Below are 72,089 nucleotides of genomic sequence, written 5' to 3' on the forward strand. Positions count from 1 at the left end.
AGTATTAAGACCAATCAGATAAGCTTTGAGAAAACTTTGTATTTCTACATTACTGCTTATAACCAAAATAAATAACAAATTAACATTAGAACTTAAGCAGTGTATTATAACTGTTAAACGGGGCTACGGTGGCCGAGTGGTTAGCCTGTCTCGACATATGACTACAAGCCCTCCACCTCTGGGTCGCGAGTTTGAATCCCATGTGTGGCAGTTGCCGGGTACTGTCCGCTAGTCCGTGGTTTTTCTCCAGGTACTCTGTCTTTCCTCCACCAACAAACCTGGCACGTCCTTAAATGACCCTGGCTGTTAATAGGACGTTAAACTAATCAAACCGACTATTAATAAGTTCAGTATTATCTATATCATGATTAAAGTAGCATTCGGGCTGCCCCCAATGCTTATCCAAGCGAGATTCAAATGTTTTTATTGATAGTGACGTAACCACGGCTTCGGGAAGAGAGTTCCAGTGATTGATGATCCGCTCCTTGAATGAATACTTCCTCAAATTTAGACGACTTCGTCTAAATTTTAACAATGTCAAAGAGTGGCCCCTAGTTCTTTTGTTGTTATTTTGAATTAAAAATCCCTCTACGATGACTCGATCATATCCTCCATGTATCAATTTATATACCTTGATCATGTCTCCTCTAAGCCTTCTGTGTTTTAGTGTAGGTAACTTCAGGATCCTCAGCCTGTTTTCATAGGTTAAATCTTTCATTCCCGGTATTTGTTTTGTTGCTCTTCTTTGTACATTTTCTATCTCTTTTATTTGTGTTTGTAAGTACGGGTTCCATATGCAGGCTCCATATTTCAAATGTGGTCTGACAAGTGCTTTATATAATAGACAGAATGTTTGATTATCTAAATAATTATAGGTTTTTCAGATAGTTCCCATTATTCTATTTGCTTTATTGACGGCACCATGAATATGTTCACTGAAGCTTAGGCTGTTGTCTGTTGTTACCCCAATATCCTTTTCTTTCAAGACCTCCTCTAATTGTACCTGTATTCTTCCTTCCAAAGTGTCTTTATATAAATGTAGGGCCGTTTTATTTGGGTTCTTCCCTAAATATAGCACCTTACATTTATCAGGATGAATTTTTAAAAGCCATCGATCAGACCATTTTTGGAGTTGATTAAGATCATCCTGTAGATTTGTGTTTTAGTTATATTTAAAAAGTTTAGTATCATCTGCAAACAAGTAAGTTGCTGATTTAATAGTTTCTGGAAGGTCATTAATATAGATTACAAACCAATTAATTAAGCCATCTCGGATTTTGCCATAGCACTATTTCTCAGATAATGCTGAATGAATTTTTCTCATATTGCATATGTAAATTCTTCTTGGTGTCTAGTTGTACACATTGCATATTGGGTCTGATCAAAAACAAGATGCCACCAGGCAGCCTTCTTGGAATTCGACAATTTATGAAGTTTTTATTGGTATTTCTCTGGAAATACTGAAGGAAGCTCTCAAATTTCACATGTAGGTTTATTTTTTATTTTAAAAATATTTTACGAAATCACAGAGATTCAATTTTGGATCGGGCAGCAGACAAAGCCTATATATGCCCTCTCCACATGATTACATGCATGTACTGTATAAAGAAGCATATTTTCAAGAGCATATCTTTAAAAGCATACTGTAAACATGGATATTTCCGCTTAATTTCGCGATTTTGTATGCATGTAACATTCACGGTGTTTTCCCGATAGATACACTTTTAGCCATTGAACAAAAAAGTTCATACATGTACAAAATATTACTTGTCCACGTCTACAGTATTTGCATAGGACTGGATCTATAAGATAACATTTAATAGTTTGAATTTTTTAATAATTAACTTATACATAATTATTTACATATATAATAGAAGAAATTACCTATAGCTATGAACAGCATGCATATCTTGCTGTTGTATTAAACTTTAATTAATAACGGTATTAATTGATCTGTATTAAAAGAAAAGCAGAAAAAATATATGTTGAATATTTGGTTATATTTACATTTCCGTTTTCACCTTCCTATATAACCTTACTAACCGGGCAATCGTTTACACTTGCGTAAACGCAGAGGGTCTGCTGCACAAGAACACAAACCGAAACACTGACTTCCGCCCTTATGTGAATGCGCATCCGGTTAGGCCAAAATATATATGCCATGACAAAGGTTCGATATCAACATCAGTTTGAAATGAATGGAATGGAAAGCATTGTGTTAATATTAAAAACATAAAAAATGAAAACATATGGAATAAATGGATTAAAAACGCTAAAGTTATTGTGGAACTATATTTTATTTACTCCCGAAACTTGACACATTTTCCCGCCAAATTGGAGCCAGCTGTTTCGCGATTCCATCAATCACTCAGCTGTTCCATCAATCGTATAACGTTGAAAAAACAAAGTTTTATTTCACCGGAACACTAAATTTAAATGAAATGGTCGGTCGAAATGTAAATATAAGGAATGTTTTTAATTTTTTGTTGTTTGCTGGTGTGTAAACTGCATTTTTTGTACAGATATATCAACATGACGCGCTGACGCGCGTCATTTAAAATATCTGTACAAAAAATGCAGTTTACACACCAGTAAACAACAAAACATGAAAATCATTCCTTAAGTAAGGCAAATTTTGTGTTATAGGTTATCACTGGAATCGGGTTGTCCGTCTGTCTGCCCGTCCGTCCGTCCATCCATCTGTCTGTCCATCTGTAGATGCAAATTTGTCCTGCAAACTCCTAAACTGCTCGACAGATTTTGATAAAATTTGGTGCACAAAACCCTGACATAAAGGGGAATTGAATAAACTATATAGGGTTCTGCAATGTCCCCTGTTAATGGAGTTATTAGTAAATTTGTGTAGCAGGGGGTATTAGTCGTCCACTCTAGATCTGGCGACAGTTCTAGTTTCAAAAATTTTAGCATAGGCTCTAAATACATATATAAATGTTTCATTGACACAAACTTCAACGTTTAGTGATACTCAAAATGAATAGGATTAAATTTAGATAAAACTGGAGTCAGCATGTGCTGGTATTAAATTCAGATTATCTAGCTGCTGAAAATTTAAACTTTTTCAACAGATATTTTGCATCAGCCCGGGTCATAGATCTACGGAGCCCGCGATGGGACATGGAAATATATTTATTAATCCGTGCACACGGTTTGTCAATCCGTTCGCACGGATTACTAATCCGTGCAGACGGTTTGTGAATCCGTGCACACGGTTTGTGAATCCGTGCACACGGTTTACCAATCCGTGCACACGGTTTGTCAATCCGTTCGCACGGATTACTAATCCGTGCACACGGTTTGTCAATCCGTACACACGGTTTACTAATCCGTGCACACGGTTTGCCAATCCGTGCACACGGTTTGCCAATCCGTGCACACGGTTTGCCAATCCGTGCACACGGTTTGCCAATCCGTGCACACGGTTTGCCAATCCGTGCACACGGTTTGCCAATCCGTCCGCACGGTTTGTCAATCCGTTCGCACGGTTTGTCAATCCGTCCGCACGGTTTACTAATCCGTGCACACGGTTTGTCTATTTGATATATTATTAAACCGTGACGTGTACATTGAACATTGAATCATCGACTACCTTCGAGTCAATTGATTATAGAGGGCACGACGGCAACATGAGGTAAGGAAATCTAGGTTTAATTAATGGATAATACAATGGAGACCTATAAACATGTATCTTACAAAACGTTTAATGTGTTTTTTAATTGATGCCTACAGATTATTGATTATTTTCAATTTGTAAGTATGAAGTAAACGACATGTTATAAGTATGCTTAGAAGTCGATGTTAACATTTTAAATAATTAGATCACAGAGTAAAGAGTAATATTAAAAAGAATATACGCAATGCATGTATATATGTACTTCATCTAATAGACAATTTCTACTTTATATTCCAGTTGACGGCAATTCAAAAACAATGACACGTGCTTCCATTACGGGAAAAAGTAGTCAAATATTATTGTGTAACTCAACGGAGAGACGACATACTGGTGGTAAAACGATACCAAAGTTTTTAAGAAGAATACTGGTTGACTGTGTTTCAATGTGATGCTAAAATGGCTCTATCTAAAATCTGACATTGATTAGTTAACCATATTATTAATTGTCCTTAAAATAATGTCACGCTCGTCTGGTGATCAAGGATAAGATCAGACAGGGCTATAAAAGGACGAGTCTTATCGAGAGAAAAAATAAAGCCAGAGTACGTATTGGGAGAAAACCATCGATATGTTTCAAAATCCTGACAACTGCCCCACTCCACATAGGTTTCGAACTCAAGGTGAAAGACATCGCGCGACTGTCACTAATTGGACCAAAGACCAATAAACACTGCCATTCAAAAAATTGTTTCTTTAAAACTACATGTGAAGAAAATATTCATTAAGCTGTTTTTTTCGTCTGACACAGTGATAGTCAACTAACGCACGATGATTACAACGAGGCGGAAAGCATAAGACGACCCGCGTTATGAAGGTGAACATTTTATTTAAATTGTTCAGAAGATGATGATAAGTGTAGTGTTAATTAACTTTTGCAACTCTACAAAATTATCAGTCTCGTTTTATATTCCTATTTTTTAAAATAAAAGGTGTTTCGAAAAGGTACATGTTTTGGGGTTTTATGTCAAACGGGATATTTTCCATGGATTTATTGTTGACTTTAATAAAAAAAAAAAAAAAAAAAAAAACATGTATATACGCTGACTGATACACAAATGTATCTCATCATTTTACAAATGATAGTTGATTGATTGTCACAATAAATCGATTTGTTTTGGCTACGTTTTCACATTTTTTGTTACATGTATAATCAGTGTATGTATGCTGACCTGTAGTCAGTACATATGAAAATATTTACATTAGCAATATTTAAATGAGTTGTAACATGGTCCGTCTTCATATAGTGGTGATATACATGTACAATAATCTAGTATTAAATGGACACAATATATTGTTTGTTTCTTAACATCAACCTGTACATGGATTCGTTCACTTTTAAAATTGTACAGTTGTCCTCGTCCGAATGTTGGAGCTCAAAGGCATCTGCAAATTAATTAGTTTATAGACATGTATAACCATTTTCAGTCGTTGTATAGATTTATATAATAAATCGGCTGGAATCATACTCTACATGGTGTACATGTATAAGACAAATGTAAGATTTAGACCTTTAAAACGTATTGTGGTAGACACAGGTCATAAAACGTAACTTTTAACAAGTAACTCACCCTGTGGAATATATTCTGTATGCAACAACAACGACTCTTGTAACCTGTATTTCTATAAACTGTAACTAATTATCAGATCCCTGTGTTGGGCTTACTGACGACTGGGAACCAATCTGACAATGTGACGTCTAAAGACGATATCAAGTTTGGTACTTTCACAGAGCTATAGCTAGTGTATTGGGGAAATAGCTCTAATGTAGTCTGTGAAAAAGGATAATCCAAAGATGATATTTTCTATATACTGATTTATTACAGTCGGGTGCGGAGCGGAGAAATATCCAACTCTACACTTCCAAACCTAGGCCTAAAGTGAATATACAAGTAATACAAAATGATAATATACAAAATATACAGGAACAAACATGTAAAACAGCACTTAGTCTAAACGTGATATACAATAGTCGCTAATTAACTGACGCAAGCGTTACCGGTATTGAGAACTGCTAAGAAGGATTAGCTAAAAGAAACACAGTTAAATACGTTATAGCAATACATCACTATAAAGAAACGGCTATTATTTTCAAAATGAAGCTTTGTATTTTACTTCTAAACATAGAATATTAAGTATGTTCGAGTAGATTAAAACAAATAAATAACATCAAAAATGTCCGAATAGGAACCTGTCATAAACCGCGTGACAGTAATATGACCGAAGGCTTCAGTAAGCATAAATTATGCAATGTTAAAAAGTTCAATTTATGGAAATAACGGAGCCGAATTTTTTGTTTATTTTTTATCCATATATATTCACACACTATCCTTGTCCCAAAATCCCCATTTGAGAAGGAAACCCACATAAGAGAAGAAAAAAACTTTTATTTCCGTAACAGATATGCCGTTTTTGGTCAGGTGATTATATTGGACGTTAGTTTATCACTTGAACGCTTGCAAATAAAGAGCAACAGCACTGAGCTTCTGTCGGATGAAGATCACGTTCGTCGGATCTTAAAAGGCTTTGAATCGCTTGATTATATAATGAGCTGACTTCAAACATCGCATTCCAGCTGATGAGATTTTTTACAGTGGATAAAAAAATGGCGGCCGCAAACTGAAGCTGTCAGTGTGTAGGATTGAATTTTGAAGAGTGTGTTTTTTCTTTATTTTCATGTACGAAGGGCTGCGACCTTATAAAGACAGTTTGGACCATCCTCGGTAACCCAGGCGATATATACACTAACGTTAATGTTGATAAGTGTAGCGTAGTGTAGTGCGATCACCCGTGGGTCTCCGACGATGAGTTTGGACTAGCTTCACTGTTATTTTTGTAATATTCTTTGAACTTTTTCGGCTGAGCGTTGTAACAAATTTCGAAACATGAGGTGCGTGTACTTTCAAGTAGGAGTGGATAACATTGGCGAATATAGAGGAGATGTGACGAATACCTGTGCTCAAAATCCCAAGCACTGTGTTATTCTTTATATACAGGCACATATGACTTAATTAACACAGAAAGGCACAAATATATATATTTTTTTTAAATATATACATGTACCATACACATCGTTGTGTGCAGCAATGTTTTACAGAATTTGGTAAAACACCATAGAGTATTTAGGTACACATTCCTTGTTTTGTGGAATCGCCTTGGCGTCGGCGTCAGATTTGGTTTTGGTTTGATAGCCGTTGTAAATGACATTGCTTTCTACATTATTATATGGTCATTATTGCTGTATATGCAAAACATTTAAAGGGACAAAATGTAAGATTTTGAGAATTCCGAGAACCTCAATTTACCTGCATGGTTCAGCGCAAAAAAAGGATGCCAAGTGAGGGGCGGTCATCCTCGATACTCCATGGGTTGCTATCACTGACGATATATCCACAGTCGATATAAAAAACAGTCATATAAACCACTGGGTTATCGAGGATGAGTAAAGATTAATAAGTTATCTTGTAGAAATTATGATGTGCTTTGTTAAAGATAGGATATTGACTGAATAATGGGAAAACATGAAACTTGTGCTTGTATTTCGTCAATCTATAATATGAAGTGATTCTTCGCAGCCTCCTATCTATACACCACACACTACAGCGATTTCTTTTGTACACGATGTGAACCACAGTAGGGAACAACCAACAAAATGAAAAAAAGACCTTCGAAATGGCCCCTGTGTATACGAGCCCAGGATAAAATTTAACCCGGCCGCTGATTGGCTGGCTAATTATGAATTTCAAAAGTAAAAATGTTTTCTGACAGGCAATTATTCCTAGATAACCATGATATGAATTTGGAAATTCATATTGAGATTTAAGTTCAAAATATCAATTTTGATAATGAATAGGTAAAATATTAGAATTTCAGGATTTTTTAGCGCATAATGCGCCTTAATTCAATATAGCTACCCTGGTTGGAGTTTGAGCAGAAGGACCCATTTTTGTTCTATCTAGTGTTATATGAGAACCTAGACTTTAATTATAGAACTCAATAGCTAACTAATATTCCTCTGTTTTAATAATACAGTACAGTTGGTTGTTTTCTATAAGGACGTAATCCTTGACCACAGGGACTTGATGGTCCATATGTACTTAAACTCGTAATATTGGACATACACTGTCCTCCAAAAGTTTTGTTACACATGGATTTTTGTCAAAACTATTTTATACAGAATCTAGACACTTGTAACAGACCTTTTGGATGGCAATGCATATTATATGTTTTAAGGGTCTAGATTAAAATCGGTAAAAATCATACCTCTTTGTAATGTATACAGTTGTATACATAGGGAAGTTTTGAACTCGCGATCCAGAGGTAGTGTGGTAATATGTCAGGACATCTGAACCACTTGGCAACTCTCCTTTAACTAATTCTTAGGCTTCTATATTGTGCACGCGTTTAGAAATGATATGATAGCTAAGGCAACTTTAGAATGAATTATAGGTATTGATATTACATATGTAGCATTCTTGAATAATGACAACATAAAGAGTAGGGCTCCAATCGGTCAGACAACCGAGTAATGTCCCGACAAGCAAGGTAGCCCGAGTTACTAAGACACTGATATCAAACTATAGAGTATGATTTTTACCTATTTTTTTTATCTAGCCTCTAAAATATCTAAAATGGTCTGTGGGCACTCTGGTGTGTCCATGGTTATATAAAGTGTAACTAATTCTCATGTCCCTGTGAATCAGGCGTCAGCTGGCATGCTGCCCCTAATTATATAAATTGCCAGTTCGAAACTTGCTTTTCGATGGCTATGGCATAATAAGGCACTACTCATATATCGAACGTACACAGTTTTCCCCGACTGTCACGTCACATTCTAAGACGTTGTTCCATCTATTTAAAACGATGTCTTATATTCACTTGAATTTACACAAAATTTCAGGATTACTTTAAATTTAAATACGTCGCATTTCAATTATTTTAAGTTTATCCGTGAAGACAGTCCCTTCATTGGTCAGGAACTAAGATCATTCATTATTTCTGACAATTATCTGCACTGTAGTTAACAGTTTATTAAGCCCGTTGTATCACCGTGGATAATATCTATAGGGGTATTTTAAGCTTGCAGAAACTTTGGGTTGCTAAAAGGTCTTAAAAGATTTATCCCAATGACCAATGTACATATTCCACATCAAAACTAAAGTTATGATTTTTAATCAAGCGATTCTATGGATATATTTGACGAAATATCGCTTGTCCAATGGCATACATGTACATCCGTCATCCATACCTGTAACAGAAAAAATACAATATTTTGCATAAACTTCAGACAGTACACTGTAATACCACATTTTATCATATGTATCCCAAAATCTGGATTTAATTATAAGCCATTATCTTCTAACAATATTGTAAAAGAACGTCGTATAAACTCGAAGAAAAACGTGACAATTGTACACCTGGTATGTTTTCTCACATCATTTTGATTACATTAACACGAAGTAAGAAGTAGAATACAGCTATTCTCCCTAACAAAATAATACAAAGAATTGACCAAAAACGTTAGATAAGAGAAAGTAGCATCCTTACCTTATATGACCGTGTAATCCTTAATACGAGTCCGTGTAAACCCTAAGTATTGAATTGAACCCTTGTCCAGTGAAGATAGTAATCCCAGTGCATAGATCTAGTCTAATTATAGGCGGATTAGTAATCCGTGCGAACGGATTGACAAACTGTGCGGACGGATTGACAAACCGTGTGCACGGATTAATAAACATATTTCCATGTCCCTTCGCGGGCTCCGGTACGTGGCAGTTTACGTTGTGAAGGTAAAGAAAAACGAAAGTTTAGACTCGCATAGACTCCCGTACTCCCGTGCATCCACATCGTTTTCTTTCTCATTTTATAATTAACACTGATTACGTTTAAACACTAAATTAATTCCCATCAGATTTATTGCTTGAGTTTATTAATTTATTTAAACATTAGCGTTAATATGATATTATATGGTCGGGAATGCAACTACATTGTATATTGAAATGCTATTAATTAGCTATATTATATATGCTCTGATTTTCCACTAAATTGTCATTGGCCAATGGTTGGTCATCTGCAGGTAAAAACGTTGAGTTAATATTACATAATTATGAACTATTGTGAATTTCACTGTCTAATTGTTGAGTTCAACAGGGTATTGTGCTATGGCCATCGTTTTTCTTGTAAGAAATATGCACCTGTTAAAACATTTTCTACAAATGTGTTAGTGTAGTACATAGACATGTATGGTGCTTGTGTTCTAGTACCTAGATATGTATGGTGCTTGTGTTCTAGTACCTAGATATGTATGGTGCTTGTGTTCTAGTACCTAGATATGTATGGTGCTAGTGTTCTAGTATACCTAGATATGTATGGTGCTAGTGTTCCAGTACCTAAATATGTATGGTGCTAGTGTTCTAGTACCTAGATATGTATGGTGCTTGTGTTCTAGTACCTAGATATGTATGGTGCTAGTGTTCTAGTACCTAGATATGTATGGTGCTAGTGTTCTAGTACCTAGATATGTATGGTGCTTGTGTTCTAGTACCTAGATATGTATAGTGCTAGTGTTCTAGTTCCTAGATATGTATGGTGCTTGTGTTCTAGTACCTAGATATGTATGGTGCTAGTGTTCTAGTACCTACATATGTATGGTGCTTGTGTTCTAGTACCTAGATATGTACGGTGCTTGTGTTCTAGTACCTACATATGTATGGTGCTAGTGTTCTAGTACCTACATATGTATGGTACTTGTGTTCTAGTGCCTAAATATGTATGGTGCTAATGTTTTAGTACCTACATATGTATGGTGCTTGTGTTCTAGTACCTAAATATGTATGGTGCTAATGTTCTGGCACGTACATATGTATGGTGCTTGTGTTCTAGATATGTATGGTGCTAGTGTTCTAGTACCTAGATATGTATGGTGCTTGTGTTCTAGTTCCATATGTGTATGGTGCTTGTGTTCTAGTACCCATATATGTATGGTGCTCGTGTTCTAGTACCTATATATGTATGTTGTAGTACCTAGATATGTATGGTGCTAGTGTTCTAGTACCTAAATATGTATGGTGCTTGTGTTCTAATACCCATCTATGTATGGTGCTCGTGTTCTAGTACCTAGATATGTATGTTGTAGTACCTAGATATGTATGGTGCTTGTGTTCAAGAACCTAGATATATATTGTGCTTGTGTTCTAGAACCTAGAAACGTATGGGGCTAGTGTTCTAGTACCTAGATATATAGGGTGCTTGTGTTCTAGTACCTAGATATGTATGGTGCTAGTGTTCTAGTACCTACATATGTATGGGGCTAGTGTTCTAGTACCTAGATATGTATGGTGCTAGTGTTCTAGTACCTTGATATGTATGGTGCTTGTGTTCTAGTTCCATATGTGTATGGTGCTTGTGTTCTAGTACCCATATATGTATGGTGCTCGTGTTCTAGTACCTAGATATGTATGTTGTAGTACCTAGATATGTATGGTGCTAGTGTTCTAGTACTTAAATATGTATGGTGCTTGTGTTCTAGTACCCATATATGTATGGTGCTCGTGTTCTAGTACCTAGATATGTATGTTATAGTACCTAGATATGTATGGTGCTTGTGTTCTAGTACCTATATAGGGATTGGATTTCGTTTTTATGTTAACCATGCTTGTATGGAGCAATTCCTATAAGAATATATTCTATGGGGCACGTCGCCCCGGTCGGGATATTTTTCCCGTTTCTTTATACAATTGTTAATTTAAAAAAATGTTTGTATTATGTATAAATATAAAACATATATGCATTGTTCATATATTTTTCCAAATTTCTATGAAAAACAACAATATACACGTAATGTTGCGTCAAAATGTAAACAAAGCCATGTGTTTCCTTAAAAAAGTAGCCCCTTTACGTTGCATAGAACATTTTCATACGCAAGTTCAAAGTTCAATGTTACCATGCAGTTATGGTAAACAAAATCGGCTAGTACTTGCGTATAGTGAACAAGCCTAGCAAGTTTAAATATATATGTATGGTGCATGTATTCTAGTACCTAGCCATGTATGGTGCTTGTGTTCTAGAACCTAGATATGTATGGTGCTTGTGTTCCAGTACCCATATATGTATGGTGCATGTATTCTAGTACCTAGCCATGTATGGTGCTAATGTACCCAAATTGATACCAATACACTCAGATTTCTCTTATATGACATTTGTTGCTTGGTGTGCTTCACTTTTTTTCTGTTTTGTTTTCAAAAAGAGCATACAAACTTTATTTTGATGCTTTGTTTTTGTTATTACAGTGCTTATTTTTACTGTTAAAACGATTAATATAGCATGTGTCGAAATTTCTAGTTTTGTCACATGATGTGTACTACCCAAATTGATACCCAGCAAGAAAATTTTCATAAAATTAAGAAAAATCAATGTATATAGATTTTTGTAATCTTATTTTCTAAAGGGGATGCAGTTGTGTTTATTAAACTGAACTATACTGAATGTATCTTTGATATCATCACTGAGAAATGAGGTAAACTTTAACAACACAAATGTTTTAGGTAATTTTTTTCAATTAGGGTATCAATTTGGGTACAGTATCAATTTGGGTACAATGACGTTAGAACCTAGATATGTATGGTGCTTGTGTTCCAGTACCCATATATGTATAGTGCATGTATTCTAGTACCTAGCCATGTATATGCTGCTTGTGTTCCAGTGTAGTACCTATGGAAGAGAAAAAAATCACTTGTAAGTTTATTGTGATATTTCAAAAGCTTATGACTGGGTCTGGCACAAAGGTGAACTTGTAAAATAACAATGGTATTTCAGGATATTTCTTGTTATGGTTGGAAAATTTTCTTATTTTTCCGATAACAAAAAGTAATAACAATAATCCATATCTGAAATAGGTATGATTAAGGCTGGAGTCCTTCAAGGCTCAATACTCGGTCCTCTTCTTTTTGTCATTTTTCTGAACAATATTGCTGAGCTTGAATCTTCTACATGTCATTTTGCAGACGATAAAACTATTAAAATCCTCATCTTCATGCAGAGAAATTGAATATGTACTTAATAGCGATTTAGATAAGATAAACAGGTGGGCAAAAGCATCGCTTGCATCTTTTAATCCCAATAAGACTGAAGTTCATCTTATTTCAAACTTGAATTTCATTGATGAAGATTTAGATTTGATTTTTTGATGACATTTGTGTTGAAATGCCACATTGTGGCGTATTAACTATAAGTCTTAAAGGGAGGTTTCGCCCAACCAAATAAACATTTTTTTGTAAAATCCGATAAACGTAAGAAAAGATGAAAAAACATATCAAAAATACCTCAATTTAATTTCTTTATGCGTTTGAGATTGAATAAATGTGTCTTGAATACAAAATTGAAGGAAATCCTTGATTTATTACGGTGTCCGTCAGACAAAATAGTATGCAAATGAAGCTGCGATGGATTGTGTTGTCGAAGTTTCGCGCATGCGCATTGTTACGCACTAAAAGTAAACAAAATGGCTGAACGAAAGCGTGTAAGATAAAAAAAAATATGTCTGAATCGGCAACAAAGTGGAGGAAATTATAATGGAATCGATAGCATCCTAGGATATCTGTAGGGAATTAAATTCAGAGATGGCATGTAGCAATAACTAAATACCACCGGGCAAGGAAGTCCACGCACTAGAGCACTAATGATTATGCATGAGGTCAAATTTGATTGACAGTTACTAAATTATAATGCATCAAGACAGTTAATTTACTAGTTTAGCGATGAAACACAACGTTTACATGTAGAAGTAGAAGTTTAACGCATATTACAAACACGACAAAGGGTATACCCGTGTGTTTGTATAAAACATTCAGTGGTATATTGTTGTTTTCAAATCCCACGCACTGGAGCACAGTACACCTCAGGCGGGGGTAACCCTTACTAACGACATCACATATACCAATGATGGGGCACCACAGGCACCACATATCACGTTGTTATTGTCAGAGATATCCGGCAGAGTAAATCAGTCTCTCAATTTTTCCAAGAAAAGTCTGAATTTTGCAAGAAAAACTTATGTTTTTCAAATCCCAAGCACTGAGGCACAGTTCACCTCATGCGGGGGTTACCCTTAATGACGTCACATATGACAATGATGGGGCACCACAGGCACCACATATCACGTTATTATTGTCAGAGATATCCGGCAGAGTAAATCAGTCTCCAATTTATCCAAGAAAAGTCTGAATTTTGCAAGAAAAACTTATGTTTTTCAAATCCCAAGCACTGAGGCACAGTTCACCACATGCGGGGGGTTCCCTCGATGACGTCACATATGACAATGATGGGGCACCACAGGCACCACATATCACGTTGTTATTGTCAGAGATATCCGGCAGAGTAAATCAGTCTTCAATTTAACCAAGAAAAGTCTGAATTTTGCAAGAAAAACTTATGTTTTTCATATCCCAAGCACTGAGGCACAGTTTCACCTCAGGCGGGGGGGTTACCCTTAATGACGTCACATATGACAATGATGGGGCACCACAGGCACCACATATCACGTTGTTATTGTCAGAGATATCCGGCAGAGTAAATCAGTCTCCAATTTATCCAAGAAAAGTCTGAATTTTGCAAGAAAAACTTATGTTTTTCAAATCCCAAGCACTGAGGCACAGTTCACCTCATGCGGGGGGGTACCCTTAATGAAGTCATATATGCCAATGATGGGGCACCACAGGCACCACATATCACGTTGTTATTGTCAGAGATATCCGGCAGAGTAAATCAGTCTTCAATTTAACCAAGAAAAGTCTGAATTTTGCAAGAAAAACTTATGTTTTTCAAATCCCAAGCACTGAGGCACAGTTCACCTCATGCGGGGGGTACCCTCGATGACGTCACATATGACAATGATGGGGCACCACAGGCACCACATATCACGTTGTTATTGTCAGAGATATCCGGCAGAGTAAATCAGTCTTCAATTTAACCAAGAAAAGTCTGAATTTTGCAAGAAAACTTATGTTTTCAAATCCCGAGCACTGAGGCACAGTTCACCTCATGCGGGGGTTACCCTTAATGAAGTCATATATGCCAATGATGGGGCACCACAGGCACCACATATCACGTTGTTATTGTCAGAGATATCCGGCAGAGTAAATCAGTCTCCAATTTAACCAAGAAAAGTCTGAATTTTGCAAGAAAACTTATGTTTTTCATATCCCAAGCACTGAGGCACAGTTCACCTCATGCGGGGGGTACCCTTAATGAAGTCATATATGCCAATGATGGGGCACCACAGGCACCACATATCACGTTGTTATTGTCAGAGATATCCGGCAGAGTAAATCAGTCTTCAATTTAACCAAGAAAAGTCTGAATTTTGCAAGAAAAACTTATGTTTTTCAAATCCCAAGCACTGAGGCACAGTTCACCTCATGCGGGGGGTACCCTTAATGACGTCACATATGACAATGATGGGGCACCACAGGCACCACATATCACGTTGTTATTGTCAGAGATATCCGGCAGAGTAAATCAGTCTTCAATTTAACCAAGAAAAGTCTGAATTTTGCAAGAAAAACTTATGTTTTTCAAATCCCAAGCACTGAGGCACAGTTCACCTCATGCGGGGGGGGGGGGGGGGGGGGGGGGGGTACCCTTAATGAAGTCATATATGCCAATGATGGGGCACCACAGGCACCACATATCACGTTGTTATTGTCAGAGATATCCGGCAGAGTAAATCAGTCTTCAATTTAACCAAGAAAAGTCTGAATTTTGCAAGAAAACTTATGTTTTTCAAATCCCAAGCACTGAGGCACAGTTCACCTCATGCGGGGGGTACCCTTAATGAAGTCATATATACCAATGATGGGGCACCACAGGCACCACATATTACGTTGTTCTTGTCAGAGATATCCGGCAGAGTAAATCAGTTTTCAATTTAACCAAGAAAAGTTTTGAATTTTGCAAGAAAAACTTATGTTTTTCAAATCCCAAGCACTGAGGCACAGTTCACCTCATGCGGGGGGTACCCTTAATGACGTCACATATGACAATGATGGGGCACCACAGGCACCACATATCACGTTGTTATTGTCTGAGATATCCGACAGAGTAAATCAGTTTTCAATTTAACCAAGAAAAGTCTGAATTTTGCAAGAAAAACTTATGTTTTTCAAATCCCAAGCACTGAGGCACAGTTCACCTCATGCGGGGGGTACCCTTAATGAAGTCATATATGCCAATGATGGGGCACCACAGGCACCACATATCACGTTGTTATTGTCAGAGATATCCGGCAGAGTAAATCAGTCTTCAATTTAACCAAGAAAAGTCTGAATTTTGCAAGAAAAACTTATGTTTTTCAAATCCCAAGCACTGAGGCACAGTTCACCTCATGCGGGGGTTACCCTTAATGACGTCACATATGACAATGATGGGGCACCACAGGCACCACATATCACGTTGTTATTGTCAGAGATATCCGGCAGAGTAAATCAGTCTTCAATTTAACCAAGAAAAGTCTGAATTTTGCAAGAAAAACTTATGTTTTTCAAATCCCAAGCACTGAGGCACAGTTCACCTCAGGCGGGGGGTACCCTTAATGACGTCTTATATACCAATGATGGGGCACCACAGGCACCACATATCACGTTGTTCTTGTCAGAGATATCCGGCAGAGTAAATCAGTTTTCAATTTAACCAAGAAAAGTCTGAATTTTGCAAGAAAAACTTATGTTTTTCAAATCCCAAGCACTGAGGCACAGTTCACCTCATGCGGGGGGTACCCTTAATGACGTCACATATGACAATGATGGGGCACCACAGGCACCACATATCACGTTGTTATTGTCAGAGATATCCGGCAGAGTAAATCAGTCTCCAATTTAACCAAGAAAAGTCTGAATTTTGCAAGAAAACTTATGTTTTTTTCAAATCCCAAGCACTGAGGCACAGTTCACCTCATGCAGGGGGGTACCCTTAATGAAGTCATATATGCCAATGATGGGGCACCACAGGCACCACATATCACGTTGTTATTGTCAGAGATATCCGGCAGAGTAAATCAGTCTTCAATTTAACCAAGAAAAGTCTGAATTTTGCAAGAAAAACTTATGTTTTTCAAATCCCAAGCACTGAGGCACAGTTCACCTCATGCGGGGGTTACCCTTAATGACGTCACATATGACAATGATGGGGCACCACAGGCACCACATATCACGTTGTTATTGTCAGAGATATCCGGCAGAGTAAATCAGTCTTCAATTTAACCAAGAAAAGTCTGAATTTTGCAAGAAAACTTATGTTTTTCATATCCCAAGCACTGAGGCACAGTTCACCTCATGCGGGGGGGGGGGGTACCCCTAGTTACGTCACATATGACAATGATGGGGCACCACAGGCACCACATATCACGTTGTTATTGTCAGAGATATCCGGCAGAGTAAATCAGTTTTCAATTTAACCAAGAAAAGTCTGAATTTTGCAAGAAAAACTTATGTTTTTCAAATCCCAAGCACTGAGGCACAGTTCACCTCATGCAGGGGGGTGGGGGGTTACCCTTAATGAAGTCACATATGCCAATGATGGAGCACCACAGGCACCACATATAATGTATCACGTTGTTCGTTTCATTGACTGATAGGATAGTAAAACAATCTTCATTTCAACCAGAAAAATGTGATATCAGCGAAAGCATTGCTCTATTGACTGACGTCTTAATAGTTTATCAGTCTTGATAGATCATTCCATAGATATGATTTAATACAAGGTTGTCATTATTTTCCAGATACAGAAAACGTAAAGCCATCATATATGTGTGTCTATTTTTTTTAATTATGATGCAAGTTTTAGATGAATTTTACATCAGACATGTATCCTTGGAAATAGCACACTTGAACAATATAGAAGAAATTCAAATTATCTCATAAATTATGCAGCAGTATAGTAAAACATTGTTCATAAAATTTTGTATATCATTTATATCTTCTATTTAAAAGTATTTGGTATCACATCATGGTATCTAGATATTTATTTATTTCCGTTAGAAAATAAATCATCATCAGTGCAGTAAACTAGTGAAACTCTTATGATTGCAAGCCAAGTTACTTTTATTCTATTTAGTTGGGTATTAGAAAAAGAATTTCCTGTATAAGAATTAAATTTCTGAAATTGGAAATTAATTTCCATTATCTGAATTTCCTATTCAGTTATTGGAAATTCTTATTCTGATTTCTCAAATTCTGTTATCTATATCAGGATTAAGTTATAAATTTTGACATTGGAAATTGTAATTCTGATATTGGAAAGTATGTTATTTTTCCCATATTAGAAATTCTAAATCGGATATCAAAATCAAAATTTTTAATATCAAAATTTTAATCTTCAATATAAGAAATAATCAACTATTTCTGATAATATTAATAGAATTTCCTGTAATGGAAACATAATGTTCCATATTAGAAATGCATTTTGTCACGTCGGAAAATCTTGAATTAAAAAAAAGCATGCTTAATTGCCTTTGAACTCATCTCCAATTGAATTCAAGTTACTCTAGCTACAAAATCAATGTTAATGTTTTTGCTTTAAGTTTAAGTTTTCAAAATTCAAATTTATCAGTACATGATAAAATACCTTGAAATACTTAATATTTTTTCATGAATAAGTTAAGGTATAAACTTCACTTTACCTGTTTGATTGCAACTCAAAAATCATGTTCCTTGAATTTATATATATTTGAAAATGATTAAACTTTTATTTTTACATTTTTGTCCTCAAAAGACAATTTACCTCAGCTTTACTCATATTGTATTGTATCAGGGTGGGAAAGTATAGTCTCACCCAATCAGGAGCGAGTAAAAAACACAATGATATAATAATGACAGATATTCGTAAGTGGTGTTACACATTTGACTCATTACGAAAATCGGCTGTCATTTGGTTACATATGCACAAATAAAGGAAATACAACTCTTGAGACGTTCCAAAAACATACAAAATATGTTACATGTATATATATTTGTAAAAGAATATTTCTTATGAACAATTTCCATGATTGTTGCATGCATGTAAACAAAAATATGATGCTTTGACTAAAAGTATAGTAACTTCAGTATTTTCATTCAATTAATTGATTACATTTTGAAGTAAATCTGTCCATGCCCTGCAGTACCTTATACCAACAGAAATTTACTTAATTAATATTTAATGATATTAATCAAGATTGCATTATGCAATGAACAAAAGGACCTTGTATGTCCCATTTTAACTATTCTAACAGAGAAACCTCTATGTTTATTCATGAATACACTTTAGAGATCCCAGAGGGATCTTATCGCCCACCAAGAATGATCTATGAAATATGACAGAGAATCTTTTCTCTGCTTTTCAAACTTTAACTATCAAAATCTAAAAATCAAAATCTAAAATGGTGGCCAGTCGGCCATCTTGTTTCCTCCCGTTGCTTACAAAAAGTGCGTAAATGTCTCTATAACCGTTTTTGTTTTTATTTATGAATTCAAATGTAGTTGGTATGAAAGGCAGAAAACATAATGCTCTGTAAATGCAGTTACTTAAATCAACATAGATCTATTAGACTCCAACTTTTTAAGTGCACGTTTTGAGGCTTTCCTCCATGATTCTGACTCAGTTGATTTACATAAAGAAACTGCCTCTTTCCTTGGAACGGAGGACAACTTCATTACAATGCGGGTTATAGTCTCCTTGAAAAGTACCTGTCGTATGTAGAGCTCAGCATTTCTGAAATGTTAACACAAGTAAGCATTGATTATTGTTAATGGACAAAATATGGATATAATGCTGAGAGACATTGATAAGAGAACCATGATAGATTATGAGGTTAATACTGACCAGGCCGATACCCGTGCCATTGTTTTTGACCAATCATGTCATAAAGATGAGTCTAATATCCACCATGAATAATTCAGAACCTTGATGTTTCAAAGTTTTTCTGCTGGTCCCATTGAACTTCAGTACATTGCGAAATCTTTTACTAAGTATAGAGGTTTGACTGTATGTGCAAGACAGACATTCAAGTATTAACTATTGGCAACACATACCCAGGTGAATCCTTCAAAAGATTAAGGAGACTGTCTTCAGCACCGCGTATGGTGTACCATTTACTGAACATGCTGCAAAAAATTAAAAGCAATGCAATTAAGGGAACTGTTCAATATGTTTTACCAGAACGCAGGTTATCAATAAGAACATGTAATAAATTTAAAATGAATTTCATTGAGTTGATTTTCTGGAATTACTTCATCACAATGAGGTACATTCATGTATTTAGAAATGAAATAAAATGCAATGTTCTTGTGAACATATACACAAATGAACATGAACACACATTAAGGGACTTAAATTTATAATTCATCATAATTTTGGAATATTTACCTCTTTTTGATTTCTTTGAGGAATGTCTGTCTAATCCAGATCTCCAAGGCCATGTATGCCTGCAATGGTTAAGTGGTATTGATTTCAAAACCTTGTAAATGTTTAGCTCATGTGTATTTCAATGAATTTGGTGTTAAAAACAAAATGACAGGTATTTATATTTTGTTTGTTCTTCTCTTTCAGTGATTATCTTTTGTGTTTTGTGATATAGCATAAATACATGAGAAAGGTTTTCAACGCTTGAATTACATGGAGCAAGTGTATGCGTATAAGAAGTTTTATATGTCTGCATTTCCTTTTGTTTTGAAGACATTTTAATAATTATTGTACATTATCTGTATTTTTTTAAACGAAACAAAAATGTAGAATTGTGTTTTCGTTGGTAGTAATTGCAACACAATCAATATAAGACATTACTCTGCAGTCATGATAGACAGAAACATTACATTTGAGTGTTGATTAATAATGGTCCAGGAACAGATTTTGATCAGCAAAGGACGATGTGTGGTTTTGGCCCTTTCTTGAGCTCAAATTCAATATTTTACATGTTTGAGGACAAAAATGGTATGAACCATACATATTACTCTTGTCTATATTCCATAGAAAATAGAACAAGTTATGTGATATGTAGAATTTTTATATAAAACCCAAGAAATGAAAAACAAAATCTAACCTTTTGTCTTGAGCCAGTCATTTAGATTAGAATTATTACTAACATTTATGAGCAATATGGTTATTGGTTATGAATTGGTGGCATCACAAATGTTTGCAAATATCATGATATTTCAAAAATGGCCAAAGAAAGTATTACATCATATATTGTTAATGACTGAGAAATCATGACATTATAAAGTTTGTATCCAACTAAATAGAGTAATCATGTAAATGTTTGACTGATTATACCTCTGCAGAAAACTTCTGTATACCATATCCTCTTGTTGGTCTTCCTGGGCCCCGCAAAAATCCAGCATGAAAGACACTAGGAAATAATGTATTTATATGACACAAAATTGAAGATACAATTATTAAGTATAACGGTTGTGAATAATGCTTTACTAGATTGAAGATGACTGAAGATGGAATGTTTTTTTCCACATTAGAATGGAAATGTTTTTATCATACAATTGTATCTGTTTATAATTCAGTTTAGTTAATGATCAATGATCTTGTATTTACATTTATATATTGAAGATGTAATATACTTAACTGTGCATGTACATTTGTGTCTCCTTCAAAAGAATACACTTACATGAATAAGTATATTTTATATGTGCATTAAATTTGTGGTTTAGGTGTAGCAATTATAAAAGGGGACCAACAAACAATAAATTTATACCTCTTCTCCATGCCCGATGGGATTTTAGCCAGGGAGTCATATATGTTATGAAGCTGAAATTAAGAAGATACAAACATACAGATATTGTCCATGCTAACAACATTGTTTGATATATTTATACATTTATGTCTTTTAATAGCTTGGTTCAATTTTTTTAAATACATGTATCTACTGCATGAAGTCAGGGGGAGATTGCCCACATTCTGTCAAAAGTGAAAACATGCCATTTTGTCAATTTCAAGAAATTGCCTGAAATTCATTTGCATTTATAATGCACCTATGTATGCTTATACTATGCAATATGTGACATTTGTCTGTAATAAATTATTTAGTCATGCAATTGTTACTTACAGCATTTTCAATGTCTTCATTAGAATACGTTCTCAATTGTACACCTTGGTCTTCCTCCTCCTCATTTTATATCGGCATCCTGTCAATGAAAAGGTATTATACTAGTAATTCATATGGTGAATAAAAACATTTCACCTGCAATGAACATTATTTGTCTGATGTAATTGTGATATTTTAGTGTGTTAATTCATTACGCAAGTGTTTATGAAATGGTTTAATAATCAAGATTATTTATTAAATTGTCTAGGACCATTTTATTTTTGTTATATTTTCAGAGTGTGTATTTTTCTATATTTGATAACTAAAAGTAATACAACAGCAAAAATAGTTTTACATTAGTGGTAATGGACACCATGCAATTACTCCCAACGACGGCCAGGAATATTCAAAGAAGTTCCATATATTACTGTATCTTCATTTAGATCAATGGCTTTTTCATGGTTTCTTATTTTCTTTCTTATGATGATTTGAACACACATTATGATTCATGTCACATATATGAAATATCTGGTGAAATACTATTCAAGATAAATAACAAGATAAAACAACAAACGTGTTACCTGCTCTATCGTGAAAGGAGGTGTTGTCTCCAAATTAATGATGGGAATAGACATTTTCCTGTCCCATTCTTCATCAGCCTTTGAAAATAGTAAATGCATTGTAATACAGAAATCAGTTGTAGATCTTTTAGTAAAAATATATATATTCTTATGTAAGCATATGGCCATAGGTACAGGACAATACACACCAACCGGTTCACTTTTTTCAGACAACAGGCAAATCAGTCATAGACCACTCCCTTTAACTATATCTCTACCGCTTATGGAAGAACCTTCCTCACAGGCACCAACGCTCAACACAGGGTCGTAAACAAGATGTCAGGATTTATAAACAACAAACACATCTGATAAAACTGCAAAATTGTATTATATGAAAACCAAAAAACATATATATATATATATACACTCAACCAAAACACACATTGATATCTCAATAAAATATACTTAGCAAATCAATACAAAAATTAACATAATAAACAACAAAAAATAATTTGCCTTTAGGGCTGTTTCAGCTGCTGCATGAAGAACCAGTAAATTGATATGTTTATTAGGACAATATCAGCCAAAAAATGATTGAAGGAGGACCAGGCGAAGAGTACATACAAATACGAATAAATACATAGCCAGGCGAGTCCTGAATTCTGCTGAAGAACCAGGCGATAAAGGTCCTGCACTATAGTACTGTAAATGTATGATACAAAGCTTGGTCGAATAGACAATACTAATAATACATACCCAGGCGAGTCCTAAATTCTGTAAGAGAACTAGGCGAGAAATGGTCCTGAACTAAGTATAATAGATGTATGATTATATGATTTTGGGGCAGAAGGTCTGATTTTGGGGCAGAAGGTCCGTCTTAGAAACACGAAGAACCAGTAAATGCATATGTTTAGTAATCTAGTAAAACATACAACAGCCAAAACTTCCAAAATTCCAGGTGATGTGGTAGGGGGTGGAGGTGGGCAATTGAAATGACTAAACACAAAGGAGAGGTCACCACTTCGGCCACGCATCTCGGAGTAATGCTAAATATAGCAGATCTACTTAATATGCATGATCTCATAACGAGGTCATCGCAAGAGTTATCAGTACAAACATATAGCTATGATAGCGTATAAAGTCGAGCGAATTGAAGGAGTGATGAAATGGAGACATTTGTTTAGTTTATAAACCAAGTTTAATTAATCATTAAACATCAATTTATAAACAACAAACACATCTGATAAAACTGCAAAATTGTATTATATGAAAACCAAAAAACATATATATATATATACACTCAACCAAAACACACATTGATATCTCAATAAAATATACTTAGCAAATCAATACAAAAATTAACATAATAAACAACAAAAAATAACCAACGCTCAACACAGGGTCGTAAACAAGATGTCAGGACAAATACAGTCAGTTATTCTATCATTCGCTATTTAATCACTTATTACCATTGTTCAATGGGTGTAGCCGGTCCGGTACAAAAATAATGTCATCAGTATAGTACAAGTAGTTCAATTGACTGATCGCCAGGTGTAATATAACCACGCCTCATGCTCGCAAACGCACATGTTTCTATTCATTGTCGGAGCAGACATTGTAGCACACACAATACAAATCTAAAGTCACATGTGGTTTGAGTGACAGCTGGCCATCCGTAAATTTTATATGGGACTTTTCTCAATTAATGAATCTTCGGTTCGCAAAAGCATGTTATCCAATTAATGAGTTTTATCTATTCAAAGAAAACAATGTGAAAATCAACACTTAATTTGATGCATGGGTGTTAAAAATGACAGTAACTGATGAATATTCCAACCAAACTAATGTGTCGTAGTTATTTTTCTTTGCCATATGTCAATGAGTTTGTGATGTTATATATCTACAATAACTTACAACAAAGAATTGGTATTATGTTTGAATGTGTTCTCACATCTGCAGTAGAGGTTTCAATATTACCATATCCTATACATATACATGAACTTGTTAATCATTGTATGAAGTGGTCTTACCTGTTGTGACGGATTGTCTGTGAAATCATCATTGGCTGTCGAAAACAATGAATAATTTCTATTATTCATGGGAAAAAAAGGTGTAACATATGAAATGGAGCAACATAGATATACATGTAATTATATGCAATCAAATTTGAAGAATTATGTTGTGTACAATAAAAAACATTTCACTAACCTACTTTTTTTCATTGTACATGTAAGTAGTAATTGTAACAAAAAGAAATATATGATTTAGTGTGTTTGATATCATTAAATATTATTTTAAACTTTATAAAAATTGACAATGTCTGTTAATGTCTCATTTACAAAAAGTCAAATAACTTGATTTGAATAGTAAGAGTTCCATTATCAAAATTAGATATTGATTAATTGATAATTCATGTAGACCATTTCCAATGAGATTTCAATATGTAAAAATAAATAAATAAATGTTTGTAGTACACATAGCTATGGAAAGTGCCCCTTTATTTCTTTTATTAAGAATATAGTTTTTGATTTTCATATGTTTTTACATTTTGCATTGGATATTCAAAAAAGAAAAACTCACGCCTTAGTTGTTTGGGATTTTCCTCTTCATTGGATGTTGGCGTTTTCTTAGGCTGTAATAAAATGACTTTATTAGTTTTGTTTTCCTAAGATAGGGATCTTGGTAAATCACACATAATAACACAAGATAACAAATGGAACTGCAAATTATATACAATGCATTCATGGCATTAACTTTTCTTAATTGATACCACATAAATTATCAAAAAGTGAATAAAACAAAGCTGGGTCAATTACAACAGGTCAACACTTAAGTCCCTAAATCCTGTATTTTTGTTTATATGTTTTAATAAATACATGTTTATTGCCATTTCAATTCACAATACCTTAACAAGTTAGACCTTAATATGATGTTATCAAAATTGCAGTGATTTTTGAGAATATGTAGTTGTTACTCTAGAATAATAAAATCAGACTAAATACCTGGCATTCATGGCAGATAAAAACTGACGGTTCATCTGACAAGCCCAGGCACTCTGGGTGGTACCATTCTTCACACCTATTACATTGCCAGTACTTTCTGAAATAAGGAATTTAAATCATATTATTATTGTATTTGTAAAATATTGGAATGAAGTGTTATTTGATTAATACACATGAGAAAGATTTTAGAAACAGCTATATATATTATAGGGCCTAATACAGTAAATTGTGTCAATTTTGATATCTTTTATATTTTGAAGTGGAAACACTGTTACATAAGTGTGTATAATACCAGATTCATAAAGGATATTTCGATAACATCAGTTCTGCAATCAATATCGACAAGTATTACACATTAATATACACCATTTTCAGAAATAGGTTTTTATTCATTAATATAGTTAAAAAAACTAATGAATATATTCTGTCAACTATTATCCCACACAATTTTATTGTCATGACACTATGAAGCTGTATTATCCTCAACTGCTAAGCTATTAAACAGAAGCAACTAATAACTTTACAAAAGAGATATTCTTACCTGCCATCATTCTTTTCCATACAAATACAAAAAGTTCTATTGTTCCCTTTGATTTTGGGATACACAAAATATTTCCGTTTTTCCTACAACACACAGGAAATATCCATATTTTATAAAATGGTAAGATGATATTTTCCACATCTTCTAAGCTTCCATTGACATTGGCGAGATTGCGGACCCTTCTTCAAGCAATATTAGAGTATGATCAGCAGGAGCCAAATTGTTTGGTTGTATAATACAGGGACCAAGATTTAGACAGTTTTCATATATATCTATATCTATGTTGAATGTTTAACTTCCTATGACGAATTCTCCACCCTAGCTTCTTTCCATCAATTGTTATTTGGAGCGTTAAACAATCATTTATACCACCATTCTTACTTTTAACTTCCTAAGACGAATTCTCCTCGTTGGTCTCCTTATTTGATTAGATGGCTGTGACCCTTGAGTCGGTCCAGATTGTTCTGCTGTTGTTTTTTGATGATGTTCATCAGCTGCCACTTCCCAAGATGCAACTGTATCTTTACTCGTCTCCTGTGAAGCAGTAATCAAATTTGTACATGAATGCAGTTCTTACTAATATTGAATACACACACAGAAATGAAAATAATAAATGTCAAGCATTATCTATAAATAGACATTAAATACCATTGCTCAGTACCTGGGAATTACACCACATGGATGGGATTTAAAATTGCAACCCAAATGTGTTGCTTGTGCTGAACATTACACGATCATGTATACCATCATTCTTACTTTTAACTTTCTGAGACGAATTCTCAGCTCTGGCTTTGTTATTTGGACAGGAGGATCTGTAACATATATAGTTATCAACGCATTTCATTATTACTGTAGTATTGTTCACTCATCTGATAAAGAAAAAACATGTTTATGGTCATCAACTTTCACTGTGGTTTAAATATGTAAAATCTTGTTTCTGAATCCAATGTACTTATATTGCGGTCGATTTAATACCAATTAAGTTGCACAAGAACGATGTTAAAGTTAACAACCATACAATACAAGATAAAATTTCATGAATGATTAATTTAGTACAGTTCACAAATAAAACATATGTCCTTACCAGATGGTGTGTTGATAGGCTGGGTTCCAGAGGTCAAGACTTGTGGTGTCTGAGACACTGAACCTGGTGCAGGCATCATCTGGACACATGAATCTACAAGATATGTAATAGTACTACATATTATCATAAATTATTATTTCACAGTGTTATTGTCTAATTTTTAAAGAAGTTTTAATGGTCATTGAGATTTGAAGAATTTTATGTCAACATATATACTGATGTATCGGTCTTCAAGATTAAATGTCTGTAACCATTTCATCACTACAGTTGTCAACACAGTATTGTCATCAATGTTACAGTAGGAAAAAATGAAAAACCAATGATAAAATGTACTAGGCTGTTTTGTTAGAAATAAAAACATGATTATAATGTTTATTTCCCTGTTGTGTATCTTTATATTTAACACTTTTTAACATTAAATAACTAACCATATCCACAACTCATTATTCTCAAGGCAATTCTCTTTCTTTCCTGAAGTACATCGCCTGCTGACCATGTCAGTAGTAGTCCTAAGTTTTTTATGAAGTTTTCAGCAAACTGTACAATTCAAGTATAAACACATTCTTATATAATTATATAAGTATATAAAAAGTATATTAAAAATAATTCTTGCCATATTGAACCTGTATTTCATTTCATCTTGAAATAAATAAAATTGTTGTCTTTTAAGATAATGATTTAAAGTGGAAAAATATAACAGCTTCATTTCCCATATAAGGATGCCCCTCCTGAGGCTAGAAGAATCAGCAAAAGCAATGGTTACCTTTATCTAACAATTCAAAGTAAATATCTTCTTTTCCCATAATTGGCTCATTACCTGGCTGTCACCATATTTAAACTATTTGTTTTCCATCTCAGGATTGTCTCTGACTATCCCATATTTGAAAACAAAACAAATTAATGAAAACATGATGATTAAACTAAACGAAGTGGGAGAATGTCTAGTAAACAATACTGTATTCATTTCTTTAATACTAACTGTTTTAACTACAAGCTGTATTATTAGATACCTTCAGGACATAAATTCCACAAGACACGCTGTCAAATTGTCTTGAGTGGGGAAGAGTCGTGAGTGTCCACTCCTGAATATCAGCGTCTATGAAGTTGCTGAAGAGGCAAATCAGTCTTAATTATCATCAAATTCATTAAATCTCATTGTGAATCTATCATAATTTGTTGATGTCATGGACAGCATTTCATGTGATTATTATGGTAATCATTAATTACAAAGTATCAATCAACTACCAGTTCTAACTTTCCATGTTATTATTTTAGTAAAAACAACTTCATACTTTTCCTATTATACCACTTGGTATATAAAAAGAGCCTTCAGTATACATGGTCAAAGATGCCATTTATTTCAACAAAAATATTGATAATGCATAATATCTTATCATGTTAAAATTTCTATGAAAATTTTTAGGGCATCCAATGCAACTTTATGGTCCATAACCCATATTGTAATAATGGTACATCCCTTTAAAGCAGGTGCAGGTATCTTGTTCAGATGTAGAGTAGGCACATCTATACTGTATAAGTATTATTGAGACAAAGTACTATTGATATCCCTTCATTAATTTACCGTAGGTGGAATAGCACTTTTATTATTTTGTAACAACGGGGCATAACTCTTCACAAAAGGCCCAATGGGCCTTAACGGTCATATGATTATTAATACAATGCACAATACAACAAATAGTAGCAATGAAGTATGCATTAGTCATTAAAGACTTATATCCAATTTTATCTGTGAGACCTTAAATGAAGGTAGGGTAATTTGCATTGGATATACTTGGTAGCGAATCATCCCAGCATGTTACATGCCCAATATCAGATCTATAGTGCTCTTAGTTATAGACAATAGGTCAATTAAACATTATACAGTTGGTTCAAGCCTTATCAGTCAACAGTCAAAACTCTTTCTCAGAGGTGTTGGGATCAACCTCATAAACTGTTTCCCGAGGCCAGAGACCGAGGGAAACACTTTATAGGTAAAATGGTCCCAACATCTCTGGGAAAGAGTTTTGGCTGTTGAATGGTATCGCATTATTAACAACTATGTTGTTACCTATAACGCAATCTTAAACTTATCATAGCTTGTGCAGAGAAAGACATGTCAAAAGAATATTTGGGTCTGGCATGCCAAGTGTTTATGACAGCTAAAGTTCCTCGCCAGTCAACAGCCAAATTATAGTTTGTGAAAATTTGTATTTGTAATGATATTCAAGCAGTTTGATATGAAAACAGTCAAAATATTGATAAAGAGAGTTCCTATTTGAACCATGTAACATTTGAACAAAGTTGGTAGCCCTTATCATTACCATCAACTTTTCTGTTATTTAGAAGGAGTCTTTTGAACGGAACGTACAGCAGACAGCACACAATAATGGAAAAGGCATGAGGAAACCATGTTTGAGGTTTCAGATATCTGTTTCTTACACAATGCACATCAACTCTGTGGAAGGATTATTGCCACCAAATGTTATTGAAATCCCTCCCTTGTTTAATAGTTTAGAAGTAGTACTGACATGCTACAGTGAATAGCATATAAAACACCATCCTCGAGCTCCCTTCCCAACTTTTTGATCTATCTATTTAAGTGAAATTGCAATTATTGATATTCCATTCAGAGTTTATGTATCTTTATGCATGTATGTAAGCATTCAGAATTTAACCATTCATCAATCAATCAGTAGTCATAATAGGGAAACAGTATCAACTAGACGAAAAACACTAAGTCTCCCTAAGTCTCAGTTGATGTAACAACCGATTCAGCCAGGATGACTTAATATAAATAACAACAAAGGCATAGAACAATAACAAAAGTCTTCCCAATATCATAGGGGTTGAACTAGAGACTAGGAATTCTGGAAATAGCAAGCACAGATACAGGAGATTGTGTTGCAGTGACCTAGTTGTGATCAAGGGCATGTTGTTAGCATTTCATCATTGTTATGAATGAAAATGGACATTAAATATTTATTGTATCTGCATATATGGTACAAAATGAAAAAAATCCAGACTCAATGCCCACTAAGATGTGAAAGATTGAATCAATGTGGTTATCATTCCATGAGTTTATATCATATTGATTTATGTCAATAATTGAACCATAGACTTTAATTCAAATACTACAATTTGTATTGATTAAAAAAAGGTATCCAAAAATAATCTGTGTTATAAATAAGTACTGCTGGCCATGACTTTAATTAGCACAGCTTGTTGTATATGTTAATACTAATTTGACTTATGTTGAAAGCGGTTGTGGCTTTACGACACTACGTATACTTTAACATGTGATTAAAAGCCATTATCTTCAGACCAATTTCGCTTGATTGGCTCTTCATACATCTGATTTTTATCAACAGTTCTGAATCCTTTCATAAATTATCTTGTTTTTTATCAATAGCCTAGATTTTGTAAACTCAAATAAAGTGCTGGTGGTCAGTGATCCATTATACGAGTTTCAGAATAGCTCAAAAGAAACCAATAATTTTTCATGGTGGAAAATATGAAAGACAAACACACTGCATCTGTTTTGATTAATATTACGATTTTCGTTTTTAAAATCATTAAAAGAAACCAAAATATCTGTGACCTAAATTCTCATTTTTAATCCCTCTCTTCATTGATAGCTATTTCTGGAACTCATAAATGCAGTTCTACCCCTGTGAACATATACAGTTAGATGACTTGATTAATCACAAATAAACAGAGAAATAACAAGAAGCCATCCCGCTCCCCACCTCCATTAACCTCACTCATAAATAAATCATGCACAAAAATTAACACATTAACAACTTTGAAGAAAAAGAAAAACCATTTGTATTCAATGTTATATATTGACTTTATGGAAATTTCGTGTCTTCTATTTTGTCGCCAACTGGTAAATGCTTCCAATCAAAAGACATGAAAATGATAGTGCTAAAATTGTCCTAAATGTAAGATAAATTTCACATTTGATTTCTATTTTAATTCATTTGGTTTTTCTTTATATCAAAATACCATGATTAAATAACAATAAAACATTAACAACTAAAACTCGATTACATACCACCAGAACTGTAGTAATGTATTACAGACATTTTCAATTTCTCCCATTGGGTTGATATAAACAACTTGCTTTTGCTGTGGTTTTATTATCTATACATCAAATAACAATTCTAGTTAATTTTGTAATATACAATCAGGCATTAAATTTTAGAAAGGCAAATCAAAATATAATTTATTAATAAATAGACACTGTATACTCTTTAATGAAGATACATACTTTTTCTATTACAGTTCTTCTTTTTCTGCTTCTCTAGCTAATGAAAATCATTTTTTCCAATCCAACTACACAATCTACCACTCACATAGTGCAACATCATAGTAGGACATCTTAAAAGGCTTCTACTTTTAACTAGGAGAGATTTATAACAAAACATACATACCATCAAAACCCAATGATGTCCTCCTTCATTTACAGCAGCTATGCAGGCATCATACTTTTGGAAATTGTCCTGCAATTCATTTAAAGGTATGCGTACCATAATTTACTGGGCGAAAATTTTGACATGTTTTTTCTTCTTCAGTAATTTATTGAAAACTATATAATTTGATGAATTACAGTACGCTGTAAAAAAAAACCCATTCAAATCCACAGACAAATTTATATGATGCCTGATTAACATTAGTTCTAACACATACTTTTTGCACTGTAAAACTAAATGTTTCCATGTTTTATGCACATTTGGATCAAAACATACATGCAGAAATCACTTTAAAATTACCAATAATACTGAAACAATGTGAAATGAAAGTGTAGCCAACATGTTTGCTACATGGTCAGACCATATAGATTCATTTCACTGTATTATAGACGTAAATTATAATGATATAATTAGATCTTCTTCAATCGACAATGTCGGGATGAAACTAACATTGCCAGCCTAAATATTTTACATGTTTATTTTTCAACAAAATACTTTACATTATTTCACATTTTTCCTAACCTTATTAAATAAATATCAATGCATACCAGTGACAAAAATCTGCTTCTCTGTCCACGGCCTTGAAATAGAGCAGTAGCCACCACACTGTATATGTAGGTAATTGGTGCCATCGGTCAGGATAGTCAAGTAAGCATCTATCACCTAAATGCAACTGCATTAAATGTATTCTATATCGGTTCATTCATATGTCATATGTAAATGTATTCTATATCGGTTCATTCATATGTCATATGTAAATGTATTCTATATCGGTTCTATTCATATGTCATATGTAAATGTATTCTATATCGGTTCATTCATATGTCATATGTAAATGTATTCTATATCAGTTCTATTCATATGTCATATGTAAATGTATTCTATATCGGTTCATTCATATGTCATATGTAAATGTATTCTATATCGGTTCTATTCATATGTCATATGTAAATGTATTCTATATCGGTTCATTCATATGTCATATGTAAATGTATTCTATATCAGTTCTATTCATATGTCATATGTAAATGTATTCTATATCAGTTCTATTCATATGTCATATGTAAATGTATTCTATATCAGTTCTATTCATATGTCATATGTAAATGTATTCTATATCGGTTCATTCATATGTCATATGTAAATGTATTCTATATCGGTTCATTCATATGTCATATGTAAATGTATTCTATATCGGTTCATTCATATGTCATATGTAAATGTATTCTATATCAGTTCTATTCATATGTCATATGTAAATGTATTCTATATCAGTTCTATTCATATGTCACCTGTGTGCTTGTAACTCCTTAGAGATTTAACTTTATAATAGTCTTTTGGTCAAATATTCTCTGTTTGTTACTGTTATGGAAATAGATAATAAATGAGTGAATACAAAAGAAATAAATACTAAAGATAAATTGAAAACTACATACAAGGCCATTGATATGTAAACGGGTTATAACAACTATTTATACAAATGTTGCTCCATCCTATCCAGGATTGATTAAGCCCTATATTCACAATTTGGAATTAATGAATTTGGCAAAGAGAAATAAGTATTAAAAGTATTGAAGGCTAGGAACATGGAGTAACATCATGAGAGTTTGTGAACATGGATAACTGTATTAAACCGTCATGGAATATTTATATACTTGCTTAAAAAACCATTAGATCCCAGAGGGGTCTTGGCGCAAACCATTGCATGATCACCATCAATCAAATGATTGATGGATTTTTTTTTGTTCTCTTCTCTTCTTTCCCTTCTGTCTTTTTGTTTAATTATCAGTCCCACAATTGGATATAAGAAGGGACTATGATAAAGTTTTTTGAACTTTGAGGAATATTACTGATTGTGATGAGCCATGTAAACTATGTTTTTCCCAATCAGATTAACTTGCCATAAGAATCTCCAGGGTTCACTTGTATAACAAAATCTCAAGATTTTGGAAATCTCAGTCCACGTTATATTTTATAAATGCATGTGAACCCTGGATATTAACTGCATTAATCAAGAGTTACAGTGTTCAATAAAACCAAAATAGCGACATCAAAATTCAGCTGATGCAATCCAAGATGGCTGCCTGATGGCCATAATGTTTTCCAATCATTCCCAAAATCAGCATGACACTCTGAGGGACCAAGAGAACTATGCATGTAAAATTTGAGAAATATCCATCAAGTACTTCTTGAGAAATAGCGGTAACAATCATCAACTGCCAAAATCCAAGATAGCTACTTAGTGGCCATCTTGATTTTCCGATCAGCCAGACACTTTGAGAGACCAAGGGGACCATGCATGTAAAATTTGAGAAATGCCTGTTAAGTTCTTCTTGAGAAATAGTGGCAACAAGAATGGTTTACGGACGGAGGACGGACGACGTACGACGGACGTGACGGATCACAGACTAAAGGTGATTTCAAAAGCCCACCATTTGATGATGGTGGGCAAAAACAAACTAAAGAAAGAAAAGCAAAACCCAACTTTATATGTGATCTCACCTAGATAAATATACAAAGTTATTATGAAGCTGATGGATTCAATTGTAATTTTTTTAGTAACTATTGCACAAATAAGTTCATACCAAACAAAACACAACCAGTACACCCCCATACTCCATAAGCCATTTAGAGTGTCTTACTAATTTCTTTGTATATCATAAATTGTATGTTAATACATGCTATTATAACACACAAAAAATGTTCAACACTTCCAATTCCTAGACAAAAGAAACTTTAACTGGCTTTCTAAAAATTACAACTTCACGTTAAGCACTCACCTCATCAGATAGCGTTGTTTTTAGGAAATGAATGCTTCTACGACTTATGTTGTATGGACCAATCTGGACAAGGAGTTCATCGTCTGGGGCATTCTTCCATATCTCCTGAAGCACTGCAACATATTTGTTTAGTTTTATTTTTGTTTTTCTTTAAAATAACTTTACTCGAGATAAACATAGATGACCACATACAACACACCATTCATACATTTTTTTTTTTTAATTAACATATGTATCTTTATGCTTTGGGAATTTTAGCATCAAAAACTCTGTCACAACTTCTGTCTGACGATTGAAAGAGGGATCTTTTCTCTGCTTTTCTCTTTTACTTTTTTTTTCTCCTGTCTTTTTAAATGTTAATTGCACTAAGCATAAACATATTTCAATTGTCAAATCTAATATGTTCACTGTTCGCCATTGTTGTGCTTTGATTTAATTCAAAATGGATATGTAAAACTCAGGACCAAGAGGACCCTACAAGTTGAATTAGAGGAGTCTTACACCTCTTAAAAGTGACAAGTTGGCTGCTTATTCGTCAATTTGTTTCTTTCTTATGTACAAAATGTACTTGAAAATCAATCTTAACAGTTATAGAGATACCTCATTAGCATTTTATTAAGAAATAGCAATTAAACTAACTTTTCCTATCATAATTCATGATGGCTACTTTTCACACATTATGTTGTCTGATTGTTCCACAATTGCAATGTGCACTACTAAGGTCAAAAGGGAACCAATATATTAAAATTGAGATGCATCCCTTTAGTACTTTCTGAGAGTTAGGGGTAACTTCTTCAATATCAATATCCAAGATGGTAGTCTGTCAGCCATCCAATTGATCACAAAATGCAATATACATAACTGGGTACAAAGAGGAACCCATGCATGAAATTTGAACAGATCCCTTCCATACTTTTCAGGAAATAACGGATACAAACTTTAACTATGAAAATAGAAAATGACTACAAAATCTTGTTGACTGATTAGTTGACTGATATGAAACTTGATAAAAAGAGGTATCAAAATTTGTTAACAGATGGAAGGACAGACAGATGATGGACTTTGCACTAAAAGCCAATTTGGATGGCTCACCATCTGACAAATGTATCCTTTAGTTGAACTTTAAAGATGCTCATGGATATACCATACAGGACTACTTAGTTAATGCATATATGTGTTTTTTAGTTAAAATGTGTCACTGCATCAGGTATTTTGGATAACAATTTTCAAATACCTTTTTCCTCAGAAGAATATTCTATGTTTCCAGACTCATGATGACTGCAACATGAGGAACATGTGTTTCTTCTTTAGTAGCAGTTCTTTCCACTGTTTTCTTTTGACATCTTTTCTTTTTAATTCCCTGCCTAATGGATGTCCTCTTCCATTTCCTTTTCCTACCCATGGTGAGTCCTGACACCTTCACCACTTTCTGATCCATGAAGGCTGAAACTTCCTGTAACCTATTAAGTACAGCCTCCATTTGATTGACATCTGTGATCAGATACAAACCATTTTCTATCAATCTGATCTGTTCTATGCAGTCTCGCCTGCAGGACTTCTCAGTAACAAGTGTATTACTAAGATTAGTGTCTTGCTCCATAGCTGTCGATGTATCATCAATGTCTACGGGACAAGTGGTATCAAATACACTCTCATCCAACGTAAACACGGGATGACTCAGGTATTTCTTTAAAGAAACATCACCTTTACTATGAGAATGCAAAATGTGTTTACATGGCCATTTTGTTTTGATGAAGTCCATGCATGTACAACTTGGAATTCCATCAACATCACTAACCTTTCCCGATGAGTCTGATAAAGTAACATTAGGTGGCATTCTTTCAATACAGTGAGCAATCAGGTTTTTCGGCCTTCCAAGCAGGAACTCTGGAAATCCTGCAGCATGGCATCTGACATCCTCCCTTGCCATCACATTTGATCTCTTGTAACTGGAAACATTATTACATGAAGATAACTAAATATAACTTTTGCCTTCTCTCTCCTTGCAAATATTTTATCATATAAGTATTTATGAAGGATTTTACCTACATGCAAATCTTTCCGTTATGACACTCAACTGGTGCACTTACATTCTGTAATGTAGGGTTGTGTCAACATGTCTCTTTAATGTACCGGTATATTAATCAATGCTAAGATGCATTTACCATATGCCAGTAGATCTACAAGCTTACTCTAAACTTAGTTATTTCAATCATCAGTAGTTTTATTTTAATGTTTTCCGCAGTGTCTTTGAAGTGCCAAATAATGCACAGCGCTCAAAATTAAAAAAAAAAAGAAGATATTTCCAGTATTGAATAACTTAATTGCTCAAATTCATAATTTTGCGCTAATGATCATTTAATTATTCTTGGAAGATATCTTAACTAAAACATCTTTTTCCATTAAGAACAACCTACATAGACAATACACCAATGCATACAATAGCATTCAATAATGGTAATTTTTAGATATTTTATGCCTTAATCCATAGCTGTTGCAATTTTGACTTTACAACAGCAAATATCAGATAAATTAATAAACAAATCATATTTAACATACTTTAACACATTCAGTATCAAAGGCTGATTATCCTAATATTATACCTTAACGAGCCTCTTAAGCCAGAATTGGTTTGCACATTAGTAGCATTTGTTTCAATCTAAAGCTTTCATAATCTTCTCCAGGATAGTTCCATGTGAACAATTTTTGGAAATATGTATTGAACATAAAGTGCTCTTGCAACACTATCAATTTCTTTTAACTTGTGTTACATTAAAAGGAAAGTAATATTTGACTTCTATGTTGTTCCATTAAGCACAATCCACACTTTTGATTATTTTTTTTTCTATCAATACATACTTTAGTCTTTATGAAAAACCAAAAATAAAATATTTAATTAGTTTGAGCTAAAACCCTATATTGACTGGGCTACCAGTATAAGTAAATGCTCATTTCTGTTATTGTAATACAAGACTTAACATAAATAATTACTATAACTGGTGAAATGGATAGGATCTAGTTATATGATTAGGTGTAATGATAGAGAGTAGCTATTATGTATTAAATATGCAGTGAGGAAAACCAACCTTCTCTCATTTTCTGGGAAGAATTTCTGAAGGAGAATGTCAACTGCATTCTGCAGTGACTTTCCAGTTCCAAACTCCTTCAGGAAATGATGCTTGAGTTTTTTGTACTGGGATTCAATGCCATTAGTGGTAGTAACAATGACTGACATGTCCCTTCGGAATGCGTACACCCACCGCTAAAAAATTAGAGACACAAATTAAAACAAGAGGCCCAAGGGCATTAACGGTCATCTGACAATCTTGGCAACAGTCATATAGGAAATAAATGATAACAGATATCGTGGCCACCTTGGATATTGGATTGACACACTTTGGGGGGCCCATTTCAGAATCATTTCAGGCAAGTTTCAGCTAAATTGCACTGGTAAAACTTGAGAAGAAGTTTAAAATGTGTTTTCAAGATGGCAGCTGTGACAGCCATCTTGAATTTCAGATTGACTCAAAATATAACAACACTAATTGGCCAGGACCATGTAAGGATCAACTTCCAGGCAAGTTTCAGCTCAATCCCACTGGTGGAACTTGAGAAGAAGTTCAAAATGTGAAATGTTTACGGACAGCGGATGACGACAGACAAAACATAATGGCTATAAAAATGATGGCTACAAAATCAATATTATAAAACAACGTCCCCACATTCAAAAACCATATATATATAAAAGCAACCTGCAACAAAACAATCATAGGTATCACTAAATGCTTAAAAAAAATCAATCTATCTATGCCACTAATTAATTCTCTTCCATGTACATATCAACTAATCATACATATGGACCTAGATGTCCATAATATGTGTATTTTCACAACTTCAAAAGTTACATATTTCAAGTTACAAGTATTTTATCTATCACTAATATCAAAGATGTATACTTGTAGTAACTTTATTGCAATGAGATTTAATGATCACTAATTACTCAGCTTGACATTGAATATACCTTGGCATTGGCAATCCACTTCTTTTCAAACCAGCTTTGAAAAGTTATATTGTCCTTATAGACACTGCTGTTTCGAAGTTCTTCCAAACATGCTTCGTATGAGGTAATCTCCGTCGAACGAGCAATAGCACGCAATCTGTTGGAAGCAGAACAATACTACTACAAATAAAGAAACTTTTCCCTTTAACTCTTACCAAATTTTCCTACATAAAAAGCAATTTCAATACTTCATGAATGCATAACTGACTTCCCATATGGAGCTGGATTAATGTCATTCACTGCATCGATTTTGATACAACAAATGGATGAAATACAATAAATTCTTTATTATATTCACATCTTATGGTGATTGATACATCATTTTGTGATGTGATTTTTCAGAAAATTAGACTTTACCCATATATGTTGCTTTGCCAAACAGGCCAGAGTACCTAATATCTAAAGACTTTCTTTGTGTGAATCAATACATTTTTTAATCTTTCTGAATTTTTCAAACATTCCTATAATAATTTCAGTTTTTGTCCACAAGAAAGCTGCACTGAATCGTAAGTTGCACTCGTGACTTTTGTTGAAATGCTGCAAAATTTTATTATAAAACTTATTCTAAAATGTATAGTATCATTTTCCCTATGTTTCTTCTTATTCATATTTATTTATGTATATATACACTGTATTTTTAATTTCATTATGTTAAAATTAAACAAGCATAACTTTACAACATGTATAAAAACTTTCTTGAAAAATATTAATTATTAAAAAATAATAAAAAAAATATTTTTTTGGCACCTTATTCACTTCAATTCTTACTTTCATCTCATTATAAGGTATGACTGAATCTTGTAACGTTTCGGTAATGTTACATAGCGAATATTATTTAATTGTTATGTTACCTCTTTCCCATGCCCACATTATTCAATCCATGTGAATATTTTTTAAAAATTGGTGGTTTTGTGGAAAATATGTGGAGTTTTAAAACAGATAAATTCCTATCGCTAGCATATACTTTAACCTCATATTGAAGCTCATGAATGTTAACTTTTTATAATAATTTCTTGCCAATAGCATGTATAACTCAACCACGTTATGTTGAGACTGTATTATAATAAGATGAAATAAAGGGCAACCAAATAAGTGAAAACAAGTGATGTTCATTGTCAGTCATTATTTATTTGGACAAATATGCTAAATCTTTTTCTCAATAATCATAAGACAAAGAAACACCATATGGATTCTGAAATGAACTTAATTGTTTTGTCCTTTCAGTGTTCCATTTTTGTGAAAAGCATGTGAAATTAACAGTCATATAATTATGTAACATGTGAACTTAACAGTCATATAATTATGTAACTTTTCTTCATACGTTAAATACTTTTGTATATGGATATATATCATTTTCACAGAAAAAGAGACTTACTGCTTCATTACAGATTCCTTATCTGCTATTTTATTGGCTGTCAACCAACGCTGCCAGGCTTGGTCGCGATGAAAATTACATAATAATACTTGGGCACCTGTAAAATACCTAACATGTAACTTTATTTGTCACAATAACGTAATTATCAATTTCTTTTTCCAAATCATACTGAGATCACATTTCATTTTATCGATCATATTTCATTTGCTATAAATTACATTCCCTACTTAACTTCTTTATTGACATTAAACTAACAGATTTGATAATTTTCAACAGCTTGATTATTTCCACTTGTAAACTTATGAGCATTGCTGTATACAAGAAAAAAAAAATCACTGAGGGCCTGCATTGCGCACCTAGTATGTTCAGTCAAGCAATGTTATAACCATAGAGATGAAGAGTTATTTACTCAAGAATTTTAAAAACTTATACAAACTCTTCTCCCCTTGCAAACAAGGATGTTCTTTGCCAAATTTTATGATATTCCTTCATGCATATAGCTATGACTTATTAAAAACACAATGTAAAGGAAACTTTGACGGACAATGGAATGAATGACGACTGGACACACAATGGATGCCGCACCATATGATATGAGCTCACCGGCATGTCATGTCTAGTGAGCTTAAAAGAATTCCACACTAGTATTACCCTGAATATGATGAAATCTATGTTTTTAACATAAACACTTAGGAAAAAACATTAACATTAACTTCAAGTCATCCAATAACTTCTACCTTTGAATGTGGACTCCAAAGCTCCTACTTCCCTCAAATCGAAATCGCACATGAAGTAGTGAGGATTCCAGTTTGCATTCCAACTCTTGAGCATTTCCAACCCTTCTCGGACAGAACTCATTGTGTCCTGGCTGATGAAGAACGTTTCAACTATCAAATATCCACTATTGGAGGCAACACACAAATTGTACATGGGCAAGCTGTACCGCGTTGTTCCATACGTTGCATCCATCAGCACAATCTCACCTCCGTACCGCCTCAACATCTGCCTTTGAAACTCTGTTTGTATAACGAGTAGTAAGGGCTCCATAGTGTCATCACTTGAGGATCTGAAATGTTAATACATTTGTATTTAATACATTTACTGTAACTAAAACTCTGCAATACCTGCAGACTGCTATGGAATAACAATAAAACAGTAAAATGAGACAATTTGCTATTACTTAAGAGCCATGGCCGGTATGATATTACTTTCTGTTATAGTATGTGTGAATAAGGTTCTCTGAATAACCAATTTCATTGTATTTGATTTATATTGAACAATGTAGGACACATAAGCAGATGTTTTGGAGTTCTTGTTAAATAATCAAACCTCTATGAACATTATACATGCCTACTTTTTAATAAACCCAATTGCTTTCATATTAAACATTCATAAACCAATTGTGGATGAGTTTATTGGGAGCTCTCACTCAGAATATCTATTTGGAAAAATTCAATCAACCACACTTTGCTTGATTTTTAGCAAGATAATAATTGGGGCATTTACCACCCAATAATTAAGATCTTGTTCTGTTATTGGTAACTAGTAGGTCACAATAAGTATAATTTTCTTTATTCATTTCGGAATATCATAACTGTATAATTCTAATAAAATGGCGAGGAATGAGAGAACAAGAGGCTAGGAGGTCCTGTATCTCTCACCTGGTTTGTTATGTCAAGTAATATGCTGTGTACAAGATCATTATCAATGATTTAAAAATTCAGGCCAGGTTAAAATTTGGTTACAATTCATGCCCTGCACTTGGCGGAGGATGAGGGAGGTTAAAATCCATGAATAACTCTAGATCTATAACTATCAGTAGGTTCAAAGGATTTACCTCTATTTCCCTTATTGGGTCCCATGGCTCTTGGACCAGTAGGTCAGAGCCAAAATTTATACAAACCCTGTTCCCCTTCCCCCAAGGATACTTCTGGTTGGACAGAAGACAAATGATAGACGATGGATGCCGTGCCATGAGATAATCACACCAGTACTTCGGGCCAGCTGAGCTTAAAACACTCTCTCAAATATGATTTTGATAAATAGGGATAAATCTACCCTTGGGAAACAAAATGTTTGAAAAAGCTGCAAGCCTAAGCTGGTTAAATAACATCTTTACTGTGATTTCCTATAAGTTGTTTATAAACAGACAGTAACCCTATGCGGGAACCTTATTATTATACAATGGTTCTTTAAACAACAGTAAATTAAAAAAAAAAACAATGATTATACTCACGCTGGTCTAAAGAAATATCTGTCTTGTGGATGAAGGCTCTTCAATTCTTCCACCAATTTCACAACATTCATCTGATCTTCTTCCGAAGACTCCATACTATTAAATAAATGTTGTTATAGTAAGTAAATATCCTCTAATTTTTATTAATAATAAGAACAATGAAATGTATATTAACAATTATGTTGCCTAACAATACAAACTCCTTCTTTGCCTATTTCTTAGTTACATCTTTGATCATAAGGTATCAATTCTGTCGTTAGAATATTGTTGAGCGAACCTCCCCTGCAAACTCCAACCATAGTCAACAGACATTGAACTAGGTCAACCAAGGTTAAAGCAAGGTTGAACCTGCTATGGAGAGTTTTTGTTCCATCATGTTGACCAAGGTCAATACTAGGTTGTCCATGGTTTCAGCTAGCTAAAACTTTGGTTTTAACTAGCTTTAACCTTGGTTTGACCTAGGTTTAAACATCATACACCTAGGTTTGACGTTGGCTTCACCTAGGTTTGACGTTGGTTTTTCACCTAGGTCAAATCTTGATTCTACATGGGTCAACCATTGTTAAAACTCACCTTTGTCAACCTAGGTCAAAACCCTGGTCAACCTTGGTGTTCCATTTACATGACATTTGTACCAAAAATGTTGAAAACCTTGGTTTAACCATGGTTGACCTATATTATTTTAACCTTGATCAACCATGTTAAAACCTAGGTTAACCTTGGTCAACCTAGGCACAGTTCGCACAGCATTTCATATACCGGTAACTGTCACATGAAATCATATTATATTCATCTTAATTAGAGCTCACCCCCCTCACCCCCTCCTATCCTACAGCCACCCCTCTCCTACAACCACCCCCTGCTCATCTTCATATATGAAGGAGTTTGAAATATATATGAATGCACTGCATACCATCGATTAAATAATTTATTTTACAATTATATGGCACTTAAAAACATTGGTATGTATCTCATATTAGTTAATAACCAACCTTTCCCCCAACCACAGTGTGATAAATATGGTTCCTGATATCCTTGATGTTGGTAGTAACCTCCTGTTTGTTTCTGGTATAGGCCAGGAGCCAAATGTTCCTGCACATACTCGGGCCAGCAACAGCTTTACACTGGTCACTTTCCTATGACCCTCCTCTGCCAACTCTTTAATTTTTCTAATGATGTCTCCATCTAATGGTTGACAGTATCCAGCATTCTGCAATAGATATGTTAAGATGAAAACCATAATACTGTATAGGTTTTAAATGCAATCTGGAGAACAGAAATCACCTTGAGTTCAATATCAGATCCAAACAAGCAAATTTGTGGAATTTCTATCCCCCGCTTTCAGGACATATTTTAGGTAAACATTATTGAGGTTAGGTTTAACCTTGGTTGAAACATGCGGTGGCAATCAAACTTGGCCAAGCCCTTAAGCATTTGACCTTGTTAAAGTTTGAAGAAAATCAGTTAATATTTATTAGAGTTATTGCAGGGAGATGGCAGACATTTACTTTTTTTCTTCCCATGGCATCCATACAGACCATAGATGCCATAGGTAGATAGTTTGATATTTAAATATCCAACGCTTCAAGATTGAATTTTTCTGTTTTTCAGACATATCTGGATAACCTCTGAACCTTCGCTCTCTTATTTTCTTTTGAAAATGTTAAGCCTCTAGAGAAAACGAATTCATATATTTCAATTTCTAATGCATTTCTTAAATAAAATTCTGTTGAATAACATTATTACCTATAGCTACTTAGTCCTACTGTTGCACGTGGTACTACGGTATATTTCTAATTTGCTATATATATTTGTAACTGAAAGTGGTGACTTTGGCCGTTTCCATATAAACAACTAATTACAATGAAATGATAATTGGGTAACTAGCATGTATCTTACCCTTATAATCCCTATAGGGTTGCATTCCAAAACACTAGATTATATTTTGGCTGCCACACCCAAATTTTTCCACAAGGGATCTATTGACGGTACTTTCAAATAAATAACTTCTTGGAAACTACTCATTTGATAGTGCTCACACTTTAAATGGTTCATCTACATGTATATCATTCTGTATTGGGATATTTGATTCATTGCAGAACTAGTAATGAATGAGACAGGAATGATACAACTGTGTGTTCATCAAGTACATAAGAAGGAAGAGTTAAGTGTCTGTTATGACACAAGTGCCTGGTGACCAGATAGGCTATTTAGACAATCTGGGGCTTTGGTTAATTTTACAGTAGGCAAAATTCATATAAAATATCTTATTATTGGTTATTTTTAAAAGTTATATGAGTCGTAATTTTCAAACTCATCATTCAAAAAAAACTTTTAATATATTATTCACCCTGAAAAGTTATAAATATTTTGACAATCATAATACTTACTATGCATAGGTTTCAATGTTACAAAGTCAAATACAACTTCAAAATGATTTTGACAGTATTTACATCTACACTTCACTGACATGGGTACTCAGAGACAAACCAAGAAGAAGGTTGTGATTGACCATTTCAATCCACATTTGTACTGTGATATTCAGTGCATATTATTCTGTGTTTGTTGAAAATGCTTATACAGCATCTTACATTTTTGTCTGTTACTTTGAATGATTTTCACAGCTTATTCATCAGACCTTGTGGTCTTTAATAACTGACGGAAGAAAAAACTGAATTGTCAGTATTTCCAACCTGTTATGGCACATATAGCCCAGTAACTAAAAAAATATAAAGAAACAGAGGAAAAAATTTAATCTCTAGAGACATACAGAAATACAACATCAAGTCAATGCATGAAGATAGATTATACATATATTACTTTAACCTCTCCAATAGCATGATTCTTATGCTCCTCATTGGAGGCAATGGTGGCATAAATTACCAACTGCCTTATGGTGGTGTCAGAGAAGTTCCTCTTTAATGTTGAGGACAATGCTTCAACTTAGCCTTCTTTGTTGAAGGGCCATTGATCTGTACAATTCAAAATCAACAACTCATATCACTGCTTTATATACATGAAAGTCCTACTAAAAAAACCGTGCACATCTTATCATCCAGAATATACATAATTGCACATCATCAATATATTGAAGGTGACATGTTTTGTAATGTTTTTTGGAATCAAGACAACTGAGAAATGAATGCATTTGATTCTTTTGAAATAATTGGTTGAAAATTTGTTTTTAGACAGGTGTAACTGAAGTGTAAATTATTCTCATTCAATTGTATTTGTTTGACATGTTTTATTTGGGCATTTCTGATAAATGTTGTGTTACATGGGGGTTTGTTTCCTAAATGGTGCATGGTTTTACTTTAGAAATTAGGATTATTTTATATTGGTTTTGACAGCTTTCACAGGAATTCAGATTGTTGACAATACTATTTTTGGGATGGTTTTTACAGTACTGAAATTGATATGTGGATTTTGACATGAAATGTGTTAGATATAACCTTGGTTTTGAAGTGTTATATGTTTATATAACCTTTTGATATTTAAGAAACATCATGAACTGGTTCCAAATATTAAATTCAAAAGGAGTAAGATTTTCTTCATCAAATAATTCAACAATAATTGGCAGTTTGCATTACTCTATGGGATTTTTAGAGAATTCAACTGTTAGGCCCCTAGGTGCTTAATTAATCTATCTTCCCACACTTTTGATGTTTTTGCCAAAATGTTCCTGTAGGCATCAAGCGATCTTGGCCAAATTTGTTACATATTCTGAGAACTCTATCAAGTGAGGATAATTTCAGTAGATTGAAGGTACTTTTCAAAAGTTTTCTAGTTCTGTCGCCAAATTGACCTTTGTGGGTCAAAGCATTTATAGGTGATTACATTGTTCCTATTCATATTAGTTTGTTTGTTGGGATACAATCCATCCAGAACTCTAGACAAGCTTTTTTAATGTTTATTACCCCTATTAAAAGATAATCCCCATTAATCAATATCTGATGATTCAAAATATTTTTCTGGGAAATTTTTTTGCACCTCGTACTAGGTATTTTTTTTGGATCATTGTATTGATCCATTGGGCTTAGTGACAAAATGTCCGATTAACTTCATTGTGAAAATTTAATCATTTGTATAATCCTGTATAAGTGAATTCACATGTAGCATTGTTTTAAAATCCATGCATTTCTCATCATTGTATATTGACTCTCATGGTTTGTCAAAAAGGACCAAATTAGGTAATTTATCAATTTTATAACTTTGATTGACCCCTCCTTTGTCCATGTATAATCATTGTAATCATATAGGAGGATTACTTGTCCTTTTGTAATCATTTATACCGTTGGTTTTAGACCAAATCTCTTTCACTCTCAAAATAAAAGGAGATCATAACATGATAGTAATTCATTATTCATTTTCATTTTAAAGTGTTTTGTACCTGATGTAGGCTTGTTTAAGGTTTTATGCCAGACACTAAATTACTGCTATAGTGTTTTTTATTTCCATTTTGGATATCTCTCCCAATTATGTATAATTCTAATCTTGTCAAGGATGTACTTGGCATTTATAATTGTGAAAATCTTTTGATTTGTCAGGTACTAAAGTGCATAATCATTGTGGTTTTTAATTGTGTTTGAGCTTTCCTGAGATTGTCTCCATTGGCTCTGATTAGAATAACAAAATGCATTTGATTTGATTCCACGACTTAACTTGGACCAGTTTATTGGAATTGTTCGATGGGTTTGGCAAAAAAGTTACCTTATCTTTGAAAAATTTTAAGGTGGTTAATTTATTCATTTTTAGAACTTAAATGCTTAATTAAATGTTACAGAAAAGATTTTGACAATTAGGCGCTTATTTCAAATTTTTAGATATGGTTTGACATAATGTTTAGTGATTAGGTCTGGTTTTTTATTGCATGGTTTGGGAATAACTAAATGCATTGTTGAATTATGTGCATGTGGTGCTTAGACCAAATCACCTACTGTTTGCTTAATTATATAAGGATTTTTAGACATTTTTATATTCAGGAGATAAGTGCATGATGTATCTGATGAACATTGTCTTGGGATGTAGTGCTAAATGCATGGTTGAATTATTTTAGTATATTTATGGCTGAAATGTGGTATGGTGCTTTTGACCATGGTCAATACAAATTAAGTATATAAGTTTTTTAGACAATTTTTAGTGACAAAATGTTTATAAACCTATTGTGATTGATTTTAATTTCAAATGATTGTTATATATTTTTGTATACAAAGAAATGCCTGTTTTTCACCTTGATGATAATATGTTTATTAGACCATTCACCTTTGGTGCTGCATTATAATGCAAACATCGATAATAATATAGATGCAATATTGTATTTTTGAATAAATTTCTTGGGAAAGGCTTTATTTGAAGTTTAATGCATTGTACTAATGTGGGCATGTGGTGCTTAAATCAAATCACCTTGGTGGTTGTACATTATAACTTGATGCATTTTGATGTCATAGAAAAAAAATTTTGTTTTTTATTCAGTCTGAAAATAATTGTCAAGTCACTAAATGCTTGTTTGAAAAAGCCTATTGTATTAAAAATTGGTTTATACCAAAAAAACCTGTCCTGTGATGCTTAAAACCAAATCACCGTTGATTTGTTAAATATATAAAAATTTGAATGATTTTTGTAAATGGATAAATTTATCTTGGGATGTAGTTTAAATGAATTATGCCCATTATGCTGATAAAATTTTGGATGATGTTTTGACAAAAAATCACATGTTGAATTCATTTTGAGTCTGGTGATATTTTCAATTAAATGCTATGTGATTTTTATTATTCTGTCTAAATTTTGATGGATGTATTATTGTTTTAAATTGATTCAATTGTTATGTGACATGTGGTGCTTAGACCAAATGTGTAAAATATAAATGCTGGTTTTGATTTATGTTTTTACTTATAATGTTGCTTAAATGCCAAATGGCTTTGAATTGAATTTTCAGTTTTATAAACATATGTATTGTCTTGGTGCTAAATGTAAGGCTAAATTATGGTTGACTATTGTTATGAATATGTGTACATTGGTGAACCAAATTGTGTGATATTATGGTTTTTGATTTTGACAATAGCATGTGTTTGGCTAGATAATGTCGGTAGGTACAATCTGAAACTCCATAATGTCTTTTGAGGGGTGGTGCTAAATAATTTTTATGCCTAAGGTGTGTATGTTATTTTTGTGTGTGTTTATAATGTGGTGCAAATTTTGGTATGCCATAGTATTTTATAGGATTTTGAAATTGTGGTGTTTGTTTGATGAATTAGAAGTATTTGTATTGTGTTTGTGTGAATTGCCTAAGGCTGAATTATGCCTATGTGATATATTATGGTGTAAAGCTTAGAACTTACCAAATCACCTGTGGTGCTTGAATAATTTATTATGGTTTTTGGGACATTTTGATAATGTCAGGAGATAAAAGTGCATGAAATGCATTGGTTTTTTGATTCAGTCTGGTAATATTGTCTTGGGATGTAAGTGGCTAAATGCATGGTTGAATTATGCCTATTGTTACTATTATGTGGCATGTGGTGCTTAGACCAAATCACCTGTGGTGCTTATTTATATATGGTTTTTGAGACATTTTGATAATGTCAGGAGATAAGGTGCATTGATAATTTGGTTTTTTTCAGATTGTCATGGGAATAGTGGCTAAATGCATGTGTGAATTTGGTTTTTTTCAGTCTGGTATTATATTGTGAGACACTTGGGATGTATGCTAAATGCATATGGTTCAGATCTGGTTATTGCCTTTTGTAATACTAAATGTAACTGTTACTATTATGTGGCATGTGGTGCTTAGACCAAATCACCTGTGGTGCTTAAATTATTATGACATTTTGATTTATGGCATGTTTGTTAGTTACAGTTTTGATAATGGTCAGGAGATTAATGTGGTGTGCATGTGAGAATCTTTGATAATTGAGAACGATGAAATGCATTTTTTTTTCAGTCAGTCTGGTAATATTGTCTTGGGATGTATGTACTAAATGCATGGTTGAATTATGCCTATTGTTACTATTATGTGGCATGTGGTGCTTAGACCAAATCACCTGTGTGCTTAATTATATATGGTTTTTTCAGGAGACATTTATCAGTATGGTAAATATGTCTTGGGATGTCCAGAAGATAATGTGGGGTGCATGATAATTTGGTTTTTTTTAGTCAGTGCTGGTGATATTATTGTCTTGATTGGGATGTAGTGCTAAATGCATGGTTGAATTATGCCTATTGATATAGTTATGTGACATGTGGTGCTTAGACCAAATCACCTGTGGTGCCTAATTATATATGGTTTTTGAGGACACTTTGATAGTGTTAGAAGATGAAATGCATGGCGATTGTTTTTCTATTCAGTCTGATAATATTGTCTTGGGATGAATACTAAATGTAATGGGCTGAATTATGCCTATTGTTTACTATTATGTGGCATGTGGTGCTTAGACCAAATCACCTGTGGTGCTTAAATTATTATGGTTTTTGAGACATTTTGATAATGTTAGGAGATAAAAGTGCATGATAATTGGTTTTTATTCAGTCTGGTAAAAGTGTCTTGGGATGAAGTGCTAAATGCATGGTTGAAGTATGCCTATTGATATTGTTATGTGATATGTGGTGCTTAGACCAAATCACCGGTGGTGCTTAATTATATTTTGGTTTTTGAGACACTTTGATAGTGTTAGAAGATGAAATGCATGGTGATTGGTTTTTATTCAGTCTGATAATATTGTCTTGGGATGTAGTACTAAATGTAAGGCTGAATTATGCCTATTGTTACTATTATGTGGCATGTGGTGCTTAGACCAATTCACCTGTGGCGCTTAATTGTATATGGTTTTTTAGACATTTTGATAATGTCAGGAGAAAGGTGCATGGTGATTTGGTTTTTATTCAGTCTGGTAATATTGTCTTGGGATGTAATGCTTAAATGCATGGTTGAATTATGCCTATTGTTACTATTATGTGCATGTGGTGCTTAGACCAATATCACCCGTGGTGCTTAATTATATATGGTGTTTTAGACATTTTGATAATGTCAGGATATAAGGTGCATGATAATTTGGTTTTTTTTTTCAGTCTGTAATATTGGTCTTGGGATGTAGTGTTAAATGCATGGTTGAATTATGCCTATTGATATAGTTATGTGACATGTGGTGCTTAGACCAAATCACCTGTGGTGCCTAATTATATATGGTTTTGAGACACTTTGATAAGTGTTAGAAGATGAAATGCATGGCGATTGTTTTTCTGTTCAGTCTGATAATGATTGTCTTGGGATGTAATACTAAATGTAAGGCTGACATTAGGGCCTTATTGTTACTAATTATGTGGCATGATGGTGCTTAGACCAAATCACCATGTGGTGCTTAAAATTATTAAGGTTTTTTGAGACATTGATAATGTCAGGAGATAAAAGTGCATGACCTAATTTGGGTTTTATTCAGTCTGGTAAAAGTGTCTTGGGATGTAAGTGCTAAATGCATGGTTGAAGTATGCCTATTGATATTGTTTTGTGATATGTGGTGCTTAGACCAAATCACCGGTGGTGCTTAATTATATTGGTTTTTTGAGACCACTTTGATAGTGTTAGAAGATGAAATGCATGGTGATTTTGGTTTTAATTCAGTCTGATAATATTGTCTTGGGATGTAGTACTAAATGTAAGGCTGAATTATGCCTATTGTTACTATTATGTGGCATGTGGTGCTTAGACCAATTCACCTGTGGCGCTTAATTGTTTATGGTTTTTTAGACATTTTTGATAATGTCAGGAGATAAGGTGCATGGTGATTGGTTTTTATTCAGTCTGGTAATATTGTCTTGGGATGTTAATGCTAAATGCATGGTTGAATTATGCTATTGTTACTCATTATGTGGCATGTGGTGCCTTAGACCAAATCACCCGTGGTGCTTAATTTATTATATGGTGTCTTTTAGACATTTTGATAATGTCAGGAGATAAGTGCATGATAATTTGGTTTTTTCAGTCTGGTAATATTGTCTGGGATGATAGTGCTAAACTGCATGGTTGAAGTTATGCCAATTTGATATAATGTTTTGTGACATGTGGTGGCTTAGACCAAATCACCTGTGGTGCCTAATTATATATGGTTTTGAGACACTTTTGATAGTGTTAGAAGATGAAATGCATGGCGATTGTTTTTCTGTTCAGTCTGATAATATTGTCTTGGGATGTAATACTACTAAATGTACAGGCTGAATTATGCCTATTGTTACTATTATGGTGGTATGTGGTGCTTAGACCAAATCACTGTGGTGCTTAAATATTATGGTTTTTTTGGGACATTTTGAATAAATGTCAGGAGATAAAAGTGCATGATAATTTGGTTTTTTATTCAGTTCTGGTAAAGTTTCTTGGGATGTAATGCTAAATGCATGGTTTGAAGTATGCCTATTGATATTGTTTTGTGATATGTGGTGCTTAGACCAAATCACCGGTGGTGCTTAATTATAATATGGTTTTTGAACACTTTGATAGTGTTAGAAGATGAAATGCATGGTGATTTGGTTTTTAATTCAGTCTGAAAATATTGTCTTGGGATGTAGTACTAAATGTAAGGCTGAATTATGCCTATTGTTACTAGTTATGTGTGCAAGTGGTGCTTAGACCAATTCACCTGTGGCGCCTAATTGTTTATGGTTTTTTAGACATTTTGATAATGTCAGAGATGAAGGTGCATGCGTGATTGGTTTTTGTATTCAGTCTGGTAATATTGTCTTGGGATGTAGTGCTAAATGTAAGGCTAATTATGCCTAATGTTACATGTTTTTGTGGCATGTGGTGCTTAGACCAAATCACTTTTGTGGTGGCTTAATTAAATATGGTTTTTTAGACATTTTGATAATGTCAGGAGATAAAGGTGCATGATAATTTGGTTTTTTTTCAGTCTGGTAATATTGTCTTGGATGTATGCTAAATGGCATGGTTTGAATTATTGCCTATTGATATACGTTTTGTGACATGTGGTGCTTAGACCAAATCACCGTGTGGTGCTTAATTATATATGGTTTTTGAGACACTTTGATAGTGTTAGAAGATGAAATGCATGGTGATTGTTTTTAATTCAGTCTGATAATATTGTCTTGGGATGTAGTACTAAATGTAAGGCTGAATTATGCCTCTTTGTTTACTATTATGTGGCATGTGGGGCTTAGACCAAATCACCTGTGGTGCTTAAATTATTATGGTTTTTGAGACATTTTGATATGTCAGGAGATAAAAGTGCATGATAATTTGGTTTTTATTCAGTCTGGTTAAAAGTGGTCTTGGGATGAAGTGCTAAATGCATGGTTTGAAGTAAGGGTGCCTATCAGATATTGTTTTGTGATATGTGGTGCTTAGAACCAATATCACCGGTGGTGCTTAATTATATTATGGTTTTTGAGACACTTTGATAGTGTTAAAGATGAAATGCATGGTGATTGGTTTTTAATTCAGTCTGATAATATTGTCTTGGTATTTAGTACTAAATGAAAGGCTGAATTATGCCTATTGTTAACTATTATGTGGCATGTGGTGCTTAGGACCAAGTTCACCTGTGGCGCTTAATTGTTTTATGGTTTTTTAGACATTTTGATAATGTCAGGAGATAAGGTGCATGGTGATTGGTTTTTATTCAGTCTGGTAATATTGTCTTGGGATGTAATGCTAAATGCATGGTTGAATTATGCCTATTGTTACTATTATGTGGCATGTGGTGCTTAGACCAAATCACCCGTGGTGCTTAATTATATATGGTGTTTTAGACATTTTGATAATGTCAGGAGATAAGGTGCATGATAATTTGGTTTTTTTCAGTCTGGTAATATTGTCTTGGGATGTAGTGCTAAATGCATGGTTGAATTATGCCTATTGATATAGTTATGTGACATGTGGTGCTTAGACCAAATCACCTGTGGTGCCTAATTATATATGGTTTTGAGACACTTTGATAGTGTTAGAAGATGAAATGCATGGCGATTGTTTTTCTGTTCAGTCTGATAATATTGTCTTGGGATGTAATACTAAATGTAAGGCTGAATTATGCCTATTGTTACTATTATGTGGCATGTGGTGCTTAGACCAAATCACCTGTGGTGCTTAAATTATTATGGGTTTTTGAGACATTTTGATAATGTCAGGAGATAAAAGGTGCATGATAATTTGGTTTTTTATTCAGTCTGGTAAAAGTGTCTTGGGATGTAGTGCTAAATGCATGGTTGAAGTATGCCTATTGATATTGTTTTGTGATATGTGGTGCTTAGACCAAATCACCGGTGGTGCTTAATTATATATGGTTTTTGAGACACTTTGATAGTGTTAGAAGATGAAATGCATGGTGATTGGTTTTTAATTCAGTCTGATAATATTGTCTTGGGATGTAGTACTAAATGTAAGGCTGAATTATGCCTATTGTTACTATTATGTGGCATGTGGTGCTTAGACCAATTCACCTGTGGCGCTTAATTGTTTATGGTTTTTTAGACATTTTGATAATGTCAGGAGATAAGGTGCATGGTGATTGGTTTTTATTCAGTCTGGTAATATTGTCTTGGGATGTAATGCTAAATGCATGGTTGAATTATGCCTATTGTTACTATTATGTGGCATGTGGTGCTTAGACCAAATCACCCGTGGTGCTTAATTATATATGGTGTTTTAGACATTTTGATAATGTCAGGAGATAAGGTGCATGATAATTTGGTTTTTTTTCAGTCTGGTAATATTGTCTTGGGATGTAGTGCTAAATGCATGGTTGAATTATGCCTATTGATATAGTTATGTGACATGTGGTGCTTAGACCAAATCACCTGTGGTGCCTAATTATATATGTTTTTTGAGACACTTTGATAGTGTTAGAAGATGAAATGCATGGCGATTGTTTTCTGTTCAGTCTGATAATATTGTCTTGGGATGTAATACTAAATGTAAGGCTGAATTATGCCTATTGTTACTATTATGTGGCATGTGGTGCTTAGACCAAATCACCTGTGGTGCTTAAATTATTATGGTTTTTGAGACATTTTGATAATGTCAGGAGATAAAAAGTGCATGATAATTTGGTTTTTATTCAGTCTGGTAAAAGTGTCTTGGGATGTAGTGCTAAATGCATGGTTGAAGTATGCCTATTGATATTGTTTTGTGATATGTGGTGCTTAGACCAAATCACCGGTGGTGCTTAATTATATATGGTTTTTGAGACACTTTGATAGTGTTAGAAGATGAAATGCATGGTGATTGGTTTTTAATTCAGTCTGATAATATTGTCTTGGGATGTAGTACTAAATGTAAGGCTGAATTATGCCTATTGTTACTATTATGTGGCATGTGGTGCTTAGACCAATTCACCTGTGGCGCTTAATTGTTTATGGTTTTTTAGACATTTTGATAATGTCAGGAGATAAGGTGCATGGTGATTGGTTTTTATTCAGTCTGGTAAATTTGTCTTGGGATGTAATGCTAAATGCATGGTTGAATTATGCCTATTGTTACTATTATGTGGCATGTGGTGCTTAGACCAAATCACCTGTGGTGCTTAATTATATATGGTTTTTAGACATTTTGATAATGTCAGGAGATAAGGTGCATGGTGATTGGTTTTTATTCAGTCTGGTAATATTGTCTTGGGATGTAATGCTAAATGCATGGTTGAATTATGCCTATTGATATAGTTATGTGACATGTGGTGCTTAGACCAAATCACCTGTGGTGCCTAATTATATATGGTTTTGAGACACTTTGATAGTGTTAGAAGATGAAATGCATGGCGATTGTTTTTCTGTTCAGTCTGATAATATTGTCTTGGGATGTAATACTAAATGTAAGGCTGAATTATGCCTATTGTTACTATTATGTGGCATGTGGTGCTTAGACCAAATCACCTGTGGTGCTTAATTATATATGGTTTTTGAGACACTTTGATAGTGTTAGGATATGAGATGCATGGTGATTGGTTTTTTATTTGAGTTTGATAATGTTAAGAGTGGTACATTAGGTTATCTGGTCAAAATTAGACCAATGTGATATGATGTCATACTTTGGTGTCTGTCCATCCGTGTGTCAATTTACTTTATCAAATTTGTGTAGTTGTTTTGTTTTGTATTCACAAATAATAATTAGAATGAGTGAAATTTTGACACCTTTTTAGTCCTCCATCATCAGATGGTTGGCTCATGTTGAAATTGCATTTTGTCTGGTCTTTGCTGTCCGTCTGTTTGTCCATCCATCTATCTATCCGTTGATAATTCATGTTGGCGCTATTTTCCAAAAAAAAAAAATCGATCTAAATCTATAACTTTACTAAACCGGCGAGTAAAATTTACGATTTTCACATGTGAATCACAACATAATAATGCAAAAACATCGTCTGGTTTGGGTTTTTGTCCACGTATTAGTCGCACTGGTGTAGATGTCGCCCTCCCGATTTTCTGGGGAAACATTGCGACTTATACTCCGGAAAATACGGTACTGTAGGATATTGTATTTTTATGCATATGTTCTCCTGGAACTGGTGTTTCGACAAGATTTCATTAGTGAAGTTTTACTCCGTTATTGTTATTCTCAGATAGTACTGAAGGGATACGTGTAAAAGAATTATATATACAGGCTCTTCTTGGACGCATTTAAGGATTGACAAGAAAACAAGGTGATCGATAAGCAGTCATTTTGGATTTTGACAATTAAAATTTATTATTTCAAAAAGACTCGGTACTACATATTTGATATGGATGTTCCTCTTTGTTTCCGCATAGCGTGCATTTTCTTGCAGCTTCTTCTTAACATTACACAGGTATTTAAAACTGGAGAACTGGATGTTAAGTATGAAACAATGTTAAAACGGAGATGAAACGAACAATTCTGAATGAACAAATGCACCAGTAAATACAGATGACTACTTTATAACAATTATTAACAAGAATCGGAACGAAAAAAAGAACACACTTACATAATTAAACATATGTTTATATCACATTATGTCAGAGAACTTAGTCTAATATGTAACGGGACCATACATAAATGTACATATTATTGATAATTTTGAAATTTACATCTCTACAGCTATGAAATGATTTATGAAATTCTTTTTTGTCAGATTCAAATACAAAGGATCATGATTTACAATTTATTATGAGTTAGTGAGACAAAGTTGGTTGGATTTGGCAAAATATGGTTGCCATTAGAAATAATAAAAAAAAATCTGTGGTTGAACTATAAAGGCCACTGGCTAACAAAGTACTGGGTTAAAATAAATACACCAAAGAACAAGAGGACCAATGGGCCTTAACAGTCACTTGCTAGATATACAATACATATATATGTAGTAGAAATAAAGTGCACGGTAAGCCCAGTAGGTTGTTAAAGATTGCAACCTATTTGATCCCTGAGACTTTGAATGAAAGTCAAGGTCATTCATGTGAACAAACTAGGTAGCACTTCATCACAGCATGGTACAGCTTCAATATCAGTATTTAAGCCTCTTACTTATTGACAAGAGGTCATTTATTAGATTTAAGCCTTTTTGATCCCCGTGACCTTGAATGAATGTCAATGTCATTCATTTGAACCAACTTGGTAGCCTTTCATCCCAGTATGCTACAGGCTAGAGCTGTAGCATGTAGCATAATGGAGATAACACGAACCTACAGGTTTTGTACAGAAAACATCACGTTTTTGCAAGTTGTTCTCCTGTAACATATAAACAATTTTAATGAACTACTGAAAGGCGATGGATCATATATGTCAGAATTGCACTGGGCTTTGCAATAAATGTGTTGCTCTTTATCAACTGCCTGATTTTTTTCCAATTAGGGGACAATCTGCTAACTTTCACGCTCTACAGTACATTTCATGTGTCTTGGAATGACGTATGTCCACTTGGAACCAATGTTACAACCCACTTTGGAAAAGTAATGCACTTTGAAACATTATTTCAATATAAGTGGGTTAAGAAGATGCATTGTATTTTTTCATACTGCGTTTTTTTTATGTCCTTTTAAATATAAGTCATTATCCCTTTAGATATGCATATTGCTATGTAATTTTCCCATTGCATAATGATTTAAAAATCCATCTATTGTGAACTTGTGATAGGATTATCGCGATAACTTATAAGTATATTCAAAATTATTTGTGATGTGTACCATATTTAACGCACTTTGAAGTAATTTTTCAAAGTGCGTTAGTTTTTCAAAGTGGGTTGTAACAAACCAAGTATGATGAAAATGATAAGATTCTCTGTTGAGGCATTTAAATATGCCACTTGCATTGTCATATCATACTTTGGAACTAAAAATGATCAGTTAAACGAAATTTGATGTTGTGGATGAAATGAAAACAAAAACATAAAAGACGCATATCACATTAGCTGTCCTGTTCCAAACACGCTGTGTTTTATGTTCTCGATATTTGCATTTTATTATTTTAGTTTATTGTAACTTGAAGCGAAAATTACATCCTGTTCATGAACGATGCATTAAGTATTCAAGCAGATCCAAGTGATCAACGGAATCTTGCAGAGTCAGCAGCAAATCCAGGCCTGTGAAAATAAAATAATCCACTAGTTTTCATATTCTTTTCACACAATGCACATTCACAAGGACAGAATTCTACAAAATAAATCAAAACTCATAACGGCAAATATCAATAAAAAAAATTTACATGTACAGGGAAGTGTAAGAGGGACAATTTCTTTTGAAATAATTACATAATGCTTGATAATTATCGATATATCCCAAATATCTCCAAGTGCAAATGATTAGTGTGGACATTCATCGTTAATTCTTTAAAAGGGTCGATGATCTATATTGAATGGTTTAACACCAGAAAAGGAAAGAACATGACTATGACAGTAATTATTACTTGGCTTCTTCCAAATCCACAATAAAGGGTTAATTTATTTATGCTAATAGTTGCTGTTATTTAAGGGGTTTTTCAAGCTAATTAACTATACTGCATTGATTGATACCTTCCAGGATTCAAACGTTTGGGTTTGTTTTGCTCATAACTTTCAAAATCGAGTACATGTAGATATATATATATCCCTTTCATGATCCAAATGGTTTCACTACTGTATATTTTCCCTCTATATTTCTTTCACTGAATATGATTTTTTTTCGGTGCAAGTATAGAATTCATCACTTATAAAAAAAACGTTTTATGTAAAGAAAGATTTAATCTTTAGTATGCTAGTACTTAGTTACATACACTTTTCTATTTGTTTATTCAGGATCCACCTTCAATTTAGAAAGTTTTGTGTGTTTCCTAATAAAGGCATTTATTTTTTAACGTAAGCTATCCAATGTTCGAACCCTATATCCTGTGGGGTGGGGTGGGGGTCGAATCAGTCCCATTTATATTAAATGTTATTGTTGTACACCATATTTGGTTCAATTCCAAACAAGCGTTCAGAAATATTCCCCATTTGGAGCCCTATTCCTCAATACCCAGGGTCGGATCCACCTTATTTGTATACAAGAGGTCCATGGGCCTTAAAGGTCATCTGACTAAGGCAATACAAAAGAACTTTTATAATAGAAGAAGTCCAGGTTCTAATATATTTGATGAATTAGAGCACCAATGAAGGTCCCTTGATCCCCACCATGCTACAAGTTCAATATCCAGTATCTAGGTTTCTTAGTTATTTACAAGATGCCGTATTAAAGATTTTTGACCTATTTGACAGCTGTGACCTTGAATTAAGATCAAGGTAATTCATTTGAACAAACTTGGTAATCCTTCATCACAGCATGCTACAGGCCAAGTATCAGTACCCTGGGACTTTCGGCTATTGAGAAGAATTCGTTTGAAAGAAAAAAGTACGCACGGCGGTCAGATGACCTAAAAATAATAATGTTACATGTATTTCTTACTAAATTTTGTAGTGATCCGCAATAGGGTTAAGGAGGAGTAGGCTTTTCATCCTGACCTTCAATCAGGTGACCTAAAACAACATATCGTGAATCTTACACATATTTATGAATTAATACAAGAAATATATTTTCATACGTTTTAGATGTCATGTACTGTAACCTTCATTATAATGAAATGCAAAAGGTCTGTGAATACCCAGACAAAATTAACTTATTTGCATCTTTCATCTTTATTGACCAACAGGCACCACAACACTGATACCTGGTATATTATAGGCACCATGACATTATTGACCAACAAGCACTACAACACTAATGTCTGGTATATTATAGGCACCATGACATTGTTGACCAACAAGCACCACAACACTAATACCTGATATATTATAGGCACCATGACATTGTTGACCAACAAGCACCACATAACTAATACCTGGTATATTATAGGCACCATGACATTATTGACCAACAAGCACCACAACACTAATGTCTGGTATATTATAGGCACCATGACATTGTTGACCAACAAGCACCACAACACTAATACCTGATATATTATAGGCACCATGACATTGTTGACCAACAAGCACCACAACACTAATGTCTGGTATATTATAAGCACCATGACATTATTGACCAACAAACACCACAACACTTATACCTTGTATATTATATAAGCACCATGACATTATTGACCAACAAGCACCACAACACTAATACCTGGTATATTATAGGCACCATGACATTGTTGACCAACAAGCACCACAACACTAATACCTGATATTATTATAGGCACCATGACATTGTTGACCAACAAGCACCACAACACTAATACTGTATATTTATAGCTGGACATTTGACAACAAGCACCACAACATATACTGTTATTAAGGCACCATGACATTGTTGACCAACAAGCACCACAACACTAATGTCTGGTATATTATAGCACCATGACATTATTGACCAACAAGCACCACAACACTTAATACCTGTATATTATAGGCACCATGACATTATTGACCAACAAGCACCACAACACTAAATACCTGGTATATTATAGGCACCATGACATTGTTGACCAACAAGCACCACAACACTAATACCTGGTATATTATAAGCACCACGGCATTATTGACAACAAGCACCACAACACTTAATAATGTACTTGCTATATTATAAGCACCATACCTTTATTGATCAACAAGGGTATTCTGACTTTCCTACATCCGCTGATAATTTTAAAGGCTGACTATCAAAAAGAAAACAATAACGCCTACATGTACATAATAATAATAATAGACTTTATTTAGAGTCGATAACACTTTGACTCGTCTTCCAAGTGGTCGACATAAAAATTTACAATATTTATAACATGGAATATATCATAGACAATACATATTACAGTGCTACATGTATTATAATAATGGATATCACAGCCAGAATATCACAGAAAATAGTATTAAAAATTAAAAAGGCACTCAAAAAGTTCATGGTGCATAAATATATGGAAAAATAACAAAAAAAACACAACTTAATGAATTAGTGTCTAATATACATATATGCCAATATGACAAAAGAATAAAAATTGGCAGAATATATGCTATTATAGCCTGTATTGGAATTTATTTTGTTTGATTAATTAACGATAGTTTACTAAGAAGATAAAAGAACAAAAAGTGCTGGGTTTACTAAAATAGATATATATTAAGAAGCAAATGAAAAAGTGATTATTGAGATGCATTTAGAAAGTGTTTTTTGCATTCGTATTTGAATTCAGAGAGTTTTGTGGTTTAAGAAACACTTTCTGGAAGATCATACCATAGTGATGGTCCACTATACTTAAACCAGCTCTCAAATTTTTCTGTTTTTAATCTTGGGTATACATATTTCCCTGTTGTGGCTAATCTAGTCTTCTATTCATGAACATTGGATATTAGATTGTTACAATCTAAATAATACATTTACATTATGACATCTCTATCATAACAAGCATAATATTACTAATGTTAGTCTACAAAATTGAAAAAATACCATATTCATCAGTATACGGTGCAATGGGCAATAATTCCACAAATTACAATCAAGACAGCAAATTTTCAAAGTCGGGATCTTAGATTCCTTACAAAGTTTTATTAAGCTTGGTGGATTTACTGTATGTATTTTCAATGTCAAATTATAATTATTATTGCAGAGGAAAATAACTCCGTAACTTACAGTAAAATGAGTTTCAATTTCAAACTCATTTGAGGTAATGTTGATGTTAAACTGCATACAAAATTATATTAAGCTCTGCCAAAGTTATCATGTTTCAAATATTCCAATAATGATTTTTATTGCAAAGGGCAAATCAAGTATAATCAAATCAAGTCAATTTTCAAACTCACCCAAAAACTTTCGTATATTAGTCTGCATACAAACTTTCGTTAAGGTCAGTGAATATTTATTTAAGTTATCATGTTCACAATTGCCGAAAATAATTAATTATTATTGCAAAGGAATATAACTCCATCAATACCAGATGAATCAAACCGATTCTCGAACGAGTTCGAGATATTTCCTAACTTAGTCTATTCTACATACAAAGTTTTATTAAGCTTGGTGTTTATTCACTCAAGATACATATGTATTATGTTCACAAGGAAATGTTTACGCTGTTTTGACAAAAAGATGCTGGCATTGATGATGTCCGATGTCTCACCTCTGACTGCAAAAAAAGAAATATTACCAGCGACTATCGCATTAGGTCACAATGACTTATGGTCAGGTGGCTTAAACGTTTTCTTCATACTTTAATTAACATATGATTTCAATTATGAAATTTGATATATTCGCAGACGACTCTCAAACCTTTGTTAGATTACCAAATATTTTCCACCTTCTATCTGCTAAGATATGAAAAAAGCATCTAGTGCCAAGGTAAATTCAGAACGAAAAACAAAACACACACACACACACGAAAGGATTATGTATAGGTATTTGGAAACAGAGGCCTTCAAACTTTAGGAACATTTAATGGGTGAAAGAGAACATTAAGGCACTCCGTGTATATTATGGACATAATATCAATGAAGAAAAAATATGGAAAACTAAACTTTCAAAGATTCGGAATATATTCACATGATGAAAACACCGAATCCTCACACTTGAAAGAAAAGTCCTTATAATGAAATATTTGATTTTTTCCCCGGTTACAATATGAATCAATAACAAATTGTCTCAAAAGACCATTCCAAAGAACTACAAAATTCAAATAAATAAATGTATTGATGAGTTTCTATAGAATAACAATATTTATAAAGTCTCTGAACACATATGTTATATGTTATCAATCAAGAACTGAAGGGGGACTGAATATAATAGATAAAGACGATATTAATAAATAAAAAAGTAAAATTATATATAACCTTATTCATAGTGAAACAGAGGCAAGGAATATCTTCGGAAAACACTGGCTCCAAACTTGTGATAAAACGTTCACCATTGATTATTTTTTTAGCATCAGAAAACTATCAGCTATATTTCAGCAGGCTTTAATTCAATGGCAGTTTATTATTTAAAAAATGTTCTAATCATACCAAGCCAGGCATCTTGAATATGAATGTTTTGGTAATATCGATATAACATTTAAACATGAACCATTATCTCTTTAAACAATGGGCAAATGGACAATGGAGTTGTAAAAGCGGAATATCAACACGGTTTTATGAACAGAAAGATGCACAAGAAATAACTGAGATCACGGATGATCTATGTTTAAAAAGCAACGTGAAAACTATAAACACACTAACGACCTCAAACGTTTTTAAACAAATTTTGTATAGAAATACATGTACATTATTTAACTCAAAACCTAAACTACATGTTTTTTTAAAAGGGAAGACTGCTTTAATAATGAGGATATTAATTGGAAACTTATTTGACAAACATTCAAATATTCAATTGCAGATACAAAATGTAACGATTTCAAATGAAAACGGATGCAAAGAATAGTCAGTATAAAACATAATCTTAAACAAATCAATAAATCAAATGGCCTACGTACATTGTGCAAAAGAAACTTTAACGCATTTATTTTAGTTATGTCAAAAAATTGAACTACACTGGCAAAACATCAGAAACATTATCATAACTCTATTGAACCTAGTCCCAAACTATCCTCTGGTATAAAGAACAGCAAAGTATTATCACCTTTATTATAATGACGACAAAACGGTGGATATGGAAAACAATAGCAACGATGGAAAAAACTTATTACAATATTAGAAAATGAAGTATGATATTGTATCAGAATGAGAGAGTGTAGAATGACAGAGAATGAAAATAATGTAAAAAATATAACTAATTATCCTTATTAAAGATGCTCCACCGCTGACAAATGGTATTTTTTCACTATCAAAAACAGGAGCAGACGATTTAGTATTTTTCTTCAGTTACAAAAGTTACTTACTTAACACCATTATCACCATTGAAAGGTTTGAGCTTCTAATTTTACTTCAAGTTAAAAATATGAAAAATATTTAATTGCATCCCGAAAAAATTCTATGGCACTATATCTTATATGGAATGAAGTACTGATTGCGCATGCGCCAAAGTCAAAACAAATTATTTTATATTATTTTTGTGTTAATTAGACATATATATACACGATTAAACACCAATTATTGTTCAAATGATGAATATTATTTATGCTCTGTCGGCGGTGGAGCATCTTTAAAGTATTAGTGTAAAGATTTGTTGAATGAAAGATGTGTATATGACAAAATGGTGGTTTTGGTTATGAAAATGTTTTATAATTGTCATCTAATGAACCACAACTTCTGCAGGATTTGGGCCAGTCTTCATTAAAAAAGTTGTTTTAATTAAGGAAACGGGGCTTGCTGAATGCATAAGTTGTTCTTGTTTTATTATTATTGTTTATTTGTTTGTTTGATTAATAAACGTCCTATTAACAGCTTTTGTATTATTATTGTGTTATACATGTAATGTTATCTTTGTAATTTGATAATAAAACCTCATAAAAATAGCGATAAGTATTGAATGAAACATGAATAAGTAAGAGAATGATGACTATGTACAAGTTGTTTATACATGTATGTAAAATGTTTTATGTAATAAAGTATAAACAAAAACATAACGTATGATATATAACTGACAAATGAAACTGAAGAAAAATATCTCTGGTCATTCTTCTGCACCCAAAGATAAAGAACTTGTATGTTTAATCTTCCTTCTGGAAGAACTTCATCAGATCTCGACTGATCTCTGCAACCTATGGAAGCCCTGGGAACATCACACATTCTCTATTTTACATTTGTCCAAAGTCATATTTTTGACTTCCTATTTGCACACTTTTCTTTACAAAATAGTACAAAATACGAAATTAAAACATAACCAAAAACCATGGACTAAAACCTTAAAAAGCATTCAATAGGTTCGCTTCCTTTATTAACCAACTTTCTTTCACGTGCAATCTACTTTCGTGAATTCCGTGGTGCACGTAAAATCCCGAAAGTTTATCTTCGCAAATAAATATCTTTATCCCTCAAATTGCTATGAATTCCTATTCAGTTTTTAAATCCATGAATGTTAATCTCCAGGAACTTGATGTGAAATGGAAATCGCGAAATTTAGTAGCCACGAATGAAATTTGGTTAACAGTAAAAAATTAATTTATTAAACATAACTTTCATCCAACATCCAAACACCATGAACACCACCTCACTATATTCAGGGCCCAGTTTCACGAACATTCATTAACTTTAAGGAATCTCTTGACTTAACTTTCCCCATAGAAAAGCACTACAAAAGTTGAGGAAAAAATCTGAAGTTAAGGAACCTTCCTTATAATCTGTAATGCTAATGTCATGATGTTTATATAATATACCAGGTATTAGTGTTGTGGTGCATGTTGGTCAATAATGTCATGGTGCCTATAATATATCAGGTATTAGTGTTGTGGTGCATGTTGGTCAATAATGTCATGGTGCCTATAATATATCAGGTATTAGTGTTGTGGTGCATGTTGGTCAATAATGTCATGGTGCCTATAATATATCAGGTATTAGTGTTGTGGTGCTTGTTGGTCAATAATGTCATGGTGCCTATAATATATCAGGTATTAGTGTTGTGGTGCTTGTTGGTCAATAATGTCATGGTGCCTATAATATATCAGGTATTAGTGTTGTGGTGCTTGTTGGTCAATAATGTCATGGTGCCTATAATATATCAGGTATTAGTGTTGTGGTGCTTGTTGGTCAATAATGTCATGGTGCCTATAATATATCAGGTATTAGTGTTGTGGTGCTTGTTGGTCAATAATGTCATGGTGCCTATAATATACCAGGTATTAGTGTTGTGGTGCTTGTTGGTCAACAATGTCATGGTGCCTATAATATACCAGGTATTAGTGTTGTGGTGCTTGTTGGTCAATAATGTCATGGTGCCTATAATATATCAGGTATTAGTGTTGTGGTGCTTGTTGGTCAATAATGTCATGGTGCCTATAATATACAGGTATTAGTGTTGTGGTGCTTGTTGGTCAATAATGTCATGGTGCCTATAATATATCAGGTATTAGTGTGTTGTGGTGCTTGTTGGTCAATAATGTCATGGTGCCTATAATATACCAGGTATTAGTGTTGTGGTGCTTGTTGGTCAATAATGTCATGGTGCCTATAATATACCAGGTATTAGTGTTGTGGTGCTTGTTGGTCAATAATGTCATGGTGCCTATAATATACAGTATTAGTGTTGTGGTGCTTGTTGGTCAATAATGTCATGGTGCCTATAATATACCAGGTATTAGTGTTGTGGTGCTTGTTGGTCAATAATGTCATGGTGCCTATAATATACCAGGTATTATTGTTGTGGTGCTTGTTGGTCAACAATGTCATGGTGCCTATAATATATCAGATATTAGTGTTGTGGTGCTTGTTGGTCAATAATGTCATGGTGCCTATAATATAACAGGTATTAGTGTTGTGGTGCTTGTTGGTCAATAATGTCATGGTGCCTATAATATACCAGGTATTAGTGTTGTGGTGCTTGTTGGTCAACAATGTCATGGTGCCTATAATATACCAGGTATTAGTGTTGTGGTGCTTGTTGGTCAATAATGTCATGGTGCTTATAATATATACCAGGTATTAGTGTTGTGGTGCTTGTTGGTCAATAATGTCATGGTGCCTATAATATACCAGGTATTAGTGTTGTGGTGCTTGTTGGTCAATAATGTCATGGTGCCTATAATATATCAGGTATTAGTGTTGTGGTGCTTGTTGGTCAATAATGTCATGGTGCCTATAATATATCAGGTATTAGTGTTGTGGTGCTTGTTGGTCAATAATGTCATGGTGCCTATAATATACCAGGTATTAGTGTTGTGGTGCTTGTTGGTCAATAATGTCATGGTGCCTATAATATACCAGGTATTAGTGTTGTGGTGCTTGTTGGTCAATAATGTCATGGTGCCTATAATATACCAGGTATTAGTGTTGTGGTGCTTGTTGGTCAATAATGTCATGGTGCCTATAATATACCAGGTATTAGTGTTGTGGTGCTTGTTGGTCAATAATGTCATGGTGCCTATAATATACCAGGTATTAGTGTTGTGGTGCTTGTTGGTCAACAATGTCATGGTGCCTATAATATACCAGTATTAGTGTTGTGGTGCTTGTTGGTCAATAATGTCATGGTGCCTATAATATATCAGGTATTAGTGTTGTGGTGCTTGTTGGTCAATAATGTCATGGTGCCTATAATATACCAGGTATTAGTGTTGTGGTGCTTGTTGGTCAATAATGTCATGGTGCTATAATATACAGGTATTATGTTGTGGTGCTTGTTGGTCAAAATGTCATGGTGCTATAATATACCAGATATTAGTGTTGTGGTGCTTGTTGGTCAATAATGTCATGGTGCCTATAATATACCAGGTATTAGTGTTGTGGTGCTTGTTGGTCAATAATGTCATGGTGCCTATAATATACCAGATATTAGTGTTGTGGTGCTTGTTGGTCAATAATGTCATGGTGCCTATATAATATACCAGGTATTAGTGTTGTGGTGCTTGTTGGTCAATAATGTCATGGTGCTATATAATATACAGGTATTAGTGTTGTGGTGCTTGTTGGTCAATAATGTCATGGTGCCTATAATATATCAGGTATTAGTGTTGTGGTGCTTGTTGGTCAATAATGTCATGGTGCCTATAATATACCAGGTATTAGTTATGTGGTGCTTGTTGGTCAGTAATGTCATGGTGCCTATAATATATCAGGTATTAGTGTTGTGGTGCTTGTTGGTCAATAATGTCATGGTGCAATGGTGCCTATAATATACCAGGTATTAGTGTTGTGGTGCTTGTTGGTCAATAATGTCATGGTGCCTATAATATACCAGGTATTAGTGTTGTGGTGCTTGTTGGTCAATAATGTCATGGTGCCTATAATATATCAGGTATTAGTGTTGTGGTGCTTGTTGGTCAATAATGTCATGGTGCCTATAATATATCAGGTATTAGTGTTGTGGTGCTTGTTGGTCAATAATGTCATGGTGCCTATAATATACCAGGTATTAGTGTTGTGGTGCTTGTTGGTCAATAATGTCATGGTGCCTATAATATACCAGGTATTAGTGTTGTGGTGCTTGTTGGTCAATAATGTCATGGTGCCTATAATATACCAGGTATTATTGTTGTGGTGCTTGTTGGTCAACAATGTCATGGTGCCTATAATATATCAGGTATTAGTGTTGTGGTGCTTGTTGGTCAATAATGTCATGGTGCCTATAATATACCAGGTATTAGTGTTGTGGTGCTTGTTGGTCAATAATGTCATGGTGCCTATAATATACCAGGTATTAGTGTTGTGGTGCTTGTTGGTCAATAATGTCATGGTGCCTATAATATACCAGGTATTAGTGTTGTGGTGCTTGTTGGTCAATAATGTCATGGTGCCTATAATATACCAGGTATTAGTGTTGTGGTGCTTGTTGGTCAATAATGTCATGGTGCCTATAATATACCAGGTATTAGTGTTGTGGTGCTTGTTGGTCAATAATGTCATGGTGCCTATAATATACCAGGTATTAGTGTTGTGGTGCTTGTTGGTCAACAATGTCATGGTGCCTATAATATATCAGGTATTAGTGTTGTGGTGCTTGTTGGTCAATAATGTCATGGTGCCTATAATATACCAGATTATTAGTGCTTGTTTGTGGTGCTTGTATTTGGTCTGTTGGTCAAATGTCATGGTGCTTATAATATACCAGGTATTAGTGTTGTGGTGCTTGTTGGTCAATAATGTCATGGTGCTTATAATATATACCAGGTATTAGTGTTGTGGTGCTTGTTGGTCAATAATGTCATGGTGCTTATAATATACCAGGTATTAGTGTTGTGGTGCTTGTTGGTCAATAATGTCATGGTGCCTATAATATATCAGGTATTAGTGTTGTGGTGCTTGTTGGTCAATAATGTCATGGTGCCTATAATATACCAGGTATTAGTGTTGTGGTGCTTGTTGGTCAATAATGTCATGGTGCCTATAATATACCAGGTATTAGTGTTGTGGTGCTTGTTGGTCAATAATGTCATGGTGCCTATAATATATCAGGTATTAGTGTTGTGGTGCTTGTTGGTCAATAATGTCATGGTGCCTATAATATATCAGGTATTAGTGTTGTGGTGCTTGTTGGTCAATAATGTCATGGTGCCTATAATATACCAGGTATTAGTGTTGTGGTGCTTGTTGGTCAATAATGTCATGGTGCTTATAATATACCAGGTATTAGTGTTGTGGTGCTTGTTGGTCAATAATGTCATGGTGCCTATAATATACCAGGTATTAGTGTTGTGGTGCTTGTTGGTCAATAATGTCATGGTGCCTATAATATACCAGGTATTAGTGTTGTGGTGCTTGTTGGTCAATAATGTCATGGTGCCTATAATATATCAAGTATTAGTGTTGTGGTGCTTGTTGGTCAATAATGTCATGGTGCCTATAATATACCAGGTATTAGTGTTGTGGTGCTTGTTGGTCAATAATGTCATGGTGCCTATAATATACCAGGTATTAGTGTTGTGGTGCTTGTTGGTCAATAATGTCATGGTGCCTATAATATCGTATTGTTGTGGTGCTTGTTGGTCAATGTATGTGTATAATGTATAGTTGTGGTGCTTGTTGGTCAATAATGTCATGGTGCCTATAATATACCAGGTATTAGTGTTGTGGTGCTTGTTGGTCAATAATGTCATGGTGCCTATAATATACAGGTATTAGTGTTGTGGTGCTTGTTGGTCAATAATGTCATGGTGCCTATAATATACCAGGTATTAGTGTTGTGGTGCTTGTTGGTCAATAATGTCATGGTGCCTATAATATACCAGGTATTAGTGTTGTGGTGCTTGTTGGTCAATAATGTCATGGTGCCTATAATATACCAGATTTTGTATTAGTGTTGTGGTGCTTGTTGGTCAATAATGTCATGGTGCCTATAATATATCAGGTATTAGTGTTGTGGTGCTTGTTGGTCAATAATGTCATGGTGCCTATAATATATCAGGTATTAGTGTTGTGGTGCTTGTTGGTCAATAATGTCATGGTGCTTATAATATACCAGGTATTAGTGTTGTGGTGCTTGTTGGTCAATAATGTCATGGTGTGCTTATAATATACCAGTATTAGTGTTGTGGTGCTTGTTGGTCAATAATGTCATGGTGCCTTATAATATACCAGGTATTAGTGTTGTGGTGCTTGTTGGTCAATAATGTCATGGTGCCTATAATATATCAGGTATTAGTGTTGTGGTGCTTGTTGGTCAATAATGTCATGGTGCCTATAATATACCAGGTATTAGTGTTGTGGTGCTTGTTGGTCAATAATGTCATGGTGTATAATATACCAGGTATTAGTGTTGTGGTGCTTGTTGGTCAATAATGTCATGGTGCCTATAATATACCAGTATATTAGTGTTGTGGTGCTTGTTGGTCAATAATGTCATGGTGCCTATAATATACCAGGTATTAGTGTTGTGGTGCTTGTTGGTCAATAATGTCATGGTGCCTATATATATCAGGTATTAGTGTTGTGGTGCTTGTTGGTCAATAATGTCATGGTGCCTATAATATACCAGGTATTAGTGTTGTGGTGCTTGTTGGTCAATAATGTCATGGTGCCTATAATATACCAGGTATTAGTGTTGTGGTGCTTGTTGGTCAATAATGTCATGGTGCCTATAATATACCAGGTATTAGTGTTGTGGTGCTTGTTGGTCAATAATGTCATGGTGCCTATAATATACCAGGTATTAGTGTTGTGGTGCTTGTTGGTCAATAATGTCATGGTGCCTATAATATACCAGGTATTAGTGTTGTGGTGCTTGTTGGTCAATAATGTCATGGTGCCTATAATATACCAGGTATTAGTGTTGTGGTGCTTGTTGGTCAATAATGTCATGGTGCCTATAATATACCAGGTATTAGTGTTGTGGTGCTTGTTGGTCAATAATGTCATGGTGCCTATAATATATCAGGTATTAGTGTTGTGGTGCTTGTTGGTCAATAATGTCATGGTGCCTATAATATACCAGGTATTAGTGTTGTGGTGCTTGTTGGTCAACAATGTCATGGTGCCTATAATATATCAGGTATTAGTGTTGTGGTGCTTGTTGGTCAATAATGTCATGGTGCCTATAATATACCAGGTATTAGTGTTGTGGTGCTTGTTGGTCAGTAATGTCATGGTGCCTATAATATACCAGGTATTAGTGTTGTGGTGCTTGTTGGTCAATAATGTCATGGTGCCTATAATATACCAGGTATTATTGTTGTGGTGCTTGTTGGTCAACAATGTCATGGTGCCTATAATATACCAGGTATTAGTGTTGTGGTGCTTGTTGGTCAATAATGTCATGGTGCCTATAATATACCAGGTATTAGTGTTGTGGTGCTTGTTGGTCAATAATGTCATGGTGCCTATAATATATCAGGTATTAGTGTTGTGGTGCTTGTTGGTCAATAATGTCATGGTGCCTATAATATATCAGGTATTAGTGTTGTGGTGCTTGTTGGTCAATAATGTCATGGTGCTTATAATATACCAGGTATTAGTGTTGTGGTGCTTGTTGGTCAATAATGTCATGGTGCTTATAATATACCAGGTATTAGTGTTGTGGTGCTTGTTGGTCAATAATGTCATGGTGCTTATAATATACCAGGTATTAGTGTTGTGGTGCTTGTTGGTCAATAATGTCATGGTGCCTATAATATACCAGGTATTAGTGTTGTGGTGCTTGTTGGTCAATAATGTCATGGTGCTTATAATATATCAGGTATTAGTGTTGTGGTGCTTGTTGGTCAACAATGTCATGGTGCCTATAATATATCAGGTATTAGTGTTGTGGTGCTTGTTGGTCAACAATGTCATGGTGCCTATAATATATATCAGGTATTAGTGTTGTGGTGCTTGTTGGTCAATAATGTCATGGTGCTTATAATATATCAGGTATTAGTGTTGTGGTGCTTGTTGGTCAATAATGTCATGGTGCTTATAATATACCAGGTATTAGTGTTGTTGTGCAGGTATTAGTGTTGTGGTGCTTGTTGGTCAATAATGTCATGGTGCCTATAATATATCAGGTATTAGTGTTGTGGTGCTTGTTGGTCAATAATGTCATGGTGCCTATAATATACCAGGTATTAGTGTTGTGGTGCTTGTTGGTCAATAATGTCATGGTGCCTATAATATACCAGGTATTAGTGTTGTGGTGCTTGTTGGTCAATAATGTCATGGTGCCTATAATATACCAGGTATTAGTGTTGTGGTGCTTGTTGGTCAATAATGTCATGGTGCTTATAATATACCAGGTATTAGTGTTGTGGTGCTTGTTGGTCAATAATGTCATGGTGCTTATAATATACCAGGTATTAGTGTTGTGGTGCTTGTTGGTCAATAATGTCATGGTGCCTATAATATACCAGGTATTAGTGTTGTGGTGCTTGTTGGTCAACAATGTCATGGTGCCTATAATATATCAGGTATTAGTGTTGTGGTGCTTGTTGGTCAATAATGTCATGGTGCTTATATAATATACCAGGTATTAGTGTTGTGGTGCTTGTTGGTCAATAATGTCATGGTGCTTATAATATACCAGGTATTAGTGTTGTGGTGCTTGTTGGTCAATAATGTCATGGTGCCTATAATATACCAGGTATTAGTGTTGTGGTGCTTGTTGGTCAATAATGTCATGGTGCCTATAATATACCAGGTATTAGTGTTGTGGTGCTTGTTGGTCAATAATGTCATGGTGCCTATAATATACCAGGTATTAGTGTTGTGGTGCTTGTTGGTCAACAATGTCATGGTGCCTAT

The 72,089-nt window shown here is 34.0% G+C and overlaps 3 protein-coding genes and 2 long non-coding RNA genes across 5 annotated transcripts; 1 reads left to right on the forward strand and 4 right to left on the reverse strand.

Moving 5' to 3' along the window:
- Positions 1-3,441: 3,441 nt before the first annotated feature.
- On the forward strand, positions 3,442-4,636 carry LOC138311451 (uncharacterized). Its single transcript, XR_011206668.1, has 2 exons — positions 3,442-3,649; positions 3,929-4,636. It is a non-coding gene; the product is annotated as an uncharacterized lncRNA (long non-coding RNA).
- A 12,965-nt stretch (positions 4,637-17,601) lies between these two features.
- LOC138311453 (uncharacterized) lies at positions 17,602-21,888 on the reverse strand. Its single transcript, XM_069252801.1, has 6 exons — positions 21,771-21,888; positions 21,420-21,472; positions 20,987-21,062; positions 20,084-20,142; positions 19,750-19,821; positions 17,602-19,429 (listed from the first exon to the last, which is right to left on the reverse strand). Exons 2-6 carry the CDS (start codon positions 21,428-21,430, stop codon positions 19,243-19,245), a joined length of 405 nt encoding a protein of 134 aa, XP_069108902.1. The 5' UTR covers positions 21,431-21,472; positions 21,771-21,888; the 3' UTR covers positions 17,602-19,242.
- LOC138311447 (uncharacterized) lies at positions 21,832-31,436 on the reverse strand. Its single transcript, XM_069252798.1, has 12 exons — positions 31,370-31,436; positions 27,947-28,043; positions 27,365-27,473; positions 26,937-27,029; positions 26,609-26,664; positions 26,234-26,386; positions 25,853-25,935; positions 25,312-25,408; positions 24,890-24,941; positions 24,340-24,374; positions 22,331-22,408; positions 21,832-21,849 (listed from the first exon to the last, which is right to left on the reverse strand). The coding sequence occupies exons 3-12, from the start codon at positions 27,378-27,380 to the stop codon at positions 21,832-21,834; spliced, it is 681 nt and encodes a 226-aa protein (XP_069108899.1). The 5' UTR covers positions 27,381-27,473; positions 27,947-28,043; positions 31,370-31,436.
- Positions 31,437-35,428: 3,992 nt separating this feature from the next.
- Positions 35,429-37,436, reverse strand: LOC138311455 (uncharacterized). The gene is made up of 2 exons (XM_069252803.1): positions 37,275-37,436; positions 35,429-36,137 (listed from the first exon to the last, which is right to left on the reverse strand). Exons 1-2 carry the CDS (start codon positions 37,421-37,423, stop codon positions 35,444-35,446), a joined length of 843 nt encoding a protein of 280 aa, XP_069108904.1. The 5' UTR covers positions 37,424-37,436; the 3' UTR covers positions 35,429-35,443.
- A 19,816-nt stretch (positions 37,437-57,252) lies between these two features.
- On the reverse strand, positions 57,253-58,860 carry LOC138311450 (uncharacterized). Its single transcript, XR_011206667.1, has 2 exons — positions 58,717-58,860; positions 57,253-57,383 (listed from the first exon to the last, which is right to left on the reverse strand). It is a non-coding gene; the product is annotated as an uncharacterized lncRNA (long non-coding RNA).
- Between the last annotated feature and the right edge of the window lie 13,229 nt (positions 58,861-72,089).

The sequence above is a fragment of the Argopecten irradians genome, unplaced genomic scaffold (assembly GCF_041381155.1).
Source record: "Argopecten irradians isolate NY unplaced genomic scaffold, Ai_NY scaffold_0024, whole genome shotgun sequence".
Classification (NCBI taxonomy): domain Eukaryota; kingdom Metazoa; phylum Mollusca; class Bivalvia; order Pectinida; family Pectinidae; genus Argopecten; species Argopecten irradians.

Coding starts and splice junctions, on each gene's coding strand:
- LOC138311447 (XM_069252798.1), bottom strand. Junction 26,665..26,936: donor GCCTATCAACACACCATCTG/GTAAGGACATAT, acceptor TATATGTTACAG/ATCCTCCTGTCCAAATAACA. Junction 24,942..25,311: donor TTATCTGCCATGAATGCCAG/GTATTTAGTCTG, acceptor ATTTTATTACAG/CCTAAGAAAACGCCAACATC.
- LOC138311455 (XM_069252803.1), bottom strand. CDS start 37,423: ATGTCAGTCATTGTTACTACCACTAATGGCATTGAATCCCAGTACAAA. Junction 36,138..37,274: donor TTCCCAGAAAATGAGAGAAG/GTTGGTTTTCCT, acceptor TAATGTTTCCAG/TTACAAGAGATCAAATGTGA.
- LOC138311453 (XM_069252801.1), bottom strand. Junction 20,143..20,986: donor TACAGAAGTTTTCTGCAGAG/GTATAATCAGTC, acceptor TAACCATTGCAG/GCATACATGGCCTTGGAGAT. Junction 19,430..19,749: donor CTTTTGAAGGATTCACCTGG/GTATGTGTTGCC, acceptor TTAACATTTCAG/AAATGCTGAGCTCTACATAC.